The 60,180-nt window shown below is 41.5% G+C and overlaps 1 protein-coding gene across 2 annotated transcripts; it reads left to right on the forward strand.

The window, feature by feature from the left end:
• The first annotated feature begins 999 nt into the window (after positions 1-999).
• Positions 1,000-45,672, forward strand: ASPG (asparaginase). 2 transcript variants are annotated; one of them, XM_041402542.1, is made up of 16 exons: positions 1,000-1,208; positions 5,999-6,128; positions 8,712-8,823; positions 11,481-11,606; positions 13,065-13,148; positions 14,202-14,328; positions 20,486-20,598; positions 22,073-22,258; positions 25,208-25,321; positions 28,610-28,729; positions 29,772-29,867; positions 30,730-30,893; positions 37,253-37,339; positions 43,199-43,298; positions 43,610-43,668; positions 45,275-45,672. In XM_041402542.1, exons 1-15 carry the CDS (start codon positions 1,046-1,048, stop codon positions 43,661-43,663), a joined length of 1,776 nt encoding a protein of 591 aa, XP_041258476.1. In that variant the 5' UTR covers positions 1,000-1,045; the 3' UTR covers positions 43,664-43,668; positions 45,275-45,672. The 2 variants fall into 2 exon arrangements, with proteins under 2 accessions (XP_041258476.1, XP_041258486.1); XM_041402552.1 differs by lacking the exons at positions 37,253-37,339; positions 43,199-43,298; positions 43,610-43,668; positions 45,275-45,672 and adding an exon at positions 31,173-31,288 and having other exon boundaries at positions 1,018-1,208.
• Positions 45,673-60,180: the final 14,508 nt, after the last annotated feature.

The following is a 60,180-nucleotide window of genomic DNA, read 5'->3' on the forward strand; positions in this document are numbered from 1 at the left end:
GAATCTGGAATTCTGTGCCACATTTTGGGCCACTCAGACCAAGAGAGAGATTGACAATTTGGGGGGAAAATATAAAATTTATTTCTGTTGGAGTCATAGTGCTTGGACCGTCCCACAATCCTTATTTTTACCTTGCAAGTGAGTTACATTTCATTTAGAAGGTGCAGTGCAGGGTACAAATTAAGTTCGTATGACCAGGAGGCAAAACAACTCTACCACGTTCCTGCAGGAAGTATGCTCTTCCTTTGACGTACTGAGTAACTCGGGCACTTCAGTGACACTTTCGGTCTCACGGTGCTTGTGCAGCAGCTACTTCTCAGCTCATGCAGCTTCTCAGCAGGTACTGCCCCCAGTAACTGGCTCACTGCGTTTTAGCCAGTTGCTTTGCTGATTTTACTTCACAGTTAGCCAGTAATAACAAATCTTATGGCAACAGACCTAAAGATTCATCAGATTTCCTTGAAAACAAGTTCAGCCTCCTCACAGCTGATCCCCTGCCCGATTCTCAAAAGAATCCATCTGGATGGAAGCTGAGGGGGCAGATTCGAACGCTGGAATGGAGGGGCCAGGGGTGCTGCCGGTGCCACGCTGCCCATTTTGGGAGACGCTGGCTAGGCAGGAGTCGCCTCTGAGGAGGCAAGCAGGAGCAGTTCCCACCTACTTCCCCGTGAAGGAAAAAGATGAAATGAGGAAAAAGAGGACGATGAAGGTGTTCTCGCCGGGCTGACCCTGAGCCCTGTGTCCCCTCTCTCCTCCCCGGGCCCAGAACGCGCCGCTACTCTGGGTTTCTCCTTCAAGCATGAAGGGCTCTGGCGTCCGCCCGGGCCGGCGCTGCCCGCAGCGCAAAGTGCAGGGGGCGGTGCCGGGGCTGCCCGGCCGCGGCCCCGCTGCCCCTCACGGCCGCTCCCCGCGCTCGGGCGGGCCGGCACGGCGGCTCTCCCCGCCCCCGGGGCAGCGGGAAGGGGCGGCTCCGCCGCCGCCCTCCCGCCTCTTAAAACTCCCCGTTGTCCGGGCGGGCAGGAGGTAGCGGATCCTGCGGCGCGGGATGGAGGTGGCGGCGGGACAGCCGCGCTCCCTGCTCAGAGCCCTGGCCCGGCCCCGACCCCAGGAGCGCCCCGGCTGCCCTCAGGCCTCCTCCGCCAAGGCCGAGGCGCGGGTGCTGGTCATCAACACGGGCGGCACCATCGGCATGGTGCAGGACGTCAAGGGTGAGGGCCGGCGGCGGGGGTGTGGGGCTGGCCGCGGGGAGCGGGGCTGGCCGTGGGGTTTCGGCCGGGGGTGCCTCGGCACGGCGCGACCGCGGGGACCCGGCGCGGTTTGCGGTGCGGCATCGCTGCTGTGAGCGGTTCTCTCCAATCCCCGGCTCCCGTCAGCTGGTCCACCCGGTAGCTCAGCTGATGGGCATCCTTGTGAGCGTCACAGCGAGCAGCAGCGGCTTTTGGCAGAGGACAACGTGTTTCCTGCAGCGCGAGTCCTTTCTGCCCTACCTCGCGCACTGAAAACGAAACCAACGTAGCTGCGCTAGTCATGCAGGCTGGTTTTAGCCCTAAACGAGCCACTGTCACCGGCTCCCCAGAGAGCGTGTGCCTGGCATTCCTGCTGGGAAGAGCGTGGGCCGCTGGAGCTGGCGGCCGTGACGAGGATTTTCCAGTGGTGACCTGGCAGGCGCAGCGGATGCGAGTGTGGCAGCGGCCAGGTGTCAGGATGAGATCGGATGTGGTGTCAGTCTTGGGACAGGTTGCTGCTGCTCTCCCACCAGCTCTTGCCTTCTTTCATGAGATCACTGAAGAGTTCTGCCTTGCCTTACCTTACCGAGGGAGGAGGAGACTGGATAGATATCCCAAACTAGATACTAACTAGGTATGCCAGACTCTCTCCCTGCAGCTGGAAAATGTTTACATCCAAAACTGAACACTGAGATGTGTTAGTATAACGCCTACCTTTTATCTGAAGGCTTCTTAGGTACCTGCAGGTGTATGCTCTGTGTTTTTAGGTGCCCCTAAATGTCAGCAGGTAGGTTCCCAAACTCACCTGACACCTCCATAGGCCCCCAGTCCAGCAGCTGGTTGGAGTGGCACCTAAGCACCCCTCGATCGTCACTCAGTGGGCACAGATCCCAAGGGATACGAAAAACGTCAACCCATTAGTGTGTCTAGGGAAAAAATGGATTTCAGTCAGGTCTGACACAGGGCTGTGTGCTTGCCAGCGTTGGATTAAAGGGAAACAAGGTAACATAAGGAGTGGGAGTGAGAGGGAAACAGTCCAATTTTGATGAATACACGTTTCGTTTCTTTCCTCATTTACTTGGAAGGCAGTGGAGCATCCCTGCGCTTCCACAGCTTGGAAGTGTCTGTCTAGATTCAAAAGCATGGGTACTTGTGATCCCAACTACAGAGTTTTGTGCTGCTGCCTGAAATACTGTCTCAGCCTCTTATGGTAGGTTTAAAACACTTGGGGCTTCACCTTGGAGCTTCCTAGACTTGATTATTTTCAAATACATGTCCTTTCTTCTCAGGAGACTGTGATTGGCTAATCCTTATTATTGTAGTAAAGACACTATAAGGTGTTCTTTGTTTTTTATGGCTGTCATCTTTGTTTTTAATCTGTCAAAGTTGTAAAAAAAAAGTCTATATTTCAAAGCCGTGTGCCGACTTGCCTTTCTCAGTTTGCATTGTTTATACTAAAACAATTTCCTACTTTTATTGCCGCTGCTTTCTAAATGCCTCTTTTAATTGAATAAATTATAAACACGTTCTTTTATGAATGAACTTTATAACCTCTTCTCATCTTGTTTTTTTTTTCTTTTGCTTAACAAGTGTCAATCATTACAGCACGTGCAAACAATCTAACAGTTATAATCCAATGATGCTGACTTGCTGCATCCTGTGGGGGGGTTTTGACCTGCTTTTCATACCCACATCTAGCTGCAGAGCAGCCAGAGTTCCTCTTTCAGAATATTTGGCAGTCTTTAGTGTTCAGACAGAAGCTAGTGAAAGGGCATGGGAAAGGCAGCATGCTTCAAGGGAAGATACAATAGATGCTCATTTCTTTTATTTATCAGTGGGTGGAGAGTGCCTGTTTACAACCCTTCCTAGAACTACAAGTGTTTTACTTCAAGCATGGTGAAGAGAAGTAGCTCATCTGGCAACTCCAGCACATCTTGGAAATTCTTGTTGGAATTTCTGCACACCTACGTTACCTGTGCAGGAGCCATTTTCAGAGGATGAATAGACTGTTTCAGTTTATGTGACTTGGATAACAACCAGACTCAGGTGCAGATTCTCAGTATTCATGTTTTTGTTGTCAAGCCACTTCAGTGCATTTTTAAAGTTTCTTACTCCTACTTATTTCCTCCTACATTAGTTTCTTTTGGCTTATCAGTAGCTCATTCCAGAAAAAGAACCTTACTGCACTCCGGAGTGAGGTTACTGTGATAGTGATCTTCCATCAAGTTTGTGCTGGTGCCTTCAGGAAGATCTTTTCCTTGGGCACATGGGCTAGATCTCTTTCCTAGCTTTTACCTGTAATAAGGAAAAAAACCCCAAAAAATCCAAGTAGAACTAAGGTAAACACCCTTAGAAAGATTATCCATCTTGGAATAGTCTACTTAGGTAGCTTAGTTATTTATGTGTCTTTTTTTAGACATTCTAGATTGCCAAAGAACTGGCTGCTGTAGTCCAAACCTTTTCCTGTTTGAAATCTTTGTACCTCACTTCTGAAAGCTCCAAGTAATGTAGCTGCTCTAGTTAATATTTTTGCTCCCTGTTCTTTGCAGCAGCAGAGGTTGCAGGATATCTTGTTTGCCAGGTAGCTATAACTGTGTTATCTATAGCACCAGAGTGAAAAGCAGAGTCCTGGACAGTAGGTGAGACAAAACCATGATTGTACTCCTTGGCCACAGGTGCCTGTTTGCCATTCTGCCTTTGTCCACCTGCTCTGTGCTGCCAGGGCTGGCCAGCTGACAAGGGACAGGACAGTTGATGACAGCTATTTGGACAAGTCACACAGCCTGCCTCTTCTCTGCAGGAGTATGTTTCACATCCTTGGTCAACAAGCCTGGCTCACAAAAGCTGTTTTCCATGTGTAGTAAAGTAGGAGTGTTCTTAAAACCGTTGCAGTTGAGTTCCCCCGTTTTTGCTTCTTGAAGCTGTAAAGCAGAAATCACTGCTGGACGTGGATGCATGTAGGGGGCTGTCTAGGTTGTAAGTGGGTCATCTTGGGTGCATCTGCAGAATGCCTTAAAAAAAAAGGTTTACATTCAGTGCAAGCAATTATGGAGAAATCCTGACAGATTTGTGATTAAGAGATGAGGAACTGCCGTTTATAGAGAAGGGATTAAAGAGCATTAATGTACATCAGCTCTCCAGTTCCTGTGGCAACTACAAAAAATAAACAGTCGAATCCACTGTCAATACGCAGAGCAAGATGAACACTGGACAAACAGAAGAATAATCAGAAAACACCCAGGAAACACTTGAAACTGGGCTATGTTTCTGAGCCAAAATGACTCAATGCCCAGGCACGGCAGAAGTGGCCATTTGTGACTAAGCTAGGAACATCCTTAATAGGAAAAGCAGGGATTATAGTTGAATGAATGAAACATCCAAGGCTTGAAAGTATATTTTGTAAAACAAAGTATTCTGGCAGTAATCCAAAGAAATCCACTCAAATGCTGTTGCTGTCCTGTGAGGAAGTTGGCTATGAAGAGGCCTCCTTCTTAATTTAAGACAAGCCAGGAGAGAGATCAGGGAGTTCTTAAGGATTTTTCCATCAGCTTGGAAAGTAAATGGAAAAAGCTAGAAATACTATTGAAAATATTCTCTGGGTTTTGAGTATTTGAAATAAACCTTGCTGTTTGAAGGTGAACCAAAAATAATTAGAGGTGCTAACTTGGATGAGAATCATGTTTAAATAAACAGAACTAGAAAATAGGATAGAATTCCCTGGCTTCAAATTAGAAATAACTAGAACTAACAGAAGTAGAATAATGTGGTTTAATGGTTTGTTTGCCATATAAACAGGTGGTATGAAACACTGAGATTAAACTGAACTTGACAGTAAAATCTTGAAGTCCAGAAGGAAGTACCTCTGTAGAAAGATCCTTGTAAGAAAACTGTCTCAAGAAGTCAGACTTCAGGAAACCAGGGAGGCTTCTGATTCTGGATGGCAGGGCTGTCACTATCATTCCTGAAACAGGGTATTGGGAGATGAGTTGAAGGTTAGGTTCACAGGTGAACTCAGTTCTGTGATGCTGAGGACTGTAGCATCACAACATTAGGTGCCTTTCTGCCTAACAGAGAACAACATGCAGATTCCCTTTGAAATACCTGGTTGCAACCAGGACACCTGCAGGTCCACCAAACACTAAACATGTTCTTAGGCTAGTTTAAACAGCAGCTGTTTTAGGGTCCCTGCCACAGACAGACCCCATCACGGGCAGGGAGAGCAGAGTTTGAGATGCATGCATGCTTTCAATGTTTTCTATTCAGAGGTTTGGGCAACTTTTAACATTTGTCAGTTCAGCTGTTCAGTCCTAAACCTGCTAGTGGAAAGTACCTAGTATATATCACAACTGGGTGCTTTTTAAGTCTTCTACTACTATTACTAAGTAGTAATAGTAGTAATAGCTCTGGCAAATGTGAAAGAGAATGGTAGCTTTCTGCTACAGTTGCAAATTGGCTTCCTGTCTCTGTTTCTGATAAGTATTTGCAGACAAGCAACAATGACAAATGGGTAAAAGGCACAAATGTTTGGTGTGGAGGAGATTTGAAACATTATTTCTCTTAAATAAAAGATTTATCTATTCCAAGTCGAGAAAAGAATAACTGCATAAATATTTATTAGTTATGTTCATTTTTCATGGTTTTAAACTGGCAATAGACTGTTTAATTTGGAAGAATGGGCAAACTGCTGTGTAACTTGTCTACTTCCCTCCTTACCATGCCCCTCCCTTCCATCCGTGCTCCTTTATTTACTTCCTTCATTCTTTGTTTTTAAGGGCTTGCTCCTGAGGCCAATAAATTAGTAAGCAGTTTGAAAACGATGCCGATGCTGCACGATGAGGAGTATGCCCAGGAAACAAAACTGAACAACTCCCATGAATTCCCAGAGAACACACTGGTGCTCCCGTAAGTACAGAAGGGTGAGGAAGTATCTCGTTCTTTTTCAGGTAATTACATCTCTAGACATTTGACATGAAGAATCTATAATGAGATTAGCAAAAATGCTTATATTAGTTTAAAAGAAAAAAGTCCACCATGTTTGATGTGATGGAAAATATGTGTTTGGATATATTTGCAATGAAGTTCCTTAGAACTGCCTGAGAAATAACTTTTAAATTGGGCAACAAGTAAACATTCTGGGCAGTCTATTCCTGTTTTTTTTTTTTATTTTTTTGTATATTAATTTGCTGCTGTGCAAACATACAAGTATTCTACACAAACTTTGAAAAAGTATACACAGTTCCCTGTGAATTATCTTCAGCATATGTCTGAAAAAGTAGCATGTAATTAATGCATCCGTGAATAGGCCTCATGCTTTAATTCTGCAGGCCTTCTGTTTTTAAAAACCCTAAAAGCTGATTGTTTTCCCAAATTTATGCAACATTACGATAATAAGCAGTGGGCTTATAATTAATCTGCATTGCTTCTTAACTGCAGGGCAATGGTTAATAAGCTTATAGGTTTTATCTAGAGGGCAGTATGATAATATGAAATATTCCCTAACTGTGATGAATGACTGTACCCCTGTAAACATGCTAACTTTGCACAAAGGATGATTTTACACAGTTGTTCAAAAATAAATGGGACCATAGCTGGTTTTCTATATGAGTGGAAATGGATATTTAGTAATCTTTAAGGAGAAAACCAGGATATTCAAAGAAAATAAAAGGTTTATGAATTTTTTTCTGCTTTGTATTGAGGTCTCTCTAAAACTTTTAAAAGTAACCACTTGAAAGGCAGATAGCAGGAAAAGGAGTGAAGGCAAAACTAATGGACACCTGGTGCAATAGTATTTATATGAATATACAGTTTGTGTTAAATATGATGCTTACCCTAAGAAAAATGGAGCTCTGTTATGACACGGTGCTTGAATAACTTTTAAATACTTAAGGGATTAGAAACATAACAAAACTACACTAATACACCCATGTGATTCCTAAATATACTTCTCCTAGCACATCTTTCCCTGAAAACCAGAAAAGCTTAAAACAATCATTCACATCAAAAAAACCTGAGGTTTAAAAACTAAACTTGTCTTGTTTTTCTGGCACTGCTGAGTGCTGTTTCTGGAAGTTAGTTGTGGCAATTTGCCATCTTGTCTTTTGTGCTAGCCAAGTGATACTTTAACTAGGTGGTTGAGAAATATTGTGAGTTCCTGAGGGGAGAAAATTTTGTGAACTTTGTATATCAGTGTGTAATGTCAATGTAAGAAGAATGACATGATCTCTTTTTAGAGAGAGGCATCAGAAGTTGAAGACAGGGCTGGTTTCTGGTATCAGGACATCGTGTTTTATTTAAACAGCACATTCTCAGGAGAGCTTTCTTGTCACAGATTTTCATCTGACTTCCAAAGTTACTCTTAGCATGTGCAAATGTGATATCCAGCAAGGCAGTTTTTCATGTAAAGTCTGATTTCTTAGGTACAGGATGTCAGTTTAAACATGTTGTTTAAATGCTCTCTCTGCTGTACACAGCAGTTTTACAGGCTTCATAAGAGGAATGAGTATACAGATTTTGTTAGAAGTCTCAGGTGACTTGAAAAAGGGAAATACTGCACCCAGCTTCAAAAATGATAGAAAAGAAGATTATGGGACCCACTGATCTGTCAACCTCCCCTTTGTGCCTGGGAAAGTAATGAAACAGACCTTTCTAGAAGCTCTGCTAAGGCACATGGAGGACAGGAAGGTGATTTCAGCTAGCACAGCTTTACTGGGACTTCTGTGAAACTTTTGACATGGTCCCCTACAACATCCTTCTCTCTAAATTAGAGAGAGATGGATTTGATGGGTGGGACTGTTCAGTGCCCGAGGAATTGATTGGATGGTTACAGCCAGAAGGTGTTGGTCAATGGTTCAGAATGATGATGGACATCAGGGACAAGTGGTATTTCTCAGGGGTCTGTATTGGTAGCAGTGTTATTTAATATCTCCACTAATGACATGGATGGAGGGATTGAGGGCAGCCTCAGCAAACTTGTAGATGACACCAAAATAAGTGGTGCTGTTGACACACCTGAAGAGTGGGATGCCATCCAGAGGGACCTGGGCAAGCTCCAGAACCGGGCCCATGTGAATCTCATGAGGTTTAACAAGACCACGTGCTGGTGCTGCTGGGTCAGGGCAGCCCTGGTATCCATCCAGGCTGGGGATGAACAGATGGAGAACAGCCCTGCCCAGAAGGACTTGGGGGTGCTGGTGGATGAGAGGCTGGACATGACCCAGAAATGTGCACTCACTGCCCAGAAACCACCCATGTCTGCCTCCCAAGTTGTATTTATTATTAAATTAAATTTAGGTATTTATGCTTTAAACTACATCATGCCATGAACTTCTAAACTTGGAATTTAATTTCCAGATTTAAGACATTTTTCACCTAGATTTGGGGGATGGGGAGGAAAAGTGTGAAAACTACTAATTTAAAGAAAAAATCAGAAGTGATGAGTTGATATTAACATTAAGATTTTTTTTTTCCAATTCTCTTTCTTCATAGTCTCTCCAAGCAAAACAAGAGAATTTTTTACACAATCCTTGAGCTCTCGCCACTGCTTGACTCTTCCAACATGACACCAGATGACTGGGCCAAAATTGCAAAGAAACTTGAGGTACAGTGATGTGGGATAAGAATTCATTTTTCACTTAGACAAAACCAGGAGTATATCTAGTATACTTAGGAAGATTAAACAATTCAGTAGCGCTATACATATCTATTTGTTTCTTTAAATGTAAAGCACCTTATTTAGTGGCTTGCAAAGTTTGAAGAATTTTTATTTCATTTGAAAATGTTGTGAACTCCTTAAAGTTACATTGTTCTTCCAAGGATGAGCCATGGCATAATTCCATACAATAAAATAAATTTGCAGCTGTGATGGAATAAGGTATGTAATATGTAGGTTGAAATGTCCTAAAACATTGACTTAAATTCACTGTCCAAAAATGTTGAATAAAATCCTTAAGTGTGGGTAACTTAGCTGAAGGTTGCTTATTTACACATCATTTGAGTGTTCAAATAGCTTAATAGTTGGCTGTTGACATAGAAAATAATTTCATGTCTTTATGCATTTCTTACTCTGGGCACACGTGGACTGGACTAGCTTTAACTTTGCAACCAGTAGAAAAAATTTCTGCCATGGTTAGGTTTCCCACAGTGGAAAATGTTTAAAGCCCTAGATATTTCTGCATAAATAGATAAACTCATTACATCCTTCTCTAGAATTAAGAAAAAAAATCAGCATTTCTGTGCTCCTGTCCCTTGCCTGAACTTAGCTGTGTGCTTTTTAAAAAACTGCAAAACTGCAAAACACTTCAAATGCTTCACACCGGGAATTCATAGATAGCTGACAGAAATAAATAACTGTGGGGCTAGGAAGATACTGCTCTTCCACTCTGTGATAGTGGGCTTTATAGTGTAAATTCCCTTCTTCCACCACGCTTTAGCAATGCAAGTGAACAGTTCAATGCAGGGAATAATACTGAAGGTTCAGCATCCTGAAACCACCAAACTTGGGAGGTTGCTTGTCCTATTAAATGCATCTTGCCCAGGCAAAGAAGAGATGGGGCTGGTGTGTACATGGAAAGTCTCTAGGGTGGAGCAGGGGTGCAGCTGGGAAAAGCCCAGGGCCAAAAGAAGGCAGCAATCCCATGCTGAACAGGGGAGAATTTATCTTTCCCCCCTTATTAGCATATTCGTTTTTATTACAAAAAAAGTGGGTTTTTTTCTTGTACACAGGTTCTCTGTATGCCCAGTTTGTGTAATCCAAATAAGATTGCTGAGAAGACAAAAAAAATTAACCCTTTTCAACTCTTCAGGTTTTGTACAGACACTGCCACTTTGTGTTCATCTTGGACACTTGACTGCCACAGCTGTTACATGATGACTTTCCAGACTAAAACATTCCAAGATGTTTGTGTGGGATATCTCCTTAATTGGTAACCTGATCTTTTCCATTATGAACCTTAAACCAAACTATGTGCTTTTGCATCTGATAAGGTTCATAAGTCTGAAAGTACTTTTGAGTGTACTGATTTAGAGAGAACAGGTGACTATTTCTTGGCCATTCTTGAAACCTTGCTGCTGCCTTGGTGAATGGCTGCAGCACAGTTTTTGCATCGCATTGTGTTTGGCCTGCAGAAAAACCTTGCAACACTGGCAGTTGTGTTGGCTCAGTTGTTAGAGGTAAGCAGAAACCCCCTGAAACTTCCAGTAGGTAGCAACAGGTAGACAGATATGAGTATCAGTGAAGAAATAGCAAAAGGACAAGTAGGAACCTACAAATGAGTTTGGACATGACCTTATTATCAGGAGGTGCCAAATGTGTGTGCCTAGTCTAACATGAGGAGTGTAATTAAAAAGAAATCTTGTTTAAACCTCTTTTTTCCTCCCCATGCTGGCACTTTATATAGCTGCTTAGAGTTCTGTGTAATCCTTTCCATGTTACCAAGTTACATCAGAGACATTAGTGTCTCTCCCTGCAGTGTTTGCCATGTCCATCATTCTTAAAGTAACTGAACTAATTCCTTTTTCTTCCAAAAGCCAGCAGATAACTATTCTCACAGGATGAGGAGTGTGATTCATAGCTTTGCATTGAAAAAAAACCAACCCACCTCTTGTGTGGAATTGTATGTAGATTAAGATTTTTATAAAATTCATTTTGATAGTGCATGTGCCTGGTAGTGTAAGGGCATTCTCAAAAACCATCAGGTGAATGTCCATTAATGAACAAGAAGCCTCTCCCCCAGGTTCTGCTGTGGAAAGGATGGCTTTCCATCAGAAGAGGGCACTCTGACACTGGCAGTTAGCCTGTCTGCCATGGATTAAACGGATTGTTTTTTCCCCTATATTATGATAGCCCTGGTTTGCCTAATCTGTTCCGTAAATGGTGTAATCCCTAAAGTAAAAGCGGCAACAAGACATCAGACTATACGACTAATTTGCATATGTTAACATTCCTGTTTAAAGCCATTGCTAAGCTTTTCTTAATTAGGAGTCTTCTGGTTTAAAAACGCTGCATTAATATGTATACACAGAAGAATCTCTTTGACTGTTCCATAATCAGAATTACTGGCTCTAGTGCTCAGTGTCCGATTAACCCTTAATTGTGTTTAAGCTGGAAACAGGGTAAATTTAGGAGGAGTTGTGTGTGCAGTACCCCACAAGGCATTGTGCTATTGCCTGCATCAGTGAAAGTAATGCCCTGTGTACCTCACCTGCTGGTGCCAGGGCATTTCCTTAACATTGTGAAAACTGTCTCTCCACCTGCAGGAGCACTACGAGAAGTACGATGGTTTTGTCATCCTGCACGGTACTGATACTATGGCGTACACAGCTTCAGCCCTGTCCTTCATGTGTGAGAACCTGGGCAAAACTATTGTTCTGACAGGATCTCAGGTAATGGAATTAATTTGAACTTGAAGCAGGAATCCTCATTTTTGGTTTTTATCTGCAGAACTTGGCTGTATACTGATTATCACTGTACAGCTTAGCAGTGCAGGACAGGCCCCTGGCCAGGATGAATGGTCACAGTGCTGACAGAAATGAGTGAGAAATCATGGCTCACTGGCTGAGGATCTGCCCCATAATTTTATCATTAGTGACTTCACAACTTTGTACCAAATCAGACCAGGAGTTCATTATGGCTGGGGCCAGATGCTTCGGAGAAAGACATAAGAGCCTGTCATTGGCCATTGTGTATTAATCGGTTTATATGAGAAGCATTTTTCCAGCCTCAGGTGGCCACTGGCTGTCAGCTGTCTTCTTTTCTTCAAAAGCCCTGAAGCTTCATATTTTTTACTTCATCAGTTGTTATCTCAGCTTACATTACTCATTGTTGCATTCTTTATAATTTAAAAAAATAAATCATTGGATGCATTTTTGATCATTTCTGTTCCATAAAACATCTAATATGGTCTGTTTCCTTTCCTCTAAAGACTACATTTATTAATTTTCATTCTCTTAGCTGGAGATCAGCCCTTTGCATATTGTCTGAGGGGGAGGGGTTGTCTTACTAGAATAGCTTGCTTGAGTGTAAAATACTGCTCTAATCACAAAGGAAAGATGAAACATCACATTGTAAAATTCCCCTCCCCAATCTCATAACTTCCCTTTCACATGTGGTCTATTTGAAGTCAAAATACAAAAGTCTAGGAAGGAGTAGGCTCCCACTTGCTGTCTTGACATGGAGCAGCCTAGTAGTGATACATCAGTCAAGGTTTTGCTTTCTTTTTGGTTTTATTGCTTGGAGATCTATCTGACATGATCCAGCAAGGGAGCATGTGATTTTCTTTTTTAATAATTGCTGAAAGAAGCACTCTCTTTTAATAAAGAAGCAGTCTGAAAAGGCATGGAAATGATCACTCAGCAAACTAAATTTCTGTTTTTAATCTTGCCCTTTTCTGTCAGTAATAACCTGCTGGCTCAGTTTTACTATGCTGTGAGGAAAGATGGTGCAAGAGAGCTGTTGTGAAGCCCGTAGTGACAGTTCTGTATGTTCTGGGGGTGTTGCTTTTTCTCTCTATCATCACTTCTCCTATGCTCAGTCACTTTTAACTATGCCTACTTGCTAGTTTTTATATTTTTTTGAACCAGTGTTAATATTCTTGATCACATTAGAAAAATCTCTGTATTAGTTTTTAAGCACTTAAATCACAAAATTCTGTTAAGCAGAGAGAGAAGTCTTGCCATCTGCTGTGGTCTAAAATACTTTGGGTGAAGAAGGAAAACTTTTTTGTCTTAAATCATTGGTACATAAATTATTCATGTATTTGTATTGCATAAGTTGGACTCATTTTTTCTGCTGTGTAGGCTTTACATAAGGGCCAGGGTGTAATTCCAGTCTCTGCTCTTCAGGTGCCCATTTATGAGCTGCAGAATGACGGCCGAGACAACCTTCTGGGGGCACTGCTGATGGCTGGGCAATTCGTGATTCCTGAGGTCTGTTTGCCTGGAAAGACCATCTAAGAATCTGCATTTCTCCCTCTAGCCAGGACACAAACACTCACTAAATATCCGGTAGGCAGTAAGGAATTGCACTTAATCAGGAAGATGAATGGATTCCAACTGAGGTAACAGTGCTTGCATGGCAAAGCACGTGCTGTTCTCACACTGGTCATATTCCATTGGCCCATACACAATCTAGAAAGACTCTCAAGTCTGAAATGAATGCTGTGGCAGACATGAAACTGGAGGCTCTCTTGCAAGTATGTGGGATCTGAAACACTTGTAAGTCTGTTTTTTAACTGAATGTTACTTTGAACTTCTCCAGTCACTATAGAACTGGCAGGAGAGTCTTCTAGCTGTGTTCCTGAAGACTGAAGTGTTGAGAGTGATACACCTAGTGAACATGGAGGTACCTCCATAGTCCCTGCTGTTTGTGCTGTGCAGCTCAAAACTCAGAGAGAAAATGGGTCAGGTTACACCTTATTTTACTTCTGCCATGCTTCCAAAGCCAGTTCTTGTAAGACAACAGCAACAGCTGACTGGCCAAGATCTTAATAACTGATAACAGCTTTGAGGTATCTCTTTTCCTTCAAATTGACAAACTTTAATAGACCTGAGAAGGAACATAATTATTTATGCGTGGTAACTCTTGGAAGTTATCCTCATTTTCACCAGGCCTTTTTTTACGTTTTGGACTCTGAATTTATACATAACTGATGAATTTATTAAAAAGTTCAGACTGTTTCTTTCCTCCGTCTCTGAAGTGGACTCAGGCAAATTTTTTGTCTCCTAGAGTAAGCCTCATGAGAGGATTATGAAACTAGTTAGGTCTTAACTTGAACTTAATTTTGTTCTTAAATTCTTAAACCAATGTGTGACAGAAATGCCAACACTTTTTGAAAGGGTTAGACTCGTAAACATCTACTAGCCTCTGAGTTGCTTTAAAGATTTAGAAAACATTTTATAAAGGATGGACTACAGTATTTATCTACTGCATCTTTTAATTACTGGCTTATTCATAGACCTGTTTCTTTACTTGTCTTGCAGGTGTGCCTGTATTTTTATAATAAACTGTACAGGGGAAATAGGGTGACTAAGGTGGATGCTGGGAGTTTCAATGCCTTTTCCTCACCTAACCTGCCTCCACTTGCAAATGCTGAGGTTGATATTACAAGTAAGCAACATCATCTCTTAAGCCATGTAATTTATGCTGCATGCAATAGAACTGTAGCTGAAAAGAATCTGTGCTTGTGTAGCTGAAACGTCGTTTTTAAAGTCAAATATCTTTGAAAGTCCTGTAGCTTGACTTTACTTCATCTGCTCTGAATCTGTTTAAATATTAGTAAGGGTGAGACTTTGTGACTCAACTGCATTTATCTGAATATAGATGTGAGCTAGGCTGACTTTGACTAAAGATCCAGACTAACCAGAGGGAAGGTTGCCCCTCTGTCAGAAAACAGCTTGCTCCAAAGATAAATTGAGGGAGTTTGTACTGAAAGAACAAAGAGTTTCATCTCATTAATGACCATGCTGGGCTCTGAAATCAGGGAAAAAAGTCATTGCAGAGTACTTGTACCTTCAACAGATTCTCTGCTGCATGTCATTGTGTAAGGTGTTTTACTGGATATTTAGGATCTGCCTGAACTGCAAACACACTGATAGCAGCAGACCTCAAAAGTGGTTTTTCCCCCAAACTTACTCAGGCTCCCTGTAATTTTTGTGTCTGTTTCTTAAGAAGGGAGAAAACTACCTGAGGGTTTCAGTACCCATTTGCAAAGTCTTTAAATGTTCTTGGATAAATGTTCTTGGATAAATGACACCTTTCTTTGGAGAAGAGAGACATGTGGAATCTAGCCAAATGAGGAGTTGCCAGAAAACATACTAAAGTACAGTTTTAAAAAACATGTGATCTGCTTTTGTATAGAATAGGTATTAAAAAGGAGTAGACTTGGTGACAGTCTTCATTATTAGAAAAAAAATGGGAACAGTCCCTGAATTGTTCAGCCAAGTGCCATTAGTGGCAGTAGGAGACCTAGCCCTGTGCCATGCAATGTGCCATTCTGGATGGATTCTGCTTCTAGAGAAAGGCACTCTGCAATCTGGAAAAATAAACTTCTCCCTTCCACCTAATGGCTGGGAGTCATTTACAAAGTTTCAGGATCAAAGTTTGTAGCAGCCAGAGATAAACTGAGGAAGCCTGTGAAATACTGTAGCTGCCTGTAAGACATCTCTCAGGTAGAGAGTCTGCTGCTGTTGTGCTGTGGCAAATAGGATGTCTCTGAAATCAGCAGAAATGCTGTCAGTTGATTGTTGCAGTAAATTGGGGAGAATCTTCTTTTATGAACTGCATCAAACAGGGTATGAATAAATTCCGTTTACTGACCAATCAATAATGAAATCAAGCTGCAAATTGCATGCTATTCCTCTCTTGATTTGAATGAATTGTTTTGTGATTCCTTGTCTAGAGTAGAAAAATGAGAACGTTATTAAGCACTTCCCTTGGCCCATATTGGGACCCATTATCTTTTCAGTAAATGCCTCATTGGGATCAGTGGGGATTTCTGATTTAAAAACTGATGGTGTGATAGGCTCTATTTTTATTTGTTTCAGTTGATTACCCAGTTAGGGTAGCATCATTTATCCAAGATGACGGTGTCACTATTGAAGGATTGTTTCATTTTGAAAGAACATAGTTTATAGTAAGGGCAATCTACTGGTGCTGCTTTATTTTGTCCAAAGTAATTGTTTGAAACATCTCTGTCTCCCTTGAGTTTGCTTGTAGTCCTTCTATAAAGCTTTCATGGAGACAAGGAACCACTTGGGCTTTTAAAAACAAACCAAACAAATCTTTTCTTTTCTTTTAACTTTTTTTTTCCCAAATGACTTTATATAATATCTCTTAATCCTCCTGTAGACAGGGCTGACTCTGGCTGATTCAGCATTATAGAGAGCAGCCTGAAGATGCCAGGAGGAGTAGGCCAAAACTCTTCCTCAGGCTCCCTGGTTCTAACAAAGCTGGGAATGAAAATTCCAAGGAAGCAGAAGGGGAGATGAGGCAGGATGGAGGAAGTGGGGAGCACAGTGGGATTGTGGGCTGGGGCACAGGACATGCTGTTCAGGGCTCAATAAAGCATATAACAGCCGACCTCAGAGCTAGAGAGGAGAGGGAGAAACTTAGTCCTCTTCCCTCCCTTACCCTTCCAGTTCTCTGCTTCATTTATGATATCTATTTCTTGTCCTGTTCCCCTTTTAGATGAGGCTCCCAGTGGATTTCTAATTCCATAACTGGCTGTGTTCTCAGCCACATCTTTAGCTGTGTTAGCTATGCCTAGGAGTTGTGTTACCCAGTTTTAGATGAGCAAGTGTATCAACTTCCTTAGGCCTTTCAACTTAGCACAAGAAAATCCTGTAAGAAATGAAAAAATTCTAGCCCACTCCTCAGTAAAAAACCCAGTGCTCATGGAAACACTTTTGCAGCAGAATCAGAAATCTCTGTATGAAATGGACAGTATGGAAATAATAAGAAATATTCCTAAAATCTCAAAGCTTATCAGATAAAATACATTACCTGATTTCTCCCATATTTTGAAAACAGAAGAGACAAGGAAGACTATTTCTCTTGAGATCTGATTCTCAGATTTTCAGTATACTTTGTAATTGATTGCTTTATTCTTTATTCTTCTTCTAATGAAGCACACATGAAACTTGCTTTGTTACTGTGGCTGGAATTTCTGCATCACAAGTTGAATGTAACTTCTGGAGTGGTGCACATGTACAGGATCATATGATGGGAGACAAACTGTGCAGGGGACAGAGCTTGTGTGATTGTGTGAGCAGATGTGGCACAGCAGCAGACAGTTAGAAGGCCCTTTTGGGCTCATCTACCCACAAATTTCATTAGAGAGAAGCTATTAGTCACTGGCCAAGTGTGCACCTCGGTTGGTTATTTATGTAGAAAGCCCAGGTCATTTATGTATGAAGGCATATACCAGCTCTCTTCACTGGAGTGCTTTTGGTCCCCATCCCTGCTCCCTTCTAAGCAGGCATCTTGGTTGTTGCAATGACACCAGTCAGCTGAAATATTAATTCTCAAAGACATATGTTGACTGTTTTGTAGCAAACTGCCAAGAAAGGGGGTCTGTGCTTGTTTGCTCCTGCAGGAGTTTGCAGCCATAGGTTGGCCTGTGCTCCCCACCCCTCAGCTGCTGCTGCTGTGAATCACAGTGAACTCTGGGGCAGTTTATATAATGGTAGGGCTCACCTGTAGCTCTGCAGAGAGAGATGAGAGCAGAGCACTGCTGTTTGTCTGCAGCTCTGCAATCAAGAAAAGCTGTATTTCTTGTTTGATTTCATAACTCAGAATTCAGCCACCACTCCTAAGGGAGGTGTTGCTCTGAGTTGCTGCTCCCATGTTATAAGTTGAAACCTGTGCTGTGTTAACACCAGGGGGATTTTCTGCTTTCTGATCTATGTAGAGTTATTTTTATTTTTAGTCAGATTGGGTTTTTTTGCACTAACCCAATCACCATATTTTGTGTATGTGCATGAATAAAGCTGCATAAGATAAGGATGTAATTTTTTGGCAGCAATTTGGCAGTAATTTGGCAGTATGATACAACCATCATAAGTCACCCCAGGATAAGAGGCTATAGTGTTTGGTATGGAGGGGGAAAATTGGAAATATCACACTATTGTTCATGTGATGGTTTGGTTTGGAAGAGTAAACAAAAGGCCTTAATATCTTGAATGCAGTCTCCCTGAATAGAGCAATCTATCCCAAGCCATTATGAATACAGTATGTAAATAGCCATTACTTTTTTACTTTATGTACACTGCTTTAGAAACGTTCTTTCTGCTGTGCCACACCACATGGTGTGCCAGTAGCTAGCTTGTGTCTGTTCCTCACTTTTGCATCCACATTTACATGATGCATTGTGCTGTATCAGTTAAACTCTTCATAAGCACAGGCCACCCAAGTCAGAGCAGGTTACTGTTTTCTGTGCTGTGCCAAAACTGAGTATCCCTAATTAATCACTCTTATCCATAAGATAAAAAAGAGTTGTGAACACCAAGAGATGCAGCTTTTTGCACTTCACTTGCTTGTATATGAGTTTCTTACTTAAGAACTGTTAGTTATTCTTGTATTCTTGGGCTGTTAACAAAAAAACAAGATTGCTATGTGTGACATGATACAGCAGGACAGCTGGATTATTCAGTACAGTGAAGATGCTTGACCTTAATAAATACTGTTCCTTTTTGGGGATTTTCCTTTGAGGGGGAGGATGCAAAGGGTGTGTTCTAATTTCTTTTTTCCCCTGCGTGGTATCCTGCCTCACTTACAGCATTTCTGAGTAAATCTGAGATGAAGTCGGTCTTCTATGTGTATTTGTTTGTCTTTGGCTCTTGCATCACATTTACCTTTTGTTCTGCCTTTTAGACTTGTTTGGCAAATGGAAAACTGACATCTGTGGAGTCTGCAGCACCAAACACCTTATGTAGGCTGATGAGGTTCATGACCAAGCGAATGTTAACTCAGGGGCAGGGCAATCTTTATCTTCTTTTTAATATAATTTGGAATTACATCACTATACTATGTCTGCATGCATTAAATTTATCTTGGAGATGTTATTTGGTAGAGCGTACTCCAAGAGTACAGGTATAGGCCTGGTGTAGGTCTGACTTCTGAACCTGTCCTCTGATCTCTTTCCTTGGTCTTCTGTTTTTGGCAGTGTGTTAGTGTTCCATGCCAAGGCAGGTTTCCTCAGTTCATTCTTCAAGTTGGTTGCAGGCATCAGGGATGCTCACAGTTGCCAAACGTAGTAGAATGCATTTGTGAAGTTTTGGCAGGGACTCCTACCTTATGGAGGATAAAAGAAAAGCAAGCTGTGATACAATTTTATTGCCATTCCTTCTTGTAGAGGAGGCTGCTTTTAAACAGTTAACCTATTTTTAGAAGGCTTAGAGGAATGGATTTATTGCTAAACAGAGCTGCTTCTTAAAGCACAGTGCTTATGTTGAATGTGGTTAGCCAGGCCCATGAACCTCATGCAGAGCAAACGCACAGGCTCTGCACTTCCCTGGGTTCCTCCTGCAGGTCTCTAAATGGCTCTGGAAAGCTCTTGGAGGCCTTTGAGAACTACTTGGATAGCTACTTAGTCCAGCCAGGTGGTTTCAGAATCATGCTGGACAGCTTATCAGAAAGAAAGAAGGTGCAGAAATGGTTTATATTTCTATTCTCCCACTTCCAGGGCAGTAGGAATCCATGTCCTGAAGTGTGACTGGATGGATAAAAAAATGCCAAGCCAACTGCTTGTGACCTGGTTAATGGCGTATGGCAGTTTTTAGAAAGAAGAGACTCTAGTTGCTGACAGGGAAGAAAAGTTCATAGAGTCTTATAGGAGAATGCTAGTTTTTGTCCTGACTTAGTGGATTGTGTAGTTTTTAGTATCTCTGGTAGTGTGGCAATAGAGCAGGCTTCAGTGGAGGCTTTTAAATTTATTCTTGATTTTATTTTTTTTTGGAAGTGGCTGTCTGCTGATTGCAAGAAATTGCAACAGTAATTGGTGTGAGTAACTCTGCATGGCTGAGAGCAAGTCGGTATTATGCATGCAGATCTTTTATCTGTCTTGCTGCTTGGGAGTTTCTCCAAAATCTCAAAATCTTAACTCATGAAGGGAAAGCAGGCAGCTTTACAGCATGATCTGTATTCATGGAGGCACAATGCTCTGAGCTGTTGGCTGCTGTTTGTTAAACCTCTTCCACTGCCTTGGAGGAGCCGTCAGTGTTACCAGTGCTGCACTCCTACACTGAAGTAGTAAAATTTTGAAATCAATAATGCATGACTTGGTTTCTAATAATGCAGCACAAGCAAACTATTAGTTAAACAGCTGGCTTCTGGCTCTAAATGTATAATCAGAGTTAATTGAATCCTTGCTATTTTATTTAATCATTAATAACTGCCTAATAAACTCTGGAGGTGATTAGCAGCAACAGTAACTGCATTTGTCATCTCTTACATCTGAGAAGATCAAGGTCTGTTTTCCAAACATGAATCCAGGCTCGTATCAGGCCAGCTACATAACAGTGAAGTTCAGGTCAGTGTATGACAAGTAAATACCTCACCTATGCCAGACCTGCTGCTAATTCTTCTGTCTTAAATGGGCCTTTCATTTCCTCTTTAAAAAGTCTTTCATGAGTCTTTCATGCATTGTCTTTCATGAGTTCTCTGCCCAAGAACAACTTTTAAAAACAGAGTTGTAACAATCCAGTACTACAAGTGTACTTGATGTCATGTCTTAATATTAAATTAAAAAGGCCACTTCTCTTAACAGTTAACTGGGAAACAGTTTGGAGAGCCAATACCAAAAAGAAATTCCGAGTTCACACCAATATGAACAGGAATGTTGGACTTCTGCGGATCTTCCCAGGAATCACCGCTGCTGCTGTAAGTGTCCTCACTTCACTTGGGAAATGGGTGAAGTGATGCTGAAACACTTGTAGGAAAGCTGCATTGTTTGGAGGAGTGGTTGGGGTTTGGAGGGAAGGGAAAGAATCTGTCTTCTTCTGATAATAATTTTTTTGAAATATCAGGGCATTCAAAGACTATTTCCGTATGCCATAAATGATAAAAGCTTTTCAAATATCTTTTGTATAAACTGCCTGGGCTCTGGGACTTAAAATTAATTTCTTATCAGGACTCATAAAATAGGTCAAGTGTGGTTTTCTAGACAGGTGCAAGCTACAGTGACTAGGAAAATATTATCCTGGTGCATATTGAGGCCTATTAATAGACATCTTGTCAAAGAATAGACAGTATGGTGGGTGGAGTGTGATTATTCCTACAATTTTTTTTTCAAGGTTCATTTTGTGTCACACTGATGGTTCACATGACCCTCAGCATTCATACAGAGCTGAAAATGAAAAGTGGGGTTTTGCTGCTGAAAATGAGAAGTGCGATTTTTTTGCCTTTAGAAATTATTTTGCAGACTGTGATTTTAGGTAAATTAGTCTTTAAGTTTTTGTCTAATATTAGTTCCATTAAATTGACAGGTCTTTTGTGGCTCTTGCTTTCTTAAATTGAATCCAGTCATTTAAGCAGCACTCCCCAATTATATCACTATTCTTTTTAAGTGAATATGAACAGATGGAAAGACAGAGGGGTGGTATATTTGCAATAAAACACCAACTGCATAGTTAGCCTCATGGGGGTTTACAGTGTATTGCATTCAGCATATGTGATCAGCAAGGAAATGTTTAGGTTGTTGAAAATACATCTTTCTAGGAAGAGGACTTTGCTAGGCATTCTCTGACAGTATTCTCTTACAGTGAGGCACAATATCCACTTCAGTGTCAACTGTCCCAGAATATATAAGTGTCTCTGTGTTAAATCAACTTGATTTGGGTTTAAAAACTTCATGCTTTTTTATAATGTTCTTTCCTGAAAGGTGCAACACTCTGTCTCTTAGGCAGTCATTGGTTAACTAAACTCTTTGCTAAAGCAAAAAAATCTGGGCAAGGGTGTGGAGTTCTAAACTTAGTTAATAACTCAACATTTATTTCATAAGTGTAACTGTACCTTTTTGTTGCACCAAACAGTGGTGCAATAGTACAGCCTGTTAATGGCACTTGATCAATAGCATCCTTTTTCACATCAGCTAATGACTGTACAAACCAGTTTATTTTAAACTCTAACCCTCCAGAAATTTTAAAGGAAGCCAGAGAAGAAAAGTCTCATTTTTAAAAGCTTATTGTACAGTCTCAGTTATTGCAGTAGGGAAGCACAGAAGGGTGTAAGGCATGAGAGCCTATAAGACTATAGCAGGAATAGGTCACTTTTAAAAATGCTGTGCCATACATGAAAATTTTAAGGATGACCTAACATACCTTTTGTTTCTGTTCCCTGTCTTGTTTTTAACCAGGTAAAAGCATTTCTTCAGCCTCCAATTGAGGGCATAGTACTTGAAACTTACGGAAGTGGCAATGCCCCAGACAAGAGAGAAGATTTGCTGGAAGAACTGAGGAAAGCAGCTGAACGCAAAGTGGTGATTCTGAACTGCACACAGTGCCTACGTGGGTCTGTTAAAACAGTCTATGCAACAGGGCAGGTGAGGGGTGTGCAACCACTTCATTCCCCACTGCTGTGTAAAACAAACATCCCACTGAAACTTGCTTTAAACTTCCAGTAGTCCCAGCATATAAAACCAGGTTTATTAACTGTAAAGTAGCTATAAAATAACTACATCTGAAAAATCTTAAGCTGGAAGCATTTAAACACATATCTACAAACAATATCCTGTTACTCCTGGTCTGAATAGTCAAAACAGGCAGCTCAAATCCCAAATCAGTGATTGCTCACTCCTGTCGTGTGCAGCACTCCAGGATACTTTGCATTAGATCCGTAGTATCTTTCTCAGAGGGATTCCATTGAGCTAAAAGCTAGCTTAGGGGTCAGATGATCAAATAGAGTAGTATTTGATAGGATAACAGTTGCTTAGCTACAATGTAGGAGCATGAAGAAAGCCTGTAGATGCAAGCAATATTCTAAATCCTAGTTCTTTATTTGACTGGAACTACAACTGAATTCAGAGTGAGATTGGAGAACAGTATCTAAGGAATTGTCTGTATTGAAGAATGGAAATCAGTTTAGTTTAACCCACAAGGGTTGGCTTCAAGTAGGTTTTGTGTACATACTGTTAATATTCAGGGAACTTTGTAGTGTGTTTCTACCACAAGTTGTGTACCAAAACATGACATCACTGGGACTAATAAGAGCACAAAGCTGTATAAGAATATGTGCTGCATGTATTAGTGTGAGGGAAGCTGGTTTAACTGGCCTTTAGAAAAGGACCAGATATTAAGTAGCCAAGAAGCACTACCAGAGGGTGACTCATCCCTCTGCCTTGGACACCTGGTTTTGTTGGGAGCAACCACGCGTCTGGCAGAGCCAGCCTCTCCTTTGACTGCATGGCAAACCTAAATACCCTGGTCTGGTGCTGAAACCTGCCTATTTTAGCTTTGGTTTTGACTCAGCTTTTGATAATATTTGCACAAGGACTGTTTTGAGGAGAAATAAATGGATATTTTAAGACTTTCTTTATACCTCCTTAGTATCCAAACTTGGTATTTTGTGATATAGGCAATTATTTGGATGTTGGTAAAACTTTTGCATAACTTTATGGAGATGTTCTGAGAATTAGAGACTTTTGCAAAGATCCCATGCTTTATAGCCAATACTCTAGTAATATGCAGATTATATAGAACAGCTCACTCGAAAGAGAAAAAGCAGTTAAGTCAATAAAAGACAGCAAATTTATATTTGAAAAACAACATGAAAATGAACCCTAGGTTTTATGTGCTCTTCTGCTTGAAATGAACTGCTAAAATTTATGGAAAGAAGAAGAAAACCCCTTTCCTATGCTTTCGTTAAAAGATTCTCCAAGTAGACACCTAAAATGTTTTTTTGCTCTCTGATCCAGACCGTTGATATGCTAAATTAAAAGATTCTGCTTAGGTCTTACTGAACCACTTTAAGGCTGTGCAGAAATGTGTTCCCTTCTGGCTTCTATTTTTTATATGGAGTTTGTACTATGTTGCTTCAGCATCAGTTGGAGGCTGCCCTGTTTTCTTGGCATCTTTTGAGGAGAACGCTGACCAAGACAAGTCCTACAAAATTACTTCACACTTGTTCTTTCACTGCCTTCTCCTTTTCATGAGGAACTGCTCAGTGGAGGAAGCATCATGAGTGAATGCTGTGAAGTTGCTGTAATGTTAATTTTACTTTGATTTTTCTTTAAATGAAATATTTCAAAGGTCTTTGCACATGGCTGGGCCAGTTTTTACTCATTTGAGCTAGTCAGGTAGGTCAGCTGAGTCCCTGGCTTCCCTTGAAGTGTTTGTTTTAATTAACTGAATGTCTGGCCTCTGATCCATCTACACAGTAGAAACTTGTAACTAAGGGGACTTAATCTATAGGAAGGAAGCTGGGAAATCCCTTCCTCCCCCTCTTTCACAAACCCATTGAAAAAGCCCTAACTATTCTTTAGTTAGCTCTGCAGGACAGGAAGTATTTCTCACCTTCTCTGTATATGGTTTCCCATGGGACTTCAAAAAAATGTTACTCTGGGTCTCCCAGAGGTGGTTAATGAGCTAGTTAAGGCTCTGTATCTTGCTGAAAATATTAATTAAGCCACAACAAGTTTTGAAGCTGAAGCTTGTATACAAGGTATTTAAAAGTAAAATTCAGTGCAAAGAACCTCGTTCAAGGTGCTTTACCGTGAGGCATCACATTATGGCAAAGAAGGTGATCTGTGATTTGCCCAGGTACAGGTTAATGACAAGAGATCTGAAATCTCCTTTGCTGTCTTGTACAGTACAAGGCTTGCTGATAATAGCAAAGATCCTTCTTTTTTTTTGCTTTTTTCAGACATTTTATTTTTTTAACTACCAGAAAGATAAGTTAAAAAGGTCATTTTTTCAGTTGTTCTTGTCAGAACTGTGTAAATTACATATTTCAGTTGTATCTTCTAAATCATACACTGCCAGCACAGCCTGCAAGAATCTGAAAGCACTCCTGCTGTGAGCACACTGTAGTGCTGGAATTCATCCAAAGTAATGCCCCATAAAAGAATGGTAAATATGTCTGTGTGAGAACAGCCTACTTGGCAGTGTTCAAAATGCCACTGGGTTAAAACAGAGTAACTGCAGCTTTTCAATAAAGGGAATCTGACAACTCTGCAGATAGCTGATACAGACCTGTAACCTTTCCCTTTTACCACAGTAAGCGACCGTGGCAAGCATTTGGTGGAATTCTTCAGTGCTATTGCAGGAAAAGGAATTTAAAGTACAAGTCATCTTTATTCAGATTGCTCTAGTATTTGCTTGGTATTTGATAACTAAAAGTACAAGAATTACAGTGGCAGTAGGAGGAGCAAGAGAGTGGAGGCTTGGCTGCACACTGCATTCTGTGTAGCTACTCATCTTCCAAACACCTTTATTGTATGTGCAGGTATTTCTGAATGCTATGCTAATTAGAATCATTGTTCCCTTTTATTCAGATTCTCGCTGATGTTGGAGTAATTCCTGGAGGTGATATGACACCAGAGGCAGCCCTAACTAAACTGTCATACACGCTCAGCAAGAGAAACCTTAGCTGGGAGGAGAAGAGGCAGGTAAATATTTCAGTGTGACCTTGAAAGACTTTAAGTATCACATCTACTATGCTAACTTCTGCTTAGCTTCATGCCTTGAGCTTCTCTTGCATTTAAAAGCAGTTGGCTCCAGAACCGTAATGTGAACAGCCCATGTTTTTGGTTTTTTTTTCTTATGGAAAATACTATTAAGCAAACAAATGTATGAAGACAGGGAGAGAAAAGAATTCTCTGCATAAGTCAGGTGAAGACCATGACTGAGCCATAAAAATGCCATCTTTAAATGTTAGTAGTCTGGATACTTATGCACTGAAAACTCTATGTGGAAATCCTTATGGGAGACAGAATCCCAACCGTACTGAAGTCAGCAAAGATCTTGTCACTGATCTTAGTGTGGTGAAGATTTCATCCCAGACTCATTCACACAAAGCTTATTCTGAAAATAAATATTGCCTACAGCCTCTTCCTTTACAGCATTACTCATAACAGTATTAGATTTTATTTCTCTACAACGAGATACACTTTATCATAAAAGTAGAGGATTATTCTAGAACCCGTTGTAACTCTTTTTAAAATCAAGAGTCCCTTTAACAATGTTCTTAGTGTTCATTGGTTGCTTAATTAAGGCTTTTTTCCTGCAGGTTACATAGCTGTTTATCATGTTCCTTTTATACAAGGAGCGTATAGCTATGAATTAGATAAGGGAGCAGCATTCTGCAGGAATGCATGAATTTATGTGCTTAGTGTGTAGTGAAATCTTAATCCTGACACTTTGGGAAATGACATCATGATGAGTCACTCTCCAGACTTAACACTGCAGGCTCATGTGTATCTCATGATGGTGCTTTGTTTTTATAAACACCATAACAAACATGATCATTATTTCGTGTTCCCCATCTTCCAACCAGTAGCAGCTCTTGAGACAAACATATTTGGATACCTGTGATGCTAAGTGTAGTGACTGAAAGTACCACTTACTGTGCTTAGACACAGTTTCAGCCTCTGAGCTTGGAGTTGTTTGCTAAAGTTGAGAAATGGGAGGAGGGGAGGAACTGTGTGTGTCTTTGGTGAGGATACCTAGAACATACCCTGTGCAAGGACATGGCTGGCAGGTGACACAGTGCTGTGAGGAGCAGGGGTATTGGATGTGTTTGTGCATTTGTGATGGAGCTGAGAGGGCCATAACACACAGAGCAACACCATACAATTTCAGAAAGCTTTAAGCAGCCACCCTTCTTTTCTTTAGCCCAGCCTTTTATCCCCCTCATGTTCGTGCATGCACCTGTGTGTCCTCTCTTCCCTTTGTGACTGGTCAGTGCACCTGGGCACTCCATGGCTCATTGCTGTCAATGCTGTTCACCTGCTGCTCACACCTCTAGCCCACTGGGGCTGAGGCTCAGCCCCAATCTCAGTCACCAAAAACTGTGTACCTACACATTTGCACTTCAGAAACTCCAGCTCTTCACTGAGACCCCTCTGGCATACTCACTGACCCTGGAACATACATGCACTAGCTTGGCTTTTTTTTTTAATGCTCACTTTAATCTTCTTGCACAGTGGATTATTTGACCTGGGACAGGAGAAACCTTCCCAGTCTTGCCTAGGTGTGTGAGTTAAAACTTAATTTGAGATCCAGTTTGCTGAGGTGAGATAGCTGACTTACTCAGGTGAGGATTTGATGATAAGGTGGTTTAGGTACCGTGCCACAAGATAATTCTGCATTTTCACGTGCTGCCCTTTGGAGCGTTCTACACAGTTTTTGTATGGTGGTGTGCTGGACCTCCTTTATATGGTATGAAAAACAAAATAAATTTTGCAATTTCTTTGAGTTATGCAGGATTGGTTTCCTCATTTGACTCATTGTACAGACCCACAAACAATTGTGCTGGCACAACTAAGAGAACAGCATGCTGCATTGCCTGGGCAGGAATGAGTTATAGAGACCAGGAGAAGAAGAAAGCCTGGAAATATGTTGTCTGTGGCAATATCTTCAGCTAAACATATCACCAAACAATAGTCTCCCAAGAGACAGAAGCTCTCCTGAAGCTGGCGTGGTTATTTTGGGATTCTTTTTCAACATGAAGAGCAAGGAATGTGCCCCCAGACACATAGAAATGTCTGAAGAGCTGGTAGGACTGAGTAAGGCACACAGGGTTTTGCACTGGGTGCATTTAGCACAGGTGCCAATTGCTAAGGTTACCTGTGTAAAGCAATGATCTCAACCTGTCAAATTCTAAGAGTGCCAAAGCAGTTGGTATCCTCTGAGTTACATGTATATGGGACTCTTCCAGCAGACAGCTATGGTGTTGTCAGCTCTTGGAGGGTTTTTTTTAATCAAGGGCATGCCTAGACATAAGTAAACCTGGGGCATTCCTCCTGCCAACATCACATCTGTTTCTTGCAAACTTTCACAATCCTGCTTTTTAAAATTCTAATTGAAATAACTATGTGCTTTATAGCTGCATCAGCAACCTTTCCTGAAAGAGTGCCAGTGTGTAAAGTTGTCAGAATTGAGGAAACTAGTTGCTTTTTCTTGATGACTGTCTTCTATCTGTGTTCTCCAAGTTTCCCAGAGTTTGTTGTTCGGAGTATTTTAATTTCTTTAGTGCCCTATTCAAGTACTTTCTACGCATGAATTGGCTGACCTTTTTACATTTTGATTTGGGTTTTTTTTCCCAGTTATATTGGAGGCACCCATCCTGCAAACTGTTATATGCCTGTTTGGATACTGAATGACTGCTACTACTGTAGATTTTCTGCATTCAAAGCTGGATCTATGTCCAAATTGTAACAAAATCAGGGCTAATGGAGCTGTTTGAAAATCCATGGAAATACATGACTGTCTACAGGCAGCACTGGGCTTTGTTTTGAGGTCTATGTACACAGTCTGTGTAGGAGTCCTGAGGTTTGTGAATGCTGGCAAGAGGCAGCAGCATTTCAGAATATTCTGGTCATAAGCCTCCCTCTGCTCATTACTCATTATCTTTGTGTTGTTAAGTAGGCTGCAGCTTACCCCACTAGGGAACTTTTGTCCGCATATTCTAAAATTTGGGGTGTTTTGTTATGTGCTTATTTTGGTTTTCTTTGCTTTGGAAGAAAGTTTTGTTTGCCTGTCTCTCTCCCTCCTTTGTCTTTTTAAACGTGCAGTCTGCATGGGACAGTAACTATTTCTTTAATCTTTTGTCTGCATTCAATTAGTTTCCATAATTCCTCCAAACAGTTTTCTAACTTGATTCTAAGGGTTTTTTTTATTATACTACCACCATTTTTTTCTTCTGCTAACAAAGGGTTTGATTACTTGCTTTTCAGATGCTGAGTGAGAATCTAAGAGGAGAAATGACTGTTGTACCCACAGGAGCCAAGATCTCTTTGAGAGATAGCAAGTTTATTCAAGTGATTGCCAAATCTCTAAGTATCAGCAGCAAGGAGGTATATACTTAAATATTTAAAATTAGTATCATGTAAAGCTGTAAAATGAGTTAAATAAGCCTAGATTAAAGATGAACAGCAAAGCTGAAAGAAATTTGGAATATGGAGTTAGGGAGAAAGGACATAATGACAATTCTATAACTAAAATGTTTTTAATTAAAAACATATTAATGTTTTCCCACCCCTCCTTTGTAGCCCCCTCTTGGGATTACTTTCTTGGCTGGCTGGTTGCAATAACAAGCCTCAGACAGATGCTCTAATTCACGGTATCAATGATATGAAGGATTGCTTTATATTTTTGTGGTCAAATGTATTGACAGTTTGGAGCAATCCAAATAATAATGGGTAAAACAGCTTAATTGTACACGCAGTCATAGAAGGCTGATACTAAGGAAGCATTACACAAGTGTAATTTGTGGTGTTTCGTCCCTCCCAATTAGAAAATATAAATATAAATTAGATAATACAGTAGTGGTTATACAAATACTCACTTTTCTCTTGACTTGGGTTCAGGGAAGATGGGATTTTTATTAACGAATGAATATTGAATGTATTCTTTAGTTCTTCTTTAATAAGCATGAGAAATGGGAGAATATTCAGGGGACCTAGGACACTTGTCAGTGTAGGTTTGAAAGTACAGGTTACACAAATATCTGAGGAATAACATTAATAAAATTGATCCAGTCTTGAGGATATGGTCTCTTCCAACACCCACCAGCACTGTTTCTCCTACTGTACCGATGTACAGCTGTGGCAGTACAGAGATGGCAATTAGTTTGTGCACCTTAAATGGTTTATAAAGAAACAGGTACTTGTAGTGTTGCCAGAGAGGAGTGTAAATCTTATGGATGTGAGAGTGACAAAATGTAAAATAAACATGAGACTTCTTTCCTTCCAAGAACTAAATGCTACCATTTCTAAATATACAAATTACTAATTTGGAAACTTTACATGAAAGCTAGGGCAGTGTTTTTAAGACTTGGGTGTCAATCAAATTAGAGGTGAGGCTGATATTAAATGTTTAATTTTATTTGTTTCTCAGGAGTTAGAAGCTGTACGAGATGCATTAATTCCACCTTTGGCTTGTGCTGCAGCTAAACTGGGTGACATAGATGCACTAAGAGCCATAGCAGAAATGGTAATGTAGAATGAACAGTGTGTACAAACCATTTATTTAAAAGTAGAACTGTAATTGATGATAGGAAGCCATACTCATGGAAAGTGACAACCTAAGTTTTAGAGTCAATGTGCTATGACAGTTACAAATGGTTTCTAGACTTCTTGGTCTTTTCCTTTCAGAACTGGTATGTTCTTGTCCCTCTCTGTTTTTCAGCTGTTTACATTTTCTTTTGAACTGTGAAAATACAGGTAGATTAAAATGCAAGTTCTTATCTGCTAACTTTGGAACATTTTAAAATGATTTGTGCTGCTTTCTTTTCGCTTAACTTTCTTTATGCATATTCATAGTATCCACCTTTTGGATGTAAATCCAAAAGGAATAAAAACAAGAACTTCAAAATTATATTTAAGCAAAACACAGTACAGTGCTAATTCAGGATTTCTGTCTCTCTCCAGAGCTCTGATTTGTGTTATACCCAAAGAAGAAACAGGCATTTCCCTGTCATCTCTTTTCTTTTTTTCCCCTCTTTGCCTTGGTTTACCCTACTATTGAGATTTTGGTAATGGGCCTCAAGAAACAATAAATATATCTTGAAAGTAGGAATTAACTAAGACCGGAACAATTAGCAGTCTATGGGCACAAAGCTGCTGTATGGTGTGCTGTAATATGGAATATATTTCAGTGGGAAACATGCAGGAGGTGGAATAAATATCTTTATTGGCACTAAAACAATGCTGCAAGATAAACTTTATACTTGACAGGCTTAACAATTTGGTGGCAGAACTAAAATGTGATGCATACATCCTACTGTGTGACGTTTGCTACAGCTTGATGTGCAGCCATTATCTTTTTGGCATGTGAAGGATATGTCCTGTTGTAGGGTGGAAACCTGAGCTGTGGAGACTACGACGGCCGAACTCCACTGCACATCGCAGCCTCTGAAGGGCACCTGCCCTTAGTCGAGTATTTGTTGACGTCTGGCGCGACTGTTTATGCCAGAGACAGATATGGATCTACCCCACTGATGAACGCCATCAAGTTCAGGTAACAATTCATGTGCTGCTCTATATAAGGTTTATAAACCTTTTGTCATTTTGGATTTCAACTCCATCTATCCTGTGTTCTGGTCTGGTCTCAGCAGTCGTGTAAATGACAGCAGTTAAAATAACACATACCAGCTTATTTCAAAGGATGTCACTTGCCTAAATGAAAAGATTTTTTAAAATAATGTGGAATGAAAGCAAACAACTTGGTATGCATGCAGAATTTTAGCATAAGATAATTATTGCTGTCCTCCTGCCAAGATTTTGTCCGTAATTTCAGGGCTCCACTCTTTATTCTGAAGCTTCCTTATAAAACAGAGCCAAACTGATCACTCCTTTTGATTGTCAGAAGTGAGAGTGCAGGACCATGGGCTGTCTGCTCTCTTTCTGCCCTTCCCTTTCTCATCAAGACCAGACTGTTTCAGTTGGCACAAAATATACCGGTAGGTTGAGATGTTTTAATCTTCTCCTTCCACCAGTGCTTTCCTGAGTCTCTTGCTGGATGACTGGTTTTTTGATTTTTCCCTTCCACCCACTCATAATTATATGGGATGGTTGCATGGCTCTGCCTGCTTTGTGGATTTCCTCTTCCTGCTGTTATGAATGTCAGCAGTTCTTGAATGGTAGTCATGGACTTGCTCTTTACTGGTCTCTTCCATGTTGTATAGTCCTAAGGAATGGCCATATCACAGAATATGAAAGTTATCAGTAATCAGAATTTAATTTTCTAAGATTTAGTTTGTATAGCCTGGGGATTCATAGAGCCATTGGTCTTCCAGCATGTTAGAAGCTGCACACCATAATCTCTCCTTGTCTTTGATCCACTTTCAGCTCCTTATCTCATATTCAGTCTGTATCATGGCAGGAGAAAAGCCAATTTTTTTCTGTAAAAGAGCTCAGATGGATTGAATTTTCATGGTCTTTCTGGGTGAATGTCCCCAGATATTCCTACAGCTTTCTAATGTTGACAGGTTCACCTGGTCTGTCAAGCTGCAGTTAGCTCCCTGGGAGGTCTGACAGTCCTGGATTACCATGGGCTGCAGGAATAACTCGAAGGCTTCTTCTGTTTCCAAGACCAGCTGTAGAAAGCTCACCGGGCTCTCTGACTGTGAGAGCTGGCGTGCGGCGTGGCCGCGCTGTGCTATTGCCATTCCTCCTGCATGGTCCCAAACAGCTTTGTGGCTGCTGCTTTACCTCATGAATATATAAGCTCTGCAGTCTTAAAGCAAAAACAAGCCCAACAGCAAATCAAACAAATAACCTTGGAGTTGAATAGAGGTGGCTCTGGTCCAATGTGAGAAAATGCTAAAGCACTAGATACTATTAGATGTTCCTGCAAATCAGGCACCTACTTTTTTTACCGCACCCATCTACCGCCTGAGGAATTTCACATGAGCTTGTTGTTTGGATTCCTTAGAATTGCCACTCCTATATTAGACTCCTACTATGACTCTTAAGCTCTTTAAAACTGCACACCCATTTTGATGCAGGGAATTGTAAAAGGAAACTGCACCCTAACCATTTTCAGTTTCTCTTTTTGTTTCTCCTGTTGGAATGAGAGGAAGAGTTGACTTAGAACTAATCTCATAAATGTGTATTTATGATCTGCTGTGTACTCACACTGCATTTCACACTGGTAAGCATATAAAGGAGAATGCTAAAGAGCAGACAGCTGTATATGTGTGTAATTAGATACCCACTAAAAAGATTTCTGCTACAGAAGTATTTAAATTCTATTTATTAAACACTTGCAAGCTGAAAGTGAAGAGATTATACTGATAGAAAGTGGCAGAGAGGGAAGGGGTGGGGGGGAAACTGATGATAATGAGTAGTCAATGCTTTAAACTGTTTAATATTGTAACTTTCTCAATTTTACTGAACATTGCATCAGCTTAATCCCATTTTCTGAGAATTAATATTTGTTTAATTGGCATTTAACTGCAATACAGTATCCACTCATCTTAAAAATAGCTTTCTTCCAGTCTTTTATGTAACATTTCTCAGTGGCTTGCCTTTTAACCAGCATGCAAACCTGTATAATGATGACTGATTTCTCTCTTCCATTAATTAATTTGTAAAGATGACCAGGAGTTATGTCTCTTCTTAAAAGCTTCTTAACATAGCACTGTCAGCTGATAGACCAGTGACTTGATTTACGTCAATGACAGTCTCTTAAATGTTTTGACTTTAAATGACTCTTTCTTTGTTTCTTTTTAAATAAGAAATAAACTACTGCATTTCCGCTTTTCCATTTGTAACTCTGCAATTTGCCTGTAGTCTCTCTCACTTAATGCATAAAGCTAAACAGACCACTGTTAATCTAGGCCAGTTGCTATCAAAATAAGTAGCATTCCTTTAATTTCTTACAGCACCCTCAAGGGATAATTAATTTTCAAAACAATAGAATAATATTTTTTTAATAACAGAAACTCTCTCAGCAGGAAAATGTCTTGAATAAAAATTGTGTATATTTTAAGTAGTAAAAGTGCTTCCATTTACTTGTAGAGCAGTGGTAAAAGGTTGAAAATGGGCAGTTGCTCATACAGTGCTGTGAGAACATCAGATTAGAGGTAGTAAAATTACCTCCCACGTAAATATGAATTTAAATACTTGATATTTTGAAAGGTTACATTTACATTACTTCAGGAAATCTAAGGCAGAGAGAAAATCTACCTACCATTGACTTAAAGAAGCACATTGAAGCCTGTCCTTACAGTATTTGAGCACAAAATTCCCACTGATACCATGCAGAAAAACAAATAAGTGAAACTAAGCTGATCCTGCCATAACCATTCCGGTTGCTAGGGGAGCAAGCACGAAAAAGAATGAAGCCAGTCAAGTTTGGATATACATTGCACCTGCATTTCTTTAACGAGAGTTGGTGGAAGGTGTGCAGCCTAAGGCCCCAGTCCTGCAAACTCTTACATGTGTGTTAATTTCACATGTATGATTCATCCCTTTTGAAGTTGATTCACTTTTAATAAGTGTCTGCCAGGTGAGGGCCTGGGATGACAGGTACTGTACAGAACCTGGATTCCTGTGAATCCAGAGCCCTCATGAACTGGTAAGAGTATGGATGTCTTTACCTAGAACTCAAACTTTGCTCATAGTGCTGAATGTTGAAGACTGCACCAAATCAGATATTCTGCTATTAATATATTAAAATATTAGTATACACTGGAGTTTTAATGGCCAGTGTTATCAACAATGGAACCTAGCAGGTAGGAAACACTAGAAACATCTTTTGTCTATTTGGTTTTTTCCTTCAGAGAGGGATGAATAACTGATACTACTAAAAAGCTATCTCAAGTAACATAAGCAGAATGACGTTGTTTCTACAGCCTGTGTCTGACCAAGAGCCATGGTTCAGTGACAGAGCACAGTAAGAAAAGGGAGGGTCAGGAACAGCTCACAGGTGACAATGCTAAGCATTTGTCTTTTGCTAAGCATTTGTTTTTTGCTAAGCATTATCAGGTGGGGCTAAAATGAGCATGGAGCTGTGCAAGCCACGGCTGACATGGGGATGTTGCCATCCTTCTGCGTCTTGAGCTTTGACTGTCCAGCAGTTCTTCTGTTCTTGGTTTTGTGCTGTCACCTTAGAAAAGGAATTGCATTTGAACAGTTCCCAAGAAGTTCATGGCTCATGACATCACCTGAACTTCAGATCAGCTCAGCTGTGACCCTTGTGAGGCTTTTGTAAAGCCACAGGAGAGCAGCACTTAAAGAAACAATTTCTAAAGACAAATACCTCTCCTGTGCCTAAGACGTAACAGTATCAGCAAATTCACAGCCAGGCTCTTGAGATATGAGTAATGCCCTAGTGGTAGGTACAAGACAGCAGGAGTGGTGCTCTGGAGAGGGCTGAAGTTTGTTCAGAATGTCGATAGCGCTCGGTGCAAGCAGGAACACGCTGCAGCGCGCCTTGCCTCCAGCCCAGTTTTCATGTTGAGTGGTGGGAATGTCAGCGGTGGTCTCTTTGCTTTCTTGGACTTCACAGCCACACTACTAAATCTGACACTTCTGAGCTTTGCATTACTATTTGTCCCTAGTCTTCCCTTCCCTTGCCCTGTCTTTAACTAGCAGTAGTGCGCAGCACTTTTTCCCATTTTTCCAAGAAATGTGACTTTGAATGACTCATCAGGACGTTGTACTTCTGTTTAGAAATGCTTTATTGTAAGCATTTATTGTAAACACTATCAGTTACAATCTTACAAACTTAATTTATTTCAAACGACTTTTATTTTTTCCTTGTTTAAATTTGCTGTATTAAATGAGTGGGGTACAGATACAAATCTGTCTGTACCAGATATTTACAGAGTCCCACTCAGAGCAGTAATGGCTGTGTGGTGTGAGTGGGGTGTGAAGGGCTGTCTGGAGAAATTCTTCCTACCAGTAAGGAGTAAATGGTTACAACAGGAAGAGAAAATCTGTCTTTTTGCTGGTATCTAGAGATACAGACCTCATAGGTGGAGCACATTGAGGGAAGATACCACACATAACATGCTTTGCAGCCTTTAATCTTTTAGTGCTGTCCCGTAGCAAAGCTTCTGTTTTAAAAAATGCTAATTTCGTGCTGAGGTTTCCTGTATAAGGTGGGAAATGAAGAACACTCCAGGGCAGTCCTTGGAGAGTAAACAGACACTCCCATGTTCTGTTCAGTACCCAATGAGAACCTGAGGGAACAGACATGTTCTACTTTAATCAATTTCAGGTCAAATTTCATTTCAGCTAATTGCTGTTTGGATTAAGACTAAAAACTAAAAAACTCAGACATGTAGAATTCATGCCTTACCATGGATTGAAAAGTAGGAGTGCATGCCATTATTTGCTGGCTCAAGGAGATGCTTGTGGATGACGAGCCATGCTGTAAGGGACCCACCTGAGAAAATATTTTAGATAACTGAAAAAACTTGAGGCATGTGCTGTCCCAGCAATGCTTTGCTATGAAGCAAAGGAAGATTTTTTTTTTTGGCTGTCAACTGGAACAAAATACAATTAAAAAAAAAAAAATCTGTCTCCTAGGGTCAATAACCTGTGTTTGGAAAAGCAAGATGATTCCTATAGCACATGTACAGTTCTTTGGTTAGTTCAGAAACGAACGATCTTTTATGGAACATAAAAGCTTACATAGGCTTCATATGGATAACTGTAAAGCAACTTCTGACTGAAGATGGAATTTCCTAAAAACAGGCAGAGGAATTAGATAAATAGTTTAGTCCAATTCAAAAAGGGAAAGGCCCATTGCTACCACCAAGTGATTTAGCAGAAAGTGTATGTGAGCTTATTTATTTTTTTTTAATTACTACAGATGATCTTTTAGGTAATTGGTTGGAAAAACTCATGTATTTCCTATTAAATGACAAGCCTACCTCTTTTTTTGGAAGTGTTATATTATAGCAATTTACTTAAAATAGGAACTATGAAACTAATTCTAACTAATTCTAATTCTATGGAACTAATCCTGATTTACTGGGTCATTGTGCTCTTTCTGGGGAAATAAACCTGTGTTTTGATTTGTAAACCAGATCAGTTGTTTAACAGAGGATCATGCTGTCATCTCCTTTTCAAACCTTCCCCTAGGTTAGTTATGAAAAATGTATTTTGCAGATTTTTTACTTGTCATGTTACTTTCTACCCACAATAGTACCTTTAGAGAGCAGCCTTTCCAGACTTTCTTAAGCATCTGACTAAGATGTAGGTGTTGATTGGTAGTGCCATTTGTCCCTTTATCTCAAAGGAAAGGACAAGGAAGGCTTCCTAAAGTCTCCTGGTAGAAATCAATAATAAATGTATTGGGGGGAGGAAGTTAGGAAAAGATGTGTTTGTTACACAGGTTCATAAGAATACTTGCCATCATTTTGAAGCCCTAAAAATCTGCTTAGCTTCTCCATTAACATAAAGATTCATTGCTTATCTGCAAGACACAATGTTTTATTTAAGACTGATATGTATGGGCATTGTATTCTTTAAAATACAGGAATGGTGCTATGTAATAAATATTCTCCCTATTTGCATGTATTTCAGTTACTAACATTTCTATTGTTAAATTAAACTACCACTAAGGTTAAGACACTAAGAATTCTTGGAAGAGAAGGGTATGCATCCCTTTCCTTTTTAGAGCTGAACTTAACACTTGAGCTTAGTGTGTGAATGAGTTTTTGAGAGGGAGGGAAGCTCTGTCTACTGCATCTGTCACCTTGGAAAAGATTCATTGATTCTGTGATTGTGGAAAAGAGAATGTGAGAACTTTCCCTGACTGTTTGTGTATATGACAATGTTGGATTCAAGGGAAAAAAGTCACTTTCAAGGTCAAGTCACTTGTTTAAGTCACTTGTTTTTTTTTCTATTCCTCTCATAAAGGCACATACCAGTCATTAACTTGTTACGAGAAACAGGAGCACACCTTTCAAGCCATGACTTGGAGGATGTTGGAACAATACTCTGCAGGTAAATGTGATCTATGAGATGGCCCAAAATTGGTGTGGAGTTGGGATGGTTTTTCAGAGGAGACTCAAAAATGGAGCACTTTCAAGAAACAGTTTGTGTCCCTGGCACATGAGGGAGTTCTGAGGGAGTTCTTTCTGTGACAAGGCAACAAGTGAAGTGATGAAATTAAGAATCAACTCTGTTTCAAAGCACCAATAACTCAAGAGAGTTCCAGGAGAGAGAGGATTCTGGGGATAAGTGAGCTGGAAGCAAATAAATACCCCATTTCCCTCCAAAGTCTCTTATTGAGGAATGGTGAAAAGAAGCTATTAAAGGTGTGATTTTTGTAACATCTCTCTTTAAAAATAAAGCTGCACAAATAATCATTTTTATTGTCTTAAAGTCCACTTTTCACTTACTTTAGAATGGCTTCTATTCTAACTAGTACGTAGTATTGTTCTTAAAAATAACTAAATCAAATAGACAAATAGGTTTAACCCCAAAACTTGTGAACTGCTGCTCACCATCACTATAGTTAATTTTAAGAGGATAAAATTCTCTTAGAGCTGGCTTTCCATACAGTTACTTTCAATATATAACAATGTGGATATGTGTTACAAAAAGAAATAGATGTTAGATTTCATTTTTTCCAGCACTGGTCCTGAATTACAAATTACTCTGAAAATTGTTAGAAGATTCCATGTATTTCCAAAAATTACTTGTTGTTTCTACTTCATTTTCTCTTCTTTCTTCTTTTGAAAAATAAATGAAAAACTCCTGAGCACTGGCCTTGATATCAGGACTTGGCAGGAAATCATGAGACTTGCAATGAACCAGCCAGTGCTGTATAATGTCCACCAAACAAGGTCAAGGTGAAACTTACGTGTGTTCTGTGTGGAGACTGGACTCTGTCCTTTGAGTAATTCTGCAATTACTGTCTGGAGTCTTTCCATTGTCATAACATGCTCAGAGGAGACTGGGTAATAAGACTTTTACCATGGAGTCGAAATATGCACTTCACATGGCACTGCAAGTGATAGGACAGAATTAAACCCTTGGTTTGTGCAGTTTGCCTCTGCCAAAAAAGGTTTAGGGAATGACATTCCTCTGCAAATAAATTGGCCTCTTTCTAGTGGCACGTGCAGAACCAGTTTGGCTAGCTGACCTGGCAGTAACATGTTCAAAACAACAACTGAAAAAAAAAAAAATCAAGAAGAGGAAAAGGGTTTTTCACAGTAAATAACAAAATGGTGTTCTCATGCAGTTTGTTACAGCTTTTTAGGGATCATTGTGCACCTGGATCTGTATGGCCTGTACCAGGAGCAGAGCCAGGCAGTGGTCAGGCTCCAGGACAGTGCTGAAGTGGCTGCTCATACTCTGCTCCTGCAGAGCTGAAGCTCTTCATCTGCTCTGCTGTTTTAGAGAGTCTGGCATACTCATTTCTAACAAAGTGGACTTTTTCCAGTGTTACTCAGCTTCATATAAGTTACTAAATCTGAGGTGCTGGTGTTTGTCTCTGATATTTCCACAGTGTCCTCAGATGATCTTGTTGATACATTCATTTTTCCAGCATGCTCTGGCTCACTTCTCTGTCCTCTCTTGTTTTAAGTCCCCTCTTTGCAGGCACTGGCACCTTCATGGCACAGCTTGAACATGGCCACATGGGCGAACTGCTTATAGAACCAGCTGTTTATATGATCTTCCCTCTGTCTAATTTGAACTATTTTCCTACGTTTCTTTTATCTTGTAATGTGCCTTAAGCACAATTTCTACCAGTCTGAATTTGTCACCAGGGCAATGTGTCAAGTTCTTGGGGTTTAGAAGGATAAAGCTGCTTGCTTTCTGATAAGCTCTGTGTTTCTGCACTTAGATAACTTAACTTTTTCCCCCGTGCAGTTCTCTCTGAATTAAACGTTAAGCATGTTTTCCCTCTGCTACCTACCAATCCTCAGACTGTTATGAAAGACCATGAATAGTCTCCTCAGCCTCCTTCTGTTTAGACTCATGATTTTAGAATAGAATAGTTCACTTGGAAGATTATGGAGATAAAATAAAAATAAATGTGTTCCTTTAGCATTGGTGATGTTTGAGAGGGAAAGGAGTACCAGCCAGAAGAACTGAGGGTTGGACAGTATCAATGGGAACTCTTGTGTAGGAAGTGGAGATGCACATAGTTATTAAATCTTTCATGGTTTCATTTGCTGGTGTCTTTTTTAAAGTGAGAGGTGTTAGTCTGGTTTTAGAATCACTTTGTTGATGTTTGGTATCTGGTTCATGGCTTTGTTTGGAAATTAGATCTCAGTAATCTGTTAAAAATGTCAGAATATCTTCTCATATTGCAGTAGTATTGTCATTTGTCAGAAAAACCAAACCATGATGAGATAAATAAATTGGGATACTCTTATTCTGAAAGCTTCTGGGCTTCTGGACTTGGCAAACAGTTGATGTGTGTTTGTTTTTTAAAGGGAAAAAAGCTCGTGTAGAATTGAGGTACTTCAAGTATTTCAACTTCACCAAATCAAACGGGCATAAAGCCAAACCAGCTTTCTCATATTCTTAGATTTCATAAAATTATATGTTATAGTATGATATATACAAGGAGGCAGCCTTTCAAAATCACCACCTTTCAGAATAAGATGCCTCTTCAATTTAACATAAAGAGGGGGTAAGGCTGGGGAAGGAAGGGTAAATATGCCTCTGCAGGAATAAGAACCAAGCTTCTACTGCTTGCTTTAAAGTCTTTTAAAGTCTGTCTGAGCTGAGAGAGATGTGGAGACACAAGCTAAGAACAGCACTCCCAAGTCTGTTCAGGACATAACAATCCATGCCTTGTGCTGGACTTCTAATTTTTTTCCTTTGGATCTTCATCTTAAAAAAAATAAGAAAATTTTTTTTCTCTTCTGTCAGGGTATTGACAGAAAAGGTCAGGGTATTGACTCTGAAAAAAAGAGTCTGTCCTGATTACTTTATGTAGACATGGAAAAAGGAGAATTGCTGATAAAGCACAGCTTCGTGTCCCAGGGAAGGATGAAATCCTACTACATGAAGAGGCAGCAAGGAACCCCAAGATGTCATTTCACTGTACTTTTTACTTCCCAAATCTACAACTGCATTGGCCCTTGTCCTTATAAACCCTCTGAGACCTGACAAGCTTTGCTCCTGGTCCCCTGGCAGTAACAGAGCACCCCTTAAATTGCAGCTTGATGTTGGTGTGAATGTAGGCACAGACAGCACTGTCACTACTCTTGGTATCTTAGCTCTGTCATCATCATGGCTACATTAGCCCCACTGAAACTGTGAACTGGATTCATAATAATTTTTCTGAATGCAAGAGTACTGATAGGCAGGATGCCTGGGATTATCAGCTGTCAAAGGTATTAGATTTTAGTAAACTGTGGTAGATAGTTCTTTATCAACAAAGCAGGTTTTAACATCATGGGAAGTGTATATTGAAGATATCTTTGTTCCATTGCATTATATAACAGTGATGGACTTGCTGCTGGGAGGTTGCACTTGTAGTTGGAATTGCTGGCATAAATATCTTTGAGACAAATACAGAGTGAGGGTTCCTATAGTGTAAATTAAGAAGTCCTCTGTATATATTTTAGTATATGAAGTACACTTACTGTGTATAAAGGAAATCCAGATGTGTATGGCTTGACTATGGAAATCTGGATTTGGAGAAAATGTTTTGTGGTGCTCATGATGATCATCCATCAACTAAAGAGTAGGTATCTTCAGTTTAGACTGCTATCTAAATTTTCTCACAAGCTACATCACCTTTTGTTCTCAGGTCACAGTCACCACAGAATAAGGTTCTCACTTGATCAGTAAATGGCTGCTTCAAAAATGAAGATACTTCTGTGTATTTGGATTGCTCTAATGTCATGAAGGGAGACCACAGTTTTGCCCTCTGCAGCGAGGGTTAAATTGCTCGTTCTGAATTGGTGCTGTTAATAGGCAGTTGATTTTTGAGTTAGTGCAGCTGTCCTTGTTTGTTGCTTACAGAGATGTAGCTCAGGTTCCCTGGGTGTGTGGGTTGGTAATATTTCTGAAAGTCTTTGACCAAAGTGGCTTCCACTTCACACATGGCTGAACGATGTGATTCTGTTTGGCAAATACAATGTGCTCTCCTGTCCAGTGTTGGTGATGCTCATAACTCTCTAGGTAGGCTTTTTGTTTCTTCCTTTAACCTGTGACCTTACAGTGTTAACTGCAAGAGACTGGTCTTTGTAAATAAGATAATTCATGTGTTCCAGAAGTGGCTGCTAAGCAATTTCTTTGCTTTACTAATGCTTACACTTTTTCTTTACTAGTGTTCACCTCTTTCCTGCAGCTTCCTTACCAACCTCCCACTGAGCTTCCGCTTGGACCTCCTTTGCTTTCCTCTATTTCCTTATTGCTTCTGAGGGCCTTTTCTTTTGTGATGGCAGTTTTCATTAATGATTTATTGATCCTTTCCTTCATGATGCCAGACTGAAACACTGTTAAACCTCTTAGTACCCCACTACCACGTCCCTGTCCCCCAAAGGCCTCAGCTGTGGGTCACCTGGGGCTTGCATGGAGGAGCACAGCAACTATTTGCTTTCCCTTCTCATGCCCAGCCTCTGGGACTGCTGCAATTAGAGGTGTCCACTCCCCTGAAAACATATTTTCAGGTACTTAAGTGATTTAATCAACAGCAGAAGTGATTTCAACCTAGCAGAGAAGTGAATGTTGCAGCCCTGCTTTCATGGTTTCTTCCATGACTGCCCCTTGCATCTTGAGCCTCAGTGGAGACACTGTTCACCAGGTCTGCCTGGCCTGGCCATCACCCCAGGAGTTCATCACCATCTCCATCCCTGCTGCCGGAACAGTGCTTGTCACCCAATCAGCAAGCTCTGCTTAAGGCAGAAAACTCTGAACTTAATAATGTTGGGGAGGTTTCCCCTCTCTTAATGAGATTCAACCTTGATGATTATCAGCAGGGTTCTGCTGAAACAATCTGCAAGCTCAGGTCTGAAGCCTCAGAGATGCTGGTATCCTGAAAAGACTGAAGGTCATACTCCCAACTTTCCCTTCAGTTCAGCCTGTCTTCAGGCTTGGTACAGACCGGCATGGTTTTGCATATGCTCTTAGCCCTTTTACCTAAATGAGAGTTAAAAATCAACTCTAGTTATTGTGGATGCGACTACCAGCAGGTGTGCAAAGAAATAACCTGGTGTGCATTCCTCTGAGAACTTTAACTAACTTATTTGTATAGGATTCATTCTGATCCTTTCTATTGCTTGTTATATGTGGCAGGCAGAAGTCATCTTTGAAAAGATTTTTTTTTTTCTGTTTGCTGCCCATTTAAATCCTATAAATTGTTTTGTGAAACTCAAATACAGCTGTGTTACTGTCCAAATAATATCACATAAATGAACTTAATGTCTAACTACTAATAGCAAGCACAGTTATGCAAACTCGTGAAAGGGGTTTCTTAGGGGTTTTAAATAAGTCCTGTGAATTGCTGGCACATCTGCTTGTGCTCTCACTCAGCTGCATCTTGATTTAGCCATTGCCCTCTCCCCAACTCATTTCATGAGATAAATATTGTGTTGTGAAATATGAAACTGCATGACTTTTTTTTCCCCTTTGGTCATAGTCACACCCACTATGTGAAACTAGCCTGTTGTAAGTACTTATAGCACAGCCCTAATAATTTAAGGAACTGATTCATCAAGCTGTGTTGCTTGCTCAGCTATTCAAAGCTGTTGTAATAGTGTTCCTTACCTCTCTGCCCTGGCAACCATGTTGAGCCTGGTTCAGCCTTTACCTGCTGCACTCATTGACAGGACCCAGGAGCTCACTGAAATTAACTGAAAGATTTAGAACCAATTTTAATTATTCTTTTTCCAGCCTTACAGCTAAAGGCGATATGGATGGGCTGTATGCCTGGTACCTGGCTGGTGCAAACCTGGAGCAAACTGGTTATGATGGCAGGAATCCCCTACAAGTAGTAAGTGTCCATACAGCTGTGCTGCTTTGGTGTGCTAGCTGAGTAATAACACGTGCTCTTAGATAATATTTATTTGGGAAAAATATACGTTGGACTATAAACTGGATTAGGATTGAGTTACAAACTCAGTTGTGGTGCTATTGTGAAGTAGTAAATAGTTGGAGCAAGAATTTTCTCATCTATGTTGGAGGAATTAAAAATTAAATTGGATTTTAATGATTTTGTGGTAACATAGTCTTAATTCCCACAAGTGAGTATTTGCATGTCCTGGTGCACAGGATGACAGGATTTATTCATGTTTCTACTTACAGGCAGAGGCTACAGGACAGAAGGAGGTTCTTGACTTCCTTAGACAAAAGCATTAAGAAAGGTAAGATTTTGTTCTCAAGTGCTGGAGTACTGAAATGTATCATGAGCACATACATGAAGAGGATCTTGTATTTAAGCCCTGGGACACCTGGGTTTATCTGCTGTCCCTGTCTTGGTTCCTGATTTGACTCTGAGTACTTAAATCCTTCTTTGTAGAGTGGGGCTAATGTTTATTATTCTTTCTGCCTGAACCTGGAAATGCTTTTTTGTGCATTCCACAATGTAGTTCTGAACTTGGTTGGGAATGTAAAAGCTACTAAAATAAAACCACTGAAAGCAACAATGTGATGTTTCATCAGCCTGTTGCAATAAAAGGCTCCTCTGTCTTGTCTGCTTTGGAGAGGAAATGCCTTTTATCAGCCACGTTGGCCAGGCCCGGCTCTCAGGGTGCCGTGCCCCAGCACGGAGCGTTCCCTTCCCCAGGACAGCTGCATGGCCACCACGGCCACTCAGGAGGGGCCACTGTGCCACCTGCAGCATCTCCACCTGCCCTCTCCTTCTGGCTTTCGATGGAGCACCCTAACCTGGACAATCTCCTGGTGTGACATCGTCAGCCACATGGGAAGCGCGTGCCAGATGTGTCACAGGGCAGTTAGCTGTACTCCACACGGGGACTGCAGACAGCTCTGTCACAGAGAGCTGTGCCCAGGGCTGCTCCTGCTCTGGCCACAGCACAGGACAGTGCCACAGCCTCCCTCTTCCTCAGGCCACAGAGGCAGCTGCCTGGTTGTGCCTGGCATGAATCCCTTCTGGGCTGCCATCATCCAGTGTGTTTCCCTGGCCCTGTGCATGTGCCTCATGTTCAGAGCATCAGATCTGGCAAGTCCCTCTAAAGGGAACTTGTTGGGGCATTTGACCTTCTCCAGTGCTGTGCTGTAACTGGAAGCATTTAAAACACTCACTTTTCATTTCTCAGAGCTCCTTTCTGATGCAATACATTTTTGATTTAGATTTCTCCAATATATTGGCAAGTCTAATCCAAATTTAAATATTGGGAGGAGATGATCTCCTTTATTTCTTAAAATTAGCACAAAATGTGGTTAAAGGCTTTGCTGCACCAATGGTTATCTGACCACTTGTGTGTCACATTTGAGAGATGTTAGTGGGGACTGCAGCTGGAATTTTTGTTTTTCTCTATACTGGTTTAAATGAATGAAGGATACAATCAGGCAGATTTCTTTGCTTTCCATTGAAGTTTTGGGATTTTCTTTGGTTTTACCTGATATAGAAGGATTAGATACAATCACAATCTTGAGCATTTAAATGGAAGTTTTCCAGCAGGCAGTGGCCTGCTCCATCCATCCATCAGGAGGAAATGCTAAAATACCTTTAGAATATGAGTTATGCTACAAAGGGATTTCCATTTTCATTGAAATAGTCTGCAAAAATCACTTTTCTTTTGTAAGTGGGGAGTAAATGTGTTCAATCCTCAACTCCTCCATGGATCAACTCATAATTCCTTTGGACTGAGCTGCCAGTAGTGTGGGCGGTCTGGAGGAAGTCTTCAGCACTGCATGAGAACGGGCTTGGCAGGCTACAGGGTGATCTGTTCTCAGGAAGGCTTTGGATACTGCCTGGTTCTAAACATCCATTCTCTCTTTCTCCAGAGGCTGTAGAAGATGCTCACTCCTCATCAGGAATACCAGCTTGAAGCATTAATCGTGTTAAGCCATTATGGGAGGAAGAGAGGAAAGAAACAATAGTAATGCTGCTTGGGGCATGCAGGAGAGCTACAGCTTAGAAAGATTCTTTATTTAGGATCGCACTGATTGTCCAAAAATCATTTGCTGCCTTTATTTTTAATCACTTTTCTGGAAATAAATTATTTTAAGTGAGTGAGGCTGGAATGCATGGCTGTTCCTGTTACAAGTTCTGATTTTAAAGAGGCCTTTTGAATGTTCTTACATTAAACCACTGAGGACAGTATTGCAGGCATAGAAAATGGAAATGCTGTGGTGAATACCAAGGAAAAACAGTGGATTGTGCATTTCTGGGTTTCAGCTAATAAAATCTCTGAGGAACAATGTTGATTTCACTTGGTCTGTTTTTTGCAATGACTTTTATCACTCCAGCTGCAATTACAGCAATTGTGAGTGTCAGTGCAAACAATTGAATCAGTCATGGGCATCTGCCTGCAGTTGTGTACTAATCTTCACCAGTGTGTCACTATAAACCCTCACTTGAAATGAGTAGGAGGCAGATGCCATAAAGCATGTTTGTGGGACTGCCTGAGTGAATTGATTGTTTTGTTTCTAATAGCATCTTTCCCACATCCTGACCGGAATATAATCAAGATTGCTACATGCTGGACACATAATTCTTTGGACTGTAAATGGGATCTCTCTGTTAACAGACCCCAAGTTTAAAGTCCCAACTCTTGCAGACTAAATGAAGAAGGTGATATGTATGTTTACAGCTGTGTCTGCCCTAGAATATGTAAATGTAGGGAATACTTCAGGCAAATGCATATATTGGAGATGGCAACTTTTAATTTCACCTACAGCTTCTGCAGTGATCTGTGTGGATTTTCTATCTGCTGCATCTGAAGGGAATCTTTGAAGTGCAGATAGTTTTTTCTTTTTCCTTTTTATACTATTCAACCTTCCCACAGCTATTCTTATCATGGAGAAATGACTACTTGCTGAGCCTGCTAGTATTAAAAGATTCCCAAGGTATCCTGCATGTCTGATCACACCAAAACAAGGGAACTGTGCATGCAGTCTGAGAAAATGCTGTATACATGCAGTTAAAAACAAAACTGTAAAAATACTTGATTAATGTGAAGAGTAGTGCGCATCTTCACTATGGTCACAAAAATCACAACTAAGCTGTCTCATTATTAAATAACTGATATTACATAGCAATGAACATGCTTTAGATTGAATAAAATGAATACAGAATTAAATAAATGAGATCTAAAATCAAAAATCAGGCATCAAATTTGTAATTTTTTTTGGTGTCTTATCTGTAAATACAAAAAGTTGATGATGTATGTAGCAAAATATTGTTTGTGAAAATTTTTACGATCAGGAGTAAAATCATGCACAGACTCTTCCTATGGTGTTCAGAACTTTATCTTGCCTCTTCTGGAAATCCCTTGATAAACTTCTCCACAAGTGACTTTCTTGGCATTAGAATATTTTCTGTTTTTTAATTATTCTCAGATGCCATAATGGGTGTGTTCACAACAGCACCCATCATTCTTCATTTCTGTACCAAAATGACTGACTGCAGCACAGACAGAGAAGCATCAATATTTTCTTCATATTTTTCAATAAAGGCTCATCTGATCTACAGAAAACTTTCTAAACAATAACATCTTATATTTCTAAAACATCCATCTGTGGTACAAAAAATACTTTTGAACAAAAAAATTGTATTCTGGTGTCAACTACTGAAATAATAGGTCTCAACAGGAAGGAGAGGGAAGAAAACAGCCAACCATTTTGGTCCTGCATATAAGCCAGGTAAAGACACAAAGTACAACATTTTGAGATGTGATCCAGGAAGAAGACTTTTAGTTAGAAGCTCATAAAGCTAAAATGAAATGGTTTGGGTCATTTTTAAATTAAGAATAAAGCAGTATTAGCTACTTTCTGACAAATCTTTCCAGAAATATATATCCTATTGATGTATCATCTTACCTAAGATGTTCTTGCAACTTTCTGAAAATTTGTGATTTGCCTTATAAATAAACCAGTGTGTTTTAATGGCAGACATATGAATGCAAATTTAATGTTTATCTGAGAAAGAACTGGATCTCTTTTATATATATATATATCAGAATTTCATTCAGGAACTGTTAACAGTCTATAAGTGTTAAGAGAAACTCGACATAAATGTATAGGGTGCTGTGGCAAGAATCACCCAACCAAGGCCAGAAACTTCAGCTCTTGACTCAATGTTGGAGATGAACTTCAGTAACACTTTGGAGATCCTGTGTTGTCTTGTTCGTCTACTACACCCTTTGCTTCATGCTGGATTTAATAATCATAATTATACTCTCTGTGATAACTCCCAGTCTTATGATGAATCTATTTGTGTGTAGTAACCCTTAGGTTTTGCATAGTTATTGCTCAAAAGTAAAATCTAAATATTAGTAAGGAATAAAATTGATCCTTTTTGTTTCCACCTATTTGTTTCAGTTACTGTAAGCAGCAGACAGTGTCTTTCATTAGTTGAAGTAGGTTAGACATCCCAGAGGCAGCTTAATTTTTTAAAACATCCTAATTTTTCTCCTTCAGATCAATCCTGAAAAGATCCAATATACTCTTCTTTTTATCGAGCTCAGTAAAGGGTTGCAGATTAAGCAGCCATACAGGGCTATGGGTACTGTAAATACACTCATTCCATTGCCAGGACTAACTGTGGGTCCATCTCATAACTCCTCAAGCACACCTTAGCTCCAGACACCCATGATGTCCATGTACCCTTCCACAGCTACATCCTGCTGCAGCTTGGGAGATCTGGCACTGTGAGGATCAGCTGCAGACCTGACCTGTGCTTGGTGTTGTACACACAGGACACATTGAAATGGCATGGTGGAAGCTGGATAAAGTTACTTTTGGGTTGGGTTTTTTATTTTTATTTTTTCTTTCTGTTTTTTGGGTTTTTTTAGGGTTGGGTTTGGTGTTTTTTTTTTTTTGGTGCAGAAAAGCTTGTGATATTATTTACTGTCAGTTTTTAACTGGAATATAAAGTGGCATTTTAGTTTCTGCTAGGAAATGGCAGTGGCTCCCATTCTTTTCCAGCCTCTGTAATAATGCAAGTGGTCAGGCTGTAGATTTCCTTGCCCTGCAGAATCACCACTGGGTCCAATGCCACAGCAGGAAAGTGCACAGGCTCCCAGCCAGCACCTGTGTGAGTGTCAGAGAGGCTCCTGAGGGTCTGGACCATCCTGTTGTACAAAGTTCCACCACAACATCATAAAGGCACAATCAATAATGTGCCACTTGTAACTGCTGCACAAATGTTGGATTTATTTCCAGTGCTGAATGTTTTAAGATGCAGTGACGTTGTGGGAATGACGGCTGGTGCTGGAAGCTCTGCTGCCTCTCCACGGAGGAGACACTATGAATGCCTCCTCTAAAAGTCAAACATTACATCAATTCTACAGCTTTCTTCACTTGAAAGACAACACCCAGCTTCCACTTTGTTTCTTTTTCCTAATGATCCAGCTAATACTGCCAAGGGATAGGGACTACTTGGCCTATGTCAGCACTTCTCTTAACACTGCAGAAAGCAGAGATTTGCACAACTAACATGTCCAAGTTCCTGTCTGATTTGAGCTACAGCTTTTCTTTCCTGAATGCAATCACTTTCTTTTCTACTGATGGCTGAAAATATGAAGTTTCTTTTTGGAGATTCTCTTATAAAACTTTTATCATGGAAGGGCACTCTTAATTGTTTGAAAAATCAGCATGTGCTTGCTCTCCTGCTGAATGTTGACATAGTAAACTGTTGACATCTGACAAGGTTGCCTGACCCCCGGACAGACTGACTGTGTCTAATCAGTGCTTGCTGAATTAATCATATCCAGCAAGGCTTCAGTATCTGTTCCTTCTACTTAAATAGCTAAATATCTCCAGTTTTGCACACCTTAACTTAGAATTACTATACTCTAGCATGTCTTAGTTGCCTCCTACAGGGATTTTGCTGTTCAGCAGTGAGTGATAATAAATCTCTTATCTGGATTAAACCCCTCCTTGAATCAGAGTTCTTTTATTTGCAGTCTTCTGAGCTTCTGAACAGTGCGATCAACTGGAATTCTTCCAAAAGGATTGTGATCTAGTTGGAAGATTCCTCCATTTTTAAGGTTTGTTCAAGTAGTGAGATGAGTAGGGATGGAAATGCATCCCTGGTGCATAGAAGAAAAAGTGAGCTCAGCTCCACTTACACAAAGCACTAAGAGACTCGAAGAGGGATCAAATGCATCCATAGGGGTAATCCCCTTCTCCAGGCACCAACGCTCATCCCTCCATAGGACCTATTACAGCAGTTAAGAAACAAAATCCTTTTAGTTCCCAGCAATGCAATTTGTTAGATCACTGAGATAAACCTGAAGTAATTGCATGGTGGGTGAAAACAAGAAATTTATAAAGAACTGCTCAAATGAGTGCAGCATATATTATCAGAAGCACAGCTGATATGTTTGTGTCTTACAAGTGGACTCTATCAGCAGTATAATCATCTTCTAGACTAGTAAGACTAGTCTTCCCATGATTCCTTAACAATGTTTTATGACACAGTGGTGTTTGATTGCATGTTTCTAGCAGCACTTTAATTTTAGTGACTCTTTTAGAAAAGCTACTAATGTAGAATGCTTATAAGATATGTAAAGTCTCATACAAATGAATCTGTGGGACTCAAATGTTGCCATCTTAGATAGTCCATGAGTCAGAATAAAATCTCGTACTACCTGATTTATTATTTTGCAAAGTGTCTATCTGAAAATTACTTTAGAGACTTCATTATACATACATTTGTTTACCTGTGATCAGCTGAATGGGAAGAGGCAGAAGCCTGTGTCTCGAAAGTGTAGCTCAGACAAGAATTCTGAATCATGGCAGCAAAATGTCTAGTGTGAACCACACTAAACAGCACTACTTAACGTGGCTCCATTTGAGAAGGGTTGATTCAAATCTCAGGGTCAAAAGACTTGGTCCTAGATGTCCAAATCTGCCACTGATATAGCAGGAGGTTGTCACAAGTGGGGCCCACGCTCCTCCCAGGCTGGCAGGGCCGAGGCTGTGCCCCTTTCCCCCTCAGCCTGCCCTGCCAGGGCTCTCCTGTTGGGACACGCTCAGCCGGCGCATATCTTGCGCACTCCCACTGGCGTTTTGAGCTTCACACCAGCACCTCCCTCCCACTCCAGGATGCTGCACATCACAGGGAATCCATGGGAAGGTGCCAACCAACAACATCCTGCAGCTCTGCTCCGCAGCCTCCTCCGTACGCAGGCCCTGCCAGGCCTCGGCATTGCGCGACCTGATGCGTGGCACGTTGCACAACGAGGCAGGAAAAGACTGAGATATCATTCCCTGTCTTGCAGCAGCAGTAAATACCACAGCAATAAATAACCACTCTCTCAAGCCACAGTATTCCTTCACATCTCCTCAGCTTCCACATGGGATCAGAAGAATGGTGGCCAGGGGAGATATTGCCTGGCCAAAGCTGCCTGCTAAGTATCCTCAGCAGCACTTCGGAGTACAGATAAGCCTCATTATTACATGTTTATGTGCATAATTAATGTTTCTCCTCTAGTGCCACTGTTGCAGATCCCATTAGGCTCTTGTGCTTGGTGTTCGACAGTCCCAAGTCCTGGTTTTAAGGGCTTAAAAGTGAAATTAGATGAGACTCCACACAATAAAAGGTGCTAAGAAAGGGGCAAGAGAATGACAATTATGTTTGTCTACACCAGCTGATTATTTCTACATGAAATGATTAATTATTAGCATAGAAGGAAAATTACAATCCTGGCAATCCAGTAAAAAGAAAAGAATTTCAGGGTGAGAAAAAAAGGAATCTTAATGGCAATCAATTGCTGAGAGATATGAAGTTATCACAATTAGAACAGACATATTAAGTTGTTTGACAGTTGTCAATTAATCCTGTCATGCAAGAAGCTGCTGTGCTGGGGAGATTCTCTGATGAGCATTGTCTGTGCATGAATAATTACACTTGCATCTTCCAGGGGGAGTGGCTTCCTTCCTCGGTATGTTTTACTGTGGATCTTTGTGACCAGGGCCCAGTAAAGTTGGGATTTCAATGCACCCAATTCTTTCTGTGGCCCATCTGAATTTCTTATTCCCACTGAAGGTTCAGATTGGGATGACATGATTCCAGCACCCTTGAGGCATCCAGCAAAGATCTTTGTTGAATCCTGTAGAGCTCCAGGGCTTCAGGGCACAGACAATTGGCCTGTTATCTCTCTGTCTTGACAAGAGTGTGATGTGAAATAAGTCAGTTTATTTACTTGGACCACTTTGACCAAGTTCTCTGCCCACAACTGTGTCACCATTCACCACTGTTGTTTGGAAAGTTCTATATTCCAAGGAAAGAAAACTGGAAATGTGAGGTGTTGCTAAAAATTACCATGCTACGTCAGTGCAAAGTCACACTCTGACTCTGCATGTTCAATACCTTGAACCAGCAAAAGCCTAGGAGATCTTGATAGATGGTCAAATAATTAGTAATTACTTCCTTTCTCATGGTTTTATGGGACAGGACATGTAATCCTGCCAACTCTGAAAAAACAGCTGGTTGGTGAACTTGAAAAATCAAGTTGCTACAAGGTTTGTGATGGCTATCACAATTAAGCACTGCAATCAATTATAAAGTTATTGAAGCAGACTTAATGCATGGCAGCTAATCTTAAATAGGAATTGCTTGGCTGAAATGTTCAGAAAAAGTGAGTGGTTTCAAGTGTTAGCTTCCAGGTTTGAGCCTGAAACTTCATGGTAAAGCAAAAGGTGGCTGGCATTTAATGAAAGTCAGCTCTTCTTATGGTTTATAGAGTCAGGCATCTATGAAGTGTGGCATTCAAAATTGGTCATGTCAGAATTGTGTTCACTGGCCATTTAATTGTGATCTTTATTTCAAATTTAAAGTAAGAAAAAAAAGAGAGAGAGAAAGGAGAATTGATTGTGAGGAGATAAAAAAGTAACGATGAGACCACTCTTTCCTGAAGTTTGAAATACTACAGGGAGAGCTGATTGCAAAACAGGACTCGGTGGATTCATTTCTCATGCATACATCTCTGTGTCCAGTTCTGGACTTCACAGAACAAGACAGACAAGGAGCTACTGTAGAGGGGCCAGCAGAGGCCCCATCAGAAGACTGGAGCACCTCTTTTATGATTAGACTGAGGAAGCTGGGTCTGTTTATTTAGAGAAAACTCAGAAGAGATCTCATTAATGCATACCAATGTCTCAAAGCTGGGTGCCAGAGGATGGTGCCAGACTCTCTTTCGTGGTACCCAGCAACAGGAACAAAGGCCATAACTAAAACACAACATGTTCACCTCAACATGGGGAAGAACTTATTTACGTTGAGGGTGGCAGAGCACCGGAACAGCGGCCCAGAGAGGTCTCCCTGTCTGGAGACATTCAAAACCCACCTGGATATGTTCCTCTGTCACCTGCTCCAGGTGACCCTGCCTTGGCAGGGGAGTAGGTCTGGATGATCTCCAGATGTCCCTTCCAACCCTGACTATTCTGTGATGATGTGATCTCCAGCTGTCATCTCAACACACTGCTGTGACTCCTGAACTGACAGTGGAAAGTCATGACAAAGTATAATCCACATCAGAAGATTACAGCTGCAGAAATACCTCCTTGTTCTTTGCAATGTGCTTTTCCTGATGTTTTTTAGGGCCAGAGTTGAACCTTCTCCTTCCTATCAGGGTCTCAATGCAGGGATGGATGAATCTCCCAGGACAATCTGCTTGACAGCTCACACACCATCTCTGCAGCACAACCATTGCTCTTCACACATTTTTCTTTTTGCACCTGATGAAGCACAGGAAATTGTACCCACAGAACCAGCCTGGAAGTGTGCAAAGCCTTCAGGTCTCCTTATTCTAGACTTGTTATTAGAAGAACTGACATGTTTAACAATGAAACTGAAAATTTGAAATAGAAACCAGAAAACTTGTAATCTGCTGCTTGCTATTGTGCCACTTTACTTGAAAAATTCTCCCAAAAAGGGAAAAACTGCATTTATTTGTATAATGTAATTTACATGGTTAGCTTCTGGAATGAACAATATGTTAAGTCAGAACAAGGAAAATAGTGAAAAGCAGTATTACACATTAAATTGGTATGTAACCTCTGTAGTGCTCAGGGACATTGAAATGCATGCCTAGATAAAGTATTTGAGATACAAATCTCTTTCCTGCTAAATTGGTAACTTTGGATTTAATCAAAATTTTGTCCACACAATAGTGGCATTTCCAATAAAATGTGAATTCTTGGTCTCATAAGAACCTGCTAGCCATATTTTAATTTCTAGCACTTCTTTATTAATCTACCCACTGAATGGCAAACCCACAATCTTTCTAAAAGTTCTTGGTTGGAAAAATATCCCACCTCATCCATTTATCTATAAATTACTTGCTGTTATTTAGGCAGTAATCTCAGAAGGCTTCCTATTTACATGAGGAAGCATTAGGCCATCTCTCAGGGTGTTTATTACTGCAAATCAAGTTAGTATCAAGCTATTATTATGCTCACATGTGACACATAGTGGGCTGCTGTATTGACAAATGAGTTTAAACCAACTAAAGTAAACATGACGTTGCTCCATCACTGTTTGCTATGAACATATGGAATGCTGATTTTCCAGAGTGGAAGAAAATCCACTTGCAGATTTTTTTTTCCCTTCTGTTTACCAGATCCAAAAATATTAAAAGTACTTTCCAGGACATGTCAGATTCTGGGTCTTTCTTTAAGAAACTTCCAGCCTAATTTTAGGTGAACATTAATGAGTAAGAGTAGAAAATTGGTGGGGAGATAATGAACGTAGAAACAATAAGCAGAGACATGGTAAGCTCCATGTCCATGCTTAGTTTTAGTGCTGGATTTAAGTCCAGAATTGTCAGATAAAACATGTCATACAAGGAATAGTACTTTGGGTTGTCCTATGCCCTTCCATAATGTTACCTGTGGAATAAGGAACTAGCAGGAAAGTATTGGGAGCTTTTGCCAAAGAAGCGTGGGGATATTGACTGGCAATAATGATAGCACCTTCCAGTCGTTTTTCATAAATTAATTTTTTCAAAGCAGAACCTCCCTGAAATAAAACCCTCCTCTCATTACCAAGCATTCATGATCTTCCATATTCTGCCATGCAAACAGCACAGCCTTTTATGTCCTCCCACAAGCTTACCCTTCATCTTCACTTCCTCCCAGACCAGCTCTTTGTCTCCTGCAACCACCCCTGGCGTTATGTCTCCTTTTGTGCTGCCCTCTTTCTTTGACACTATGAGGTGACTGGTATTTGCCTTCCCCATCCAAGAAAACTCTGCCTGCTGTCCAAGGGGCCCAAGCCATCATGTTCCCTCTTACAGTGTGCTGCTCCTCCAGCTTTCAGGAGTGTTGGTACAGTCAGAGAGCGCTCAGCATCCAGTGTGGGAGGCCATGCTAGGGGCTACCACAGTGCTTTTCATTCAGGTCCCACTGATATAAACAATACTTAGTTTAACCATCAATAGAAACAATGGACTAATTACTATTCCTTCTAATACTCCTCATTTCCCCCTATCTAATTTCAGAACTGATTCCATTAGTTTAATGCTTCAATTACCTTTCATACTTTCACCGAGGAAGAACAACACATTGCTCATCCCTTGGCTAGTGCTGCCTGTCCATTTCCACTTTTGGGCACCTCCACTCTTCTACCTTTCAAAGCCTTCAGCCTGTTCTCTGAGACTCTACCTAGTGAAGGGAGGAGTTAACTTTCTTACTTCCATAATTGAGGGTATATGGGTGAGAAACAGAACCTACTAAATGCTTATATAATTAAATGAAAGACATGTTTATCCATTCACTGTAAAACCACTGACACTTATTAAAAAGAAGTCAAAAGCAGGAGATGGTTCATCCTGCCTAAAGACCATACAGGTTCTGGTACCTCAGAGAACCCTGGCTGCCTCAGACAGGTCCCCCCTTGTTGCTCAGAGTCCCTTAGGGGCCATCTGCCATGTGTGTCTGACCCAGGACCAGAACAGCAATGAGATCTCTGGGGATTATATATCTCACTGTGCAGGAGCAGGTTCTGACTGGTTTGGCTGGAAAGGACTCTTGAACCAAGTCAGCATGGACAGTCAGGTTATTATTTAGCTGGGTGGTATTGTGGAGCTGTGGGTGTGGGTGTGAGTTTGTGTTTGTCAGAGGGAGGTGAGAGTTGCCAGTGTAGTCTCTGAAGGATTATATATAAAATACAGCCCATGCAGTCATGCTGCACATGCTGTACACATCACTGGCAGGAGTGGACGACCTAGAACACTGTGTCATAGCACAAATGCCTCTTCTTACAGGGTGTAAATAGCAGTCTTGCTTCCACGGATTTCCATGGATGCCAAGGACAGAGGTGTCCTTTGAGTGAACTCACAAATAGTGCAGTCTCCTCTATCCAAGGCAAGCAAATATCCTTTTGGGAGAAAGAGAAGGTCCAGAAACCCCCTATGGCTTGGACTATCTGGACGAAGGCACAAAATTAAGCTCTGGGTTTGAGTGTGAACAGAAGAGCAGGAGCTGGCTTTACCAAAGCAGACTGAAACGCCTCCAGCCTAGATGCAGGGAGCTTCCTCAGCATGAGGTTTGCATAGGCTCCTAGAGCAACCTGTTCTGGTTCCAGCACTCCAGCTTCTGGTGCAGCACCACGTTCACACAAGCTGTGCACAGCCACAAGGCCTTCTCCCTGCTCTGCTGCTCTGGGATGCCTCCTGTAAGGGCATTTCCTCTGGGACCGCTTGAGTCTCCTAGGTATTTTTAAAGGACCAAAGATCATAGGATCTGGAGCACCAAAATGCATAAACAGCACTCAGTTCTTTAAACATTCAAAGCACTATATAAACATTAGTGAAGCCTCATAAGATGAGGTAGGTAAGCATTATCTCCCTCTCAAGGTGTGGTAAAGCGACTTGGCTGAGGCTGGAGGCTGAGTCACTGGCAGAGCAAGGTTTACCATCCACATCTTTTTGAAATGTTGTCTCCTGGGCTGGCTGGAGAGAGCACCATGTGGTCAGGCAGTGCAGGCAGCCTGGCACCACCAGCAACCAGCATCCCCACTGCCACCATGGGGAAGCCAACTGTGGGGTGACCATAACCCCCACCCTAAGGTTACAGGGCGTGAGGACCTTGCAGCTCACCCCAAAAATGGCTCGGAAACCTTCGTGAATTGGATTTCATTGCTAGCCTGTCAAAGTTCAGGGTGTCCTCCCTCCCTGTTGGCTGTCCAAAACCTCTGAACATCAGAACCTTTTTCATGTTTTTCAGTTCTGGCTTCTTAGTCCATTCTTTCTGAAACCAAGGTCGGAAACATTCAGGAGCAGAAAGTGACCTCCAGAAAGGTCTGGTGTTCCCAAATGGTGACTCCCCAAGGCACCTGAAGAAACAACAGCAGTGCTGGGGGGATACTGGGGGAAGACAAGGCAAACCCAGTCACACACACGGCAGGTGGTTTCTCGTGTCATTTACAAAAAAAAAAAAATCCCTGAAACTACACTCAAAAAGTCAATCTGACAATGAACATTCCAGATTAGAAATGGGTACCTGTGCTACCCCTCAGGAGGGCTGGGCGCACATGGCAATGCTGCCAGCTCACCCAGGGATGTCAGAGGGCTTTTATAGATTTCCTTCCCATCTCAGAGAATATTGGCCGGTGGGGAAAGAGGAGAAACCCTCTCAGAATGCCGCGGAGGGCAGGCAGGAGAGCAGACCTCAGGCCTGCGGGAAGCGGCCGGGCGGGAAGCGGCCATGCTCGCCAGGCGCGACGCCACCAGCACGGATCCCGGGCCAGGCCGGGCGTTCACACTGCGGCGGAGAAATCCCCCGGAGAACGTGACGTGCCGGTTTAAGGCTTTTTTTGTTTTGTTTTGTTGTTTTGTTTTTCAGGGCTGCCAGCCAGACGAGGGGGGCCGGCGAGGGTGCGAGGGCAGGCGGCCCGTCAGCGGCAGCGCCTGTCGGGAGGGCGCAGGGTGGAGTCTCTTAGTCACCCCCGGAGCCACCTCCAGCTTCGGCGAAACCTGTCGAGCAGTTTCCCCCGGTGGCAGGGCGGAGGGCAGGAGGGCGGCGGGAGGAGAGAGGGAGGGAGGAAACGCGCCGCCTCGGAACAGGTTTGTCCTTTTCTACCTGCTGACGTTCGGCCGCCCCAGATGATGGCTGGAAACAAAACCGCCCCGTCAGTGCGAAGGCAGCCTGGAAAAACTGGTCGTGTGAGGGGCGAGGGCAGCATTCCTGGCTGCCGCGCAGGGGACGGCTCATCACCGCGAGGTACCGCGCGGCTATAAAAGGGCCCCGCACGGCCCGGCGCGGCAGAGGGGCGGCCGCGGCACATGGGTGGCGGGGAGCGGCCGCGGGCGCCCGGCCCGGGCTGCCGCCGAGCTGCGGCCCCTCAGGAGAACGGCTGGTTTTGTTTCGTTTGTTCTTTTTAAACTTTTTTTTTTTTTTTGGTTGGTTGTTTTGGGTTTTGGTTTGGTTTTTTTTTTTGTGTTTTGGTTTTTTTTTTTTTTTTTTGGTTTTTTTTTTTTTTTCTTTCCACTCTGTAAAGAGAGCGTGTTGCCGTCAAGCTCTCCCAGCCCCAGCGCAAGGCCGGGGATGCTCGCGGGACGGTGGCCATCAGTAAGTGGCGGCGCTGAGCGAGGAGTGCGGGGCGGCCGTGAGGGGCCGGGCCGGGCCGGGCGCTGTCCCCGGGCGCTGTCGCCGCCCGCCCGCCAGTCCCGTGTGTTCTGTCTCGTCCCCAGGTCCGCCGCGGCGAAAGGAAGAGCCAAGCCCGGGGCAGGAGCGGGCGGGGAGCGGGCCCCCGCCCCGCTGCACTCCCCGCGGACCCTCAGCCTCCTTGGTGCAGTGGTTCTTAACAGTTCAACAGTTCTCTAGCATAATTGTGAAATGTTTAGGACCACTTGACCAGCGAGGCCCGGGCATCGGCCGGCATCGGCGGAGACCTGCAGCGCCCGCGGCGGAGCGAGCCGGAGCGGGGGAGCCGCCGGGCCGGCCCCGGGAGGAGGAGCCGGAGCCAGAGCCGGAGCCAGTGCCGGAGCCAGTGCCAGAACCGCCGGGAACGGCCCGGCCCGGCCCGGCTCCGCAGCTCCTGGGACGGGCGGCGAGGCGAGGGAGGGCCGGACCCTGCACCCGCCGCCGGCCGCGGGTCCCTCTCCGGGGATGGCGGAATGAGCAAAGACAGGGCAAGTGCTTAAAAAAAAAAAAAAAAAAAAAAAAAAAAAAAGGTTATTGCGTGTCCTGTGGGAACTGAGGAGTTTAATAACTTAAAAGGAGCAGGTAGGATAAATACTGCTGCTGCAGCTGCTGTCATCTGGCTGTGCTAGAGGCAGACTGATACACTTACTGCATAACCATCTGTTCTCTACTTTATCTGCACCATACACTCAGATGCACAGATTTAAAAAAAAAATCAGATTGACTCTCTAGGCTGCATTCTCCAGAGGCTTCCCACCTTTCCACTGGTAATAATATGCAAGATTATTAAGTAATAATATGCAATATTCAGCACTTCTTTGTCTTTGAGTGCCTTTTTACTTAGGGCAGTGTAGCCTTTCTCTTGTGCTGTTTTATACTTTATTTTCTGTATGTACACTTACCGCAGGCAGCTAAAGGGCATCTGGACTTTCTGTCCTAACTTGGTTGAATTACTTCAGAGGATGTCTGCTTTTAAAACTGTGGCAATGATGGCCTGGCTTGAAAGTCTATGGACTTAATCAAATCGACCTTAGAGAAAATCCTGGATCTTTAAAAATGCAGCTGAAGAATTTTGATTTTTTTAAAAGAGGAGGGGAAAAAAAGTCTGAAAACTGCAATTCTTCCAATTATTTATTTTTCTTATAGAAGTGTAGCTTTGTAAATGAGAGGTTCGTCTTACCTTGTGCTCATTCTTCTCACCCATATCCCAAATATCAATTGAAACCAGAAATCAGAAATGTAATAGGTTATTTTTCTTAACTGGCATTTAAATAAAAAGTGCAATAGACTAATTGCTAAAATGGAATTTTACTGCTTTAAATTTGACCAAGAAAACTTAGTGGCCTGCCTATGTGTATGTTTTAAACCTTTAAACCTAACAGTTTGTATACGTGTATTCTCACCATCGCTTCTGTGGAATTCCCGTGTCCTCCAAAAATGTGCCAACTGGCATGAACATGAGGTGCATGAGTAAATTTGCAGGGGATTCTGCCCTCACTGAAGTCAAGAAGAGTTCTGAAGTCTGCAGTTGAGCTGTGATCTTCAGGAGAAGAGCTTCCAAGAGTAGCTGGAAATACTTGAAGAGTAGGCAAGTCTGATACATAAAAATGCTTCTTGGGCACAGCCTAGTAAAAGGGTGATTTTTACCTGCTGCTGTAACTCAGAACAAGTTAGGCAAGGTTAATTACAGCATAATAGGGTTTAATTTAGCTGGGAATGAGGGTATGGTGGCTGCTAGCAGTGTTTCTCAAACTGCAAGGCTGGCCTCCTTAGGCAAGCTTACACAAGCCCAAGGCAAATGGAAAAACACACTTTGTCTGGGACTTGGCAAACGTAGAACCCCCACATCTATTAATGATGAATCCTCATTTGCCAAGGCAAAAATTGAAATGCTCTCCCAAGGAAAAGATTAATGACCTGTCCCACTTAAGGGTCTGATGATTCAATACCATTCTGTCTGGGTTCTAATATATGGTGCTCATTATCACAGTGTCTGAGCACCTCCCAAATAGTTAAAAAGTAATACTAGGGTTCTGCACACACAGTTCTCATTAATTTCAGTGGGTGTTGTGGATGTTTAAACAGAGCAGAGCCCT

This window comes from Onychostruthus taczanowskii, unplaced genomic scaffold (assembly GCF_017590055.1).
Source record: "Onychostruthus taczanowskii isolate IOZ18803 unplaced genomic scaffold, ASM1759005v1 scaffold1, whole genome shotgun sequence".
Lineage (NCBI taxonomy): Eukaryota > Metazoa > Chordata > Aves > Passeriformes > Passeridae > Onychostruthus > Onychostruthus taczanowskii.

Bases quoted from the DNA above. Each gene is read 5' to 3' on its own strand.
- ASPG (XM_041402542.1), top strand. From the start codon at position 1,046: ATGGAGGTGGCGGCGGGACAGCCGCGCTCCCTGCTCAGAGCCCTGGCC. The intron at 11,607-13,064 runs GTAATGGAATTA...TCTGCTCTTCAG, and splicing joins TTGTTCTGACAGGATCTCAG to GTGCCCATTTATGAGCTGCA. The intron at 25,322-28,609 runs GTAAATATTTCA...CTTGCTTTTCAG, and splicing joins GCTGGGAGGAGAAGAGGCAG to ATGCTGAGTGAGAATCTAAG.